The sequence below is a fragment of the Mangifera indica genome, chromosome 20, assembly GCF_011075055.1.
Source record: "Mangifera indica cultivar Alphonso chromosome 20, CATAS_Mindica_2.1, whole genome shotgun sequence".
NCBI classification, from domain to species: domain Eukaryota; kingdom Viridiplantae; phylum Streptophyta; class Magnoliopsida; order Sapindales; family Anacardiaceae; genus Mangifera; species Mangifera indica.
Window position 1 is genome coordinate 4,344,869 of NC_058156.1, and position 72,089 is coordinate 4,416,957.

Consider the following 72,089-nt stretch of genomic DNA (forward strand, 5'->3'; position numbering starts at 1 on the left):
TTATTTGAAACTTTGTTTTGAAGCCTCTATATACTACATTTGGTGTGAAAGAAACAATGTTCTTTTTGGTAGAAGTAAATCGCCACAATAAAGGATCATTACCGCTATAAAGGATTGTGTGGGGGCTAGAATCTCTCCTTTATCCAAGATACCTCGCTCATTCATTAATGACACTATTGTTTTGATTTGGGACCTATCAAGATCTATCTTTCTTTAGCTCTTCTAGTTTATGTAGGCCTTCTTTAAGGTGTACTAATGTAACTTTGGCAAGTGAGATCCTTGTATTTTGTATAGTGTTTATGAGTTTCTTTCCTTGGTGTTTTGGTTGTTTTGTTGTATTGCATGTTTGATTTGGTTTGGATCTTATCTGTGCCTTAGCCCGGGGTTTATCTAAGGCAAGGCGTTTTTCCTTAACCCGGGGTCTTGTCCGTGGTAAGGCTTTCTTTGGTTTAATATTATCTTATTTACCAAAAAAAAACTTATTTAAATTAAAAACTTAGTCTACGGACAGTTTTAATGTTATGTGATTTATATATTTGCAACATGTTTTTACATTGGTAGAACATGATATATGTATTGTGTATGCCTTAATTTTTGTGATAGAAGTATGTATGTTTATATTTATTTACAATTATTCAACTTGTAATTTTCTTTGATAATGTATATGATGTTTCTTATTTGAGTGGTGATAACTATAAAATTTAGAAGGAAGCAATTCTTCTCTAATTAGGATATGTGGACATTGATTATGCTATTAAGAAGGATGAACCACCTGCATCTATAGAAACTAGTACTTAGGTTGATGTGCCTTGTATGAATGATGGGAGCAATCTAATAGCTTTACTATGATGTTCATCAGGACATACATATCTACTAGTATTCATGGTTCAATCTTTGAGTGTAACAATATCAAACAATTACTAAAGGTTATTGATGAACAGTTTGAGTTTTTAGATAAAGCTCTTGTCAACATCCTTATGACAAAGTTATCATCAATGAAGCTTACCAGTGTTAGAGGTACGCATAGGCACATCATGCAAATGAGCGATATAACAACTCAACTTAAGTTCCTTGAGATTGAGATATTTGAATCTTTTCTTATGCACTTCATACTTAATTTGCTTCTATAACAATATGAGCAGTTCAAAATCTTTTATAACACACATAAGGAAAAATAGTCAATCAATGAATGTTTGACCATGTGTGTGCAAGAGGAAGAAAAGTTGTTCATAAAAATGGGAGAAAATGCACATATGGTTACACAAGGAAGAATGCTAATCCAATCTCACTTGTTTGTTATGAATCTAATATGGTTGGTGTATGTTATAACATTTGGTAGATTGATTCTGGTTCTACAATTCATGTTTCAAATACGTTAAAAGGCTTTTTAAACCAAAGGAAGCCAATAACTAGTGAACAATGCATCTATTCCTCAAACAAGGTGCACTCATATGTGGAAGCAGTTAGAACATGAAGATTAGTTTTAGATACTGATTTTGTATTAGATTTGGCACAAATGTTTTATATTCCAAGTTTCTTTAAAAACTTGATTTTAGTTTCAAAAATTGTACCCTTTGGATATTCCTTTACATTTTATGATATTGCATTTAGTTTGTTTCATAAATCTACAATTATGGGAAATGGTACATTGTCTGATGGTTTGTTCCAAATTCATTTATAAAATAGTGTTTTATTTAATTTAATGCATGTTCAAAATAATATTAGTATTAAAAGAAGTTTTATGCATGAAAATTCCTCTATGTTGTGGCATCGAATATTAGGACATATCTCCATAGAAAGAATTAAAAGGTTAGTGAATGATATAGTACTAGATACTATAGAGTTTATTGACTTTGATATTTTTTGGGATTGCATAAAGGGAAAACAAACCAAGAAGTCAAAGAAAAGTGTCAAAAAGAGTTTAGACATATTAGAAATCTACATGCAAAAATAGACGCTTATGGTTAGAAATACTTCATCTCATTTATTGATGATTATTCACGATAGTCGTATCTCTACATGCTTTATAATAAGAATGAAACATTAGATGCCTTTAAAGTTTTCAAGATAGAAGTAGAGAAATATTGTGAAAAACAAATTAAGATCGTGAGATCAGATAAAGGTGAATAATAGTATAGTAGATACACTCAAGATGCATAAACAAATGGTCAATTTGCAAGGTTTCTTGAAAAGTATGAGATTGTTGCCCAAAACACTATACCTAGTTCTTCAGACTAAAATAGTATAACAGAAAGAATAAACCAAATTTTATTGGACATAGTGCAAAGTAAACTTAGCAACTTCAAACTTCCTAAATCATCGTGGACTAAAGTTTTTAAAATAATAATTAATATATTAAACTGAGTTCTAACCAAAGTTGTTTCTAAAACACTATTTGAGTTATTTAAAGGTTAGAAACTGAGTTTGTGACATATACACATTTGGGGACGTCTCTCTGTAATAAGAATGTATAATCCATATTAAAAGAAATTAGGCCCAAGGACTATAAATAGGTATTTCATTGGATATGCTGAAAAGTTTAAAGGTTACAAATTTTTACTATCCATCACATAGCACTGGAATTATAGAATCTTAAAGTGTAAAATTTTTTAAGAATGACTTGATCAATAGGAGTGATTAATCTTGGGACTTAGTTTCTGAGAAAGATCATTCAAATATTCAACCACTCACTTCAAGTAATAGATTGGTTGTTATTCAAAATACTCTTTAACTTCAAATGGATGTTGAACAACCAATTAATAAAGTTTCACAAGTTGTTGATAATAGTCTAGTAGATCAAGTTGTTCAACAATTTCCAAATAATGTTGAACCACTAGTTGTATAACCTACTCCACAGGACGATGCTAATACAATATTAAGAAGATCAACTAAAATAAGGAAATCAACTATTTCTAGTGATTATATAATGTATTTAGAAGAAACTAACCATAATTTATGAGCCAAAGAAGATCTTATAACATTTTCACAAGCAATGGATCGTAGTAAGTCTATTTTATGGTACGATGCCATGAAAGATGAGATAAAATCTATAAAGAGTAATGTAGTCTGGGATCTCATCGAGTTACCAAATATGACAAAGGCTATTTAGTGTAATTACGTCTTTAAGACAAAGAAGGACCTTTTAGGTAACATTGAAAGATATAAAACAAGATTCATTGCTAAAAGTTTCACTTAAAAGGAATGAATTGATTATATGAAGACCTTTTCTTCTATATCTAAGAAAATTTCTTTCCATATAATTTTGACATTGGGAGCCCATTTTGACTTAAAATTGTATCAAATGGTAGTGAAAACGACACTCTTCAATTGGGATCTAGAGGAAGAAGTATATATAAAATAACTAAAAGGATTCTCCTCTAGTGATGGTGAACATTTGGTGTGTATGTTTAAGAAATCCAAATATGGATTGCAACAAGCCTTCCATCAATGGTATTTGAAATTCCATGAGGTCATCTTTTCATTCAGCTTTATAGAGAACATCATAGATCAATGTATATACTAGAAGGTTAATGGGATTATGAGAAACCCTTTTAAATGGATTAAATGAACTAGAAGGAGAAAGGGGAGAGGGGAAAGGGGTGTGAAAAGTTTCCTAAAAATTTTTCATTCACAAGCAATTAATACACAAAATCAACATTACATGAATGCTTAAGTAAAAGAGTAAGGATAAAAAGTGCACAATTTATGGTGGTTCAAAGTTTTCTTTTATAAGCTTCTTATATCCACTTTGCTAGGGTAGTTACCCGAGAGCCAATTGAATTTGACATTTGTGGATGTAATTTTATATTGATAATTAATAAAGGATGTATTGTTATTTAATTCATATATTGTCTATTTATATGATCATGCGAATAACATACCTTAGAATCATGAGAACCCTATATACATATTAAGTGGTCATTCCAAAAACGTTCGTAATTCCGACATTACAATGAATAAAGGCATGTGTAATGATAATGAGATTATCATAGTGTTAAGCCCTCTACCAAAAGTAACGACAATTCTCACATGTTGAAACTATTGTAGACAGTTTGGTAGAACACATGGGTACATGTTGTAGATATGTTCATCAAACTAATCTGACTAAAAGATATCCATATGGATGGTTGTTTTAGTGTCTGTTAAATAAATCCTCTAAACACTATAAGTGGATATGATCTTTTGACTTGAGGTCGCTAGACCGTCTTATGTAAGGATTAGTATGGTTTGATACTATTTAATGTGTCACTATAATTAAGGTAACTATAAAGGTAGTAATGACCATATCATGAGATACATGGAGGCTATGTTTGATCGATAAAAAATTTGTCACTCTTGAACACAAGAAAAGATATCTCACGTGAAAATATTAACTAACATCCATGACTATTTGAATCTGTTGCCACAATAGGATAAGGTTATAGCTTAATCCGTGTTGGTCATTGATGTGTATCAATTCATACCGATGAGCTATTACAATAGACATATTTATGTGTTTTAGCCTTGAGAGATATTGATTGATAAAAAAATTGAATTGCATGTAACTGTGATGTCGTAAAAGTTTAAGATATGTTTGATAACACTCTGTCGTTCAAGTGACCATGATGCTTTGTTAGAGACTAATCTTGGTCTATGTTCATATTCACCTTAAATTTAGACACTATCAATTTGATTGAGAGCTTGTGTAACACACACATATAAAGGTTTGATTTAAACCTAGAGGTGAGGATTTGATGGAGATCAAGGTGCTGATCAAGTACAACAAAGCAAGTATTCCCAAGATCTTTTGCAAGGAATCAGTGGTCTAATGACTAGAGCAAGGACAAAGAAGATGAAAGAGTCTTTACAAGGCTTAATCAAGGAGATGCATGACAAAGAGGTTGTTTTAGAAGTTTCCAATGCTACAACAAGGATAATCACTTATCTTTATGTGTACGATAATGGACAAGGCTTAGAACTTGAAGAATAAAGCTTGGAGTCCATGATATAATTTCGGGCCACATGGACCAAGCTAAAGAAAGGCTTAAATAAAATGATTAGGTGTTTTGGGTTGTTAGATTTTAAGTTAAGGCTAAATATACATATAAAAGACTTAACTTCTTAGGTTTATTTGGGCTTGTAGGTTGGCCCATGTCTTGATATATTAGCTAGGGTTTTTTACTTTTGACTTTTATGTCTAGGATTATGATGATTACATGCCTATATAAAGGCTACAACTATGAAAAATGAAAAGAGACATATCATTAATAATTTTAAGTTATTTTTAGCAAACTTCATTTTGTTCCCTTGTGTTTTTGGAAGAACACATCATCTTGATTTATCAAATGAGTGATCAACCTTTGTGGCATCTTAAGATTGGGGTTTAAGGGCTTAGTTTCCTTAGGGTTCTAATCTGATTGATCCAACTTGTTTTTTAGCATTTCTAAGGTTTCTAGGGTAGGTCAACTAGCGGGTTCTTTATTAGGATTATTTGGTGATAATCTTGGTGTTTAAAGAAATAGAGAATCCAGTAAACCATGATTTGACCAAGGTACACTTGGTATGCATAGTGTTAGATGGCATCATGCAAAATTATAAAAGGCATGGCATGGTTAGACAAAAGATTGTCCAGTCATGTAAGGCTTAAAGCCATATTGGGCAGCATATTTGTGGTGTCATCTATACATGGCTTAATACTTGTGTGCCACTCATGTTTACATGTTAGCTATGCATATGTGTTAAATGTGTCAGGTTTGGATGAAATCCTTATTGTGTTGAACACCTGCACATCTTTGAAGTGTACATTAAAATTAAAATTGATAGAACACATATATAATAGAACAATTAAACTTTGTATACCCATTTTTGGTACACAATTTGTGTACACAGATGAGGTGTTATTATGTGATTGGATGTTTCTTTCTTATGTGATGACACATGTTTTAAAATCACCTAATTACATGATGACACATCACTGTGTATATAAATTGTGTACTAAAAATAGGTACACATAGTATTGCTCATAATAGAAACCTTAGCTATAGGTTTTCTGTTTTTCTCTTTTTGTTCATGTGAACACATATAATCTAGTAAAGAAGCCCTAATAGCTTTCTCTCTGGATTGTCTTTTACATGTTTGTGTTTTGCGTGAATACCACGACGCTACCTCTCGAAGTTAGGATAATGTTTAGTCTCAAACTATGTGAAGATTTGAAGGACTACTAACACAAGTATAAACCTAAAACACCTTTTGAGCGTTTTTCATGATTCATGAATATATGTTCTAAAATAGTTATCCTAGTTAGGGTTTTTAGGATTCTTTGATTATAAAATTTTAAATTCTATTGCATTGCCCTAATCAGTGCCTTGAAAATCTTACACATTTCTCTAAGCAAACTACTTTGGAGTTCTATTATCATTTGAAACTTCTTTTTGCAAGTAATTTGTTTAGGATTTCATCTAATTCAATAATTGAATTGGGATTTTCCATAAAAGAGTTTGAAATACATGTTTTTGAGTATTAAATGCCTTACAAAGGCTAGAAATACAATTTGAGCACAAGTTTTCTCTCAAGTGTTTGAATTTAAGCTTAGTGAGAGAACAATGAAGAAGAATATAAAGGATTATCACAATATGTTTTCTTTTTATCCATTCTTCACCTTAAACTTGCTCTATTTATGGAGTTAGAGTGGCTAAAATCATAATATTTCTATTGGGGTTGAAAAACTAGTCATTTGTCTATTGAAAATGATGTTTTGCTCTTGAAACAACTTGGGCACAATTTTGATGTTCAAAAGGCATGGATGGACTTGAATTTTACAGCTTAAAGTCAACCTTGGTTAGAGTTTTCAATAGATAACTTTATACGCTCACACTATAGAAGGGATATGTGACTTTCACTTCAAATTTTTGTTTTTTTTTTTAATTTCGAGAAACTTACATGGTGACATGAAGTATGGCAAGCATACTAACTTAATTTTACACATGGAATGGCTAACACATTTGGAGTACAACTGGACATGAAAATCTCGACTTTGAACACTTTAACTGTAGTTGATGTCCTTGCTTGCACAAAGATCTTCCTTGGTACCATTCAAATTGATCAAGCTTGGCTGGCATCTTGATATAGCATAGGTGGACAGGCTTTGTTGTATTTCCCATTTTGCCCTTATCTTGAATGACTTGAATTTTACTTGGTATTGGGTGACTTAGTTGTGCATGACTTGGTTTTATAATTACACGAGTGACTTTAGAGATGATATGATTGGACAAAAGTAATTTTTATTTAGCATTAATTCCAAAAGTTACATGACTTTAGCATAGTTTAACATCTAACTTGATTTCTTTTATAAACGAGGCGTCGTGCACGACTTGGCATTGAGTCCAAATTGTTCCTAGTTTTCACTTTGCAAACGTTTTGTAATGCTTTGACACATTCTTTGAATATATTAGCATTTTAACTTATGTTTTTATTGTCATTAAAATACTAGGGGTCCAACAATCTCTTATTTTTTGATTGATGACAAACACTAAGTTAAAAAAATATAGATTTCAAAATGAGAAATTTTTTTTTTGCATCAAGTTTACTTCCCCTCATTTTAAGCTTTTAGTACTCCCCTCCCCCCCTCCCTTTAAAATTTTGCTCAAAAGAAATATTTCCAAGTTTGTTAAAACAAGAAATTTTACAAGATTAAAATTTTGGAAAAAATTTGGCAAAGTTTCCCTGATATTTTCTCTTTTCCCTTTTTTTGTTATCAATAAAAAATCTGTAAGTAAAACTCCTAATATGCAATATATTATCAAAACATTCTCCCAAGCAATCCAATAGTTAGGCATTAATAAACAAACATATATGTGTGACATCCAGGTTAGGGTAGGTGCCCTAGAGCCAATAGAATTTGATATTTGTGGATGTGATTTTATATTAATAATTAATAAATGATTTATTATTATTCAATTCATATGTTGTCTATTTATATGATCGTGTGAACAACATGCCCTTAAAATAGTAAAACTGTTGTAAAAGGATCAGATGATTGATCATAAGAACTTTATGTACACATTTAGTGGCCGCTCTAGAAATGTTCATAATCACGACATTACAATAAATAAGGGCAAGTGTAATGATGATGAAATTATCATAATGTTGAGCAACCCCACCAAAAGTGATGACAATTCTTATATGTCATAGTTGTTATAGATAGCTTGATGCAACACGTAGGTGCACGTTGTAGATGTATTCATCAGACTATCCTAACCAAAGGATATCCATATAGATGGTTGTTCCAGTGTTATTGGAATAAATCCTATGAACACCATGGATGCATGTAAGCCTTTGACTTGAGGTCACCAGACTGTCTCGTGTAAAGATCGATATGGTTTGACTCTATCTAACGTGCTGCCATAATTGGGGTAACTATAAAGGTAGTAATTGACCATATCATGAGATACATAGAGGCTATGGTTGATCATTAAAGGATTCATCACTCTTAAGCATAAGAAAAGATATCTCACATAAAAATACTAAATAACATCTATAACTGCTTAATCTATGGCCATAATGGGATAAGGTTGTAGCCTAATCCATATTAGTCATTGATGTATATCAGTTCATATAGAGAAACTACTGAGATAGACACTTTTCTATGTCTCAACCTCGAGAGATATTGGTTAACGAAAAGATTAAATTGCATGTAACTGTGATGTTGTAAAAACTTAAGAGATGTTCATTGACACTTTGTTGTTCTGGTGACCATGATGCTTTAATAGAGGCAAATCTTGGTTTGTGTTTGAATTTAGACACTACTAATTTGATAAAGAGCTTATGGGTATCATGTACATGGTCGATTCAAATCTAGAGGTAAGAATTATTTAGTAATAATCTAAGTGTTTAGAGAAGAGGAGAATTTGGTTGACCATGCTTTGACAAAGTCAAACTTGGTATGCATGGTGCTGGAAACATCATGAAATGTTATTAAAGCATGACATAACTGAACAAAATATTGTCAAGTTATGCAATCTGTACATGGTTTGAAAACTTACCAAGTGGCACGCTTTCAGTGCCATCTGTGCATGTCTTGAAAACTTGCCAGGAAGCACATTTGTATGCCACTCGTGCAAGTTATGAAACATATTGGCTATACATGTTTATAAGCCAACAATGCATATGCGTTAAGGGTGCCAAGTTTGGATAAAATCCTTGTTACACTAAGACACCTGCACATATGTAAAAGCGTGCATTAGAATTAAAATGGCCAAAAGACTTATTCTTACCAAAAGTATCTTCTTTTCCCAACCACTCCTTATCTTTGAAAATCTCAAACGCCCATTCGTGAGTGGTTAAAATTAACGGTTTTAGAGGTAAAATCATTATTTTATCTCTAATATTAAAAATAAACTAAAATTTAATCTACTTTTCCTCCCTTAAACCTTAAAAACTAAAAGTTTTCCTCTAACCCAAGATTTAAAAAAATGGTGTTTCCCCCAAGGTTTAGTTTTAAGATCTTTGGCACCAAATTCGATGTCATCATCAGTAATGAATATATGTCGATGTCTCCTCTTCCTCTGATAGCCAAACTTCTCTCATTTAGAAGCTTGGATAGAGTTAATTAATGTTGAAAAGAACTCTCAACTTTGTTGGGAAGATGAAGTTGTTCATCTTTCCTAACGAAGATGAGACCTCTCGTCTTCATTAGGGAAGATAGGAGATCTTGTCTTCATCAGGGAAAATGATGTTTCACCTTCCTTGATGAAACATCATCTCCTGTTAGGTTTAGGACTATCGACCAAAAGGGGAAATGGTGAGAGAGCAAGCATCGGAGGAAGAGAAATTAGATGTCATCAAAGAAATGCCAGAGTTTGAAAACTAAACCCCAGTGGGTAAATGTCATTTCATAAAACTTGGCCTATGGGAAAAATTGTTTGTTTTTAGGGTTTAAGATGGGGTTAAGGTTTCGTTAACTTTAACTGTTCATAGGTGGGTAAATGGCATTTTCAAAGTTGAGAGGTAAGAACTTGAGAAAAGAGGATACTTTGGATAGGAAATAGTCTTTTGGCCAATTAAAATAAACAACAACAACATATACAAAAAAGAAACCTCAGCCCTAGGTTTCTGTTTTTTTTTCTTCTTTCTATGAACACAATTAATCTAGAAAAAAAACCCTAGTAGCTTTTTTCCTAGATTGAATCTTACGTATTCATGCTTTGCATAGATACTAAAAAGTCATCTCTCGAGGGTTGGATAACATTTAGTCTTAAATGGCATAAAGGTTTGGAGGAACCATCACCGTAAGTATAAACCTAAAACATTTTTTATGAGTGTTTTAAATCTTCATGAATATATGTTCTAAAATGGGGTATCCTGGTTAGAGTTTTTAAGATTCTTTGATTTTTAAAATTTTAATTCTATTGTGCAACCGATTACTAGTGCCTTGAAAACTCTATAATCCAATATAAAAAATCAAACAAACTTAACTATTGATCCAAATGACATCCAAACATATATATTACCAAAATTTGATGCCAAAGATCCAGCAACATCCAAGGCTTGAAACAAAAGAAGTCAACTAAAAAAAGTTAATCAAAGTTTAGAAATAGCTAAACATGTGCAAGATAATCAAAAGATGAAATGATACTTGGTATGATAATGATATGCTTGATCAGTGATATTTGTCCATCCATTCCTAAAACTGTTATTTAAACTAATTTTGCTTTTGACTAAAGCATTATTGCTCTTGAGTCATTTGATCCTGCCTCTGAAGAATTTTAGAATGTTAGTTGTCTCATATATTCTTTTTCCATTCTCAATCACTTTTTAGGTTGAGAGTTCAATCTAGGAAAATCACTAGGTGAGACTAAAGAATAGTAAGAGGAGTATTCAATGGAGCTTTAGCTTCTTGTGTAGTGACAAACTGTGTTTTTTTAACTATTAATTATTCTTTGACATCTTAGTTGGTATGGTTTGAATCTGTATCTACCTTGTCCATCTTTCTCCAATAATCCATCTTTACCAAAGACTAAACGGTGAAGTAGTCAAACTCTTTGAATTTAAGAAGATGATTAGGATCTTTTTCAACTAAGTTCAACCCTAATTTCTCTGTAAATAATGAGATAAGCATCCCAAACCTAATAACATGTTTGTTATTCTTGATGGAGTACATATTGTGAATCAACCATCTGGTAGTATCAACTTGTATCCTATATTGAGATGCAAACATCAATTTTAAGTCTTGAACCAACACTTGCCCATTTGAATCATTTTCGACATTCAAAGTACAAAAGATGAATCTGTGAGGCACTCTGTAGGTTAGAGTATCCAATTTTGTTGATTTTGAAAGGTGTGAATGGTAGATCCTTCTTCCACCTAATTTGTCTCAAGAATCAAACTGATTACATTCAAAAGCATATTTAACATGCCTTCATTGTCACATTCCAACCATTATGCAAAATCTTCTAGAGTATTTAAGTGAAGCTTACCATACAATCTAAATTTCATTATGTAGTCCAAAATATTATCTCTTTAATCCATTCTTAACTTCAAGGAATTATAAAACTTATACACCAAATTCTTGTATGCATTATATCTCATGAAAACAATTTACCCCATTTCATTTGATTGACTATTTCCATGAACTCATTTGCAATTCTAACTTTTTCCAAAATAGGCAAAAATACACATCTACCCATACTAACATATCTATGCCTCATAACCATTAAACAATCCTTTTGAAATGTGTTTAAATGTTGTCCTTTTTTATTTTTGAGTGAAAAGAGATGGATTTTGGGTGAAGTGATGTTATCGATTAGGAGGAGGAGGAAGTTAGGGTATTTGGATTGAAAATACGTGAAAAGAAGATGCCAACTAGGAAAAATAAGAAGTCAACTAACCCCTTTATATTTTTCGAAGGCACGGGCAACTCAAATTAGGGTATATCGATCGTGCCAATTAAAATAATTAAAAAGGTTGAGAAATGTTATGAAGCCAATTGTGCTTTATGAAATTAAAGTCGTTCCTAGCTTTCATTCGGAAGCATTTTTTAAAAATATAGTCGAGCCGATTGATGACATATCTGTACCCCAAAGGGCACATTCGTGTAGGACATGAAAGTAATATAATTTAGCAATGACCAAAACACCTCAAGACATGAGTCTTGGATATTTTGACTGATTTAAGGACATTTTATGTGATTCAAGGTTTGATCAACTTTGAACACAAGTTTGAATTGATTTGATTTGAATCCACATTAAGTGTTTATACAATGTGAATGTAAATGCATTTTTAATGAATAACAATCATCCACATTTCATAAAATTAACATACAATATGCACATATAACATAAAGTAAACCAAAAAAGCACAAAATGTCATTGCAAACATGCTTTAAATTATTTAACAAGCATATCACCTTTACTTGATTTGCATTGATCATCCCAAGCTCTTTTATTATGAAGCAAAATCTATCTTTATCAAGTGCCTTGGTAAAAATATCAACAAGTTGATTAATTGTATCAATAAATTCAATTTTAATATAACCTTTGCTAACATGATAACCCAAAAAATGATGCCTAATGTTTATATATTTTGTTCTATAATGAAAAATAGGATTTTAGAAAGTTGGATGACACTTGTATTATCACAAAATATCGGAACATTTTTTATTTCAAAACCAAAATCTATTAATTGTTGTCTTATCAATAAAAGTTATGTACAACAATTAGCAATGGAAACATATTTGGCTTCTGTAGTAGAAGTTGCCACGAGTTTTGTTTCTTTGAAAACCATGAGACCAATATGTTTCTTAAAAATTTATAAGTGCCACTTGTCCTTTTTCTATCAATCCTACATCCACTAAAATTAGTGTCTGAAAATGCCCTTAATTTGAACGATGATCCCTTACGATATGATAAACCAATGTTTAGGTATACCAAAAATAATACCATCTCCATCTACCTTGTTATGGTATACCCATTTTATGTCAATAGTGGAATGATTCATTGGCTTTGGAACTAGTTCCTATATTTTGCTTCTCTCAAATTAATCTAATTCTTCTTGTATAGCTAACACCCAACTCTCATCTTCAAAAGCTTCTTCTACCTTTTTAGGCTCCATTTCGAAAAGAATGCCACAAATTGACATGTGTTCCTCAATGAAGCTCTTGTCCTCACTTCTCAGGTAAAATCTCCAATGATCTTTCTTTCTTTCACCTCATCCTTCACCTTTGGATATCTAGATTCTCTTTGTGATTATTGAGGTTGTGTTGGTTTATCTTCTTGTTATTTAACCTCAATTTGATGATCTTTTTTTTCTTCTTTTGTTTGAGATGAGTCTTTGATTTGTAGATCTTCTATGAGCTTAATGAGTTCATCTTCATTTTTATTATCTACTATTAGGGTATATGCCCTAGAGCCAAACGAATATGGCATTTGTAGATATTATTTTCTATTAATCATTAATAAAAGGATTTACTATTATTCAATTCATACATTATTTATTTATATGACTGTACAAATAACATGCCCTTAGAATGCTAGAACTATGACAAGAGGATAAGATGACTGATTGTGAGAACACTATATACATATTAAATGACTATTCTATAAATGTCCGTAATTTTAACATTGCAATGAATAAGGGCACGTGTAACGATGACGTAATTATCATATTGTTGAGCAACCCCACCAAAAGTGGCGATAGTTCTCACATGCCAAAATTGTTGTAGATAACTTAGTGCAACACATGGGTGCATGTTATAGACATGTTCAATAAATTGACCCAACTCATAGATATCCACATAGATGGTTACTCCAATGTTTATGAAATAAATCCATTGAACATAGCGGGTGCATATGATAATTTGACTTGAGATCGGTAGAACATCTTGTGCAAGGATCGGTATGGTTTGAAGTTATCCAACATGCTATCGTAATTGGCATAACTATAAAGATAATAATCAACTATATCGTTAGATACATGGAGGTTATGGTTCATTAATAAAAGATTCATCACTTTAGAGAACTAGAGAAGATATCTCACATTAAAATATTAAATGACATATATGACTACTTGAATCTGTAAACACAATGGGATGAGGTTGTAGTTTAATCCGAGTCAGTCATTAATATGTATCAGATCATATGGAGAAATAAATAAGATAGACACATTTCTATATCTCAACATCAAGAGCTATTGGTTGACAAAATAATTGAATTGCATGTAACTGTGATGTTGTAAAAGCTTAGGAGATGTTCATTGACACTCTATTGTTTGGTTAGTCATTATGCTTTGTGACAGACCAATCTTGGTTTGTGTTTGGTTTCACCCCGAATCCAAACATTATCGATGCATTAGAGAGCTTATGGATCACATGCATAAAAAAGTTAAATCAAACTCAGAGGTGTGGATTATTTATTGACAATCCTGATGTTTAAGGCTAAGAGAGAGATTACAAATGAACTCAATTTGTCATTCAGGGTTGAGAGGATCTAGTTGACCATGTTTTGTCCAAGTGCATAATCATTTACCTAAAAGTGCTAGCCATGCACTTGTTGTGATGGTGTAAACTATAAAAATGCATGATGCTAGCCCACATAATGAAGAAAGAAAACATATTGACTGAAGCACACATATGGTGTTGGTCGTGAACATATGAGTTGTGGACTTGGCAAAAAGCCCAATCTAGATTACTTAAGGATTTGGGGTTGTGAAACTTATGTCAAGAAATTGACTTTGGACAAGCAAAGTGTTAAGCCAAAAAAGTGTATCTTTGTGGGGTACTCAAAGGTTACTAACGGATACTACTTTTACCACATGGAAAAGAAAAAAGTTTTTGTTGCTCACACTAGCATGTTACTTAAGAAAGAATTTATTCTTAAAAGAACTAGTGAAAGAGAGACTCAATCAAGTTCTTGAACCATAAGATACCACAAATGTTAGACAGGATGATATGCTATCACAGATGGTTGATTATAATAGGGAAGTTCCTGTACTTCTGGTAGAATAACCTTAACACACATAAGAGCTACGTTAGTTTACACAAGTATGTCAAGAGCCAGAGAGATTTGGCTTTCTCTTGACTCAACATGGTGATGTATTGGTCATCATTGATGACGAACCTAAGACTTATGATAAGATTATTTTAAGTCTAGATTTGAAATTAGACTCTATATTACCAGAACCAAGTATAGGCTCTAGTGGATACACATGAACAGGTAAAACCCATAGGGTGAAAATAGGTTTTTAAAAGACAAACTGACATGGAAGGTAATGTGTATACTTATAAAGTATGATTGGTTGCCAAAGTTTACACTTAAAAGTATGACACTGGCTATGATGAAACCTTTTCTCTAGCCACCATGCCTAAGTTTGTTAGGATTATTTTTGTTATAGCTGCATACTATACCTATGAAATCTTTAATTTTAAAGCACATACACTTTGCACCAGCTTCTTTCTTCTATGAAAAGAAAACTATAGCGGTTAGGTTGGGCTAATGTTAGACCATAGCCTTCGTACAAATTTTGATATAGTCAATCATAGCCTTTATAGTAATTTTCTTACTAGACTACGTTAGGCTGGTTTCAGACCATGTGTTGTACCAAGTTGTCAGCAAACAACTTTGACACGTGAGAACTCTCATAATCTTTTGGCAAGGTCGTTCATCACTCTAATAACTTTATCACTATTATCCGTGCCCTTAGTCATGGTAATATCAAAGTTACAAACATTTTTAAGAATAGCTACCTTATGTGCACATATGGTTCTAATGATCAAGTATTGAGCACTAATCCACTTGTCACAATTCAACCATTCTTAGGATATTTGTCTGAACATATATTAATATGCTTTATAAATAAAGAATTTCATAATAGGTTACAAATATGAACTTTATTAATGAACTTATATTGTCATAGGAATTGGCTCTAGGGCGTTAACCTTAACAATCTCCCACTTACACTACATCCAATCATCTATGCAAACAACACTAGATGACCATACATACCTATCATTGCTTTTGTTGCAATAAAGCATTCATTGATATAATAAAGGTTAAGTAACCTTTCCTCTTGTTAATCTTACAAGGTGAAATCACTAGAGTATGCAATTAGCCCATTTTATGAGCTCATGACTCCATAAAGCATCTGTTTAGTACTAATAACACCAAATCAACTATGCCAGAAAACAATTTTATGATCTAATGTTTGGTTTAAGACTTTGCATTTTGAATGCCTCATACTCATTTTTCAACGTAGAATTGATTCAACATATATATGATTTGTCCTTTTGAATTGATATTCATTATTTTCAACCTAATTTGTCTTATGTCACTACTTCTTATTTACTGATGTCATCTTTCAAAATCTCAAGAATTATCCATATTCATTTTTCAGAAATCAAAGATATTTCCTAGTGTGTTATACAATGATGCTATTTGGACACAGTTGATATTTCTAAAACATTGAGACATAAACTTTGAGTGTATATCATGATATTCATGATTATTCTAATAGCTGATGCTAATAGAAACCTAATCATCTTTGTCTCTCAATTTATGTGTTTAGAGACACATAATCTAAGAGAGACATGTATTATCATGACGAAAGAGAATCTTTTTGGATTCTTATTTGTTGAATCCCTTCAGCCTTCGTCTATTATAAATGCTCTAACTAAAATTTAGTAGTTTATATGATCTACAATAATAGATCAGGTGAGGATATAAACTACTTAGTTTAAGTTTTTTTATAAAGGATTACTTGGTTACCCAAGTCTTATTATTTATGTCAACTGCAAATTTCACACTTAATTCTAATATGTTTATCATTATACAGATATACAATGTCAGAATTGTAAATGCAGAAACAGGACATACACGCCTATGTATTATGACCACAAGACCATGTATCAAGCCAAAAGACAAGTGATCATGTATCCTTCTCGTGCAGTTTTTGGGCAAAAGTCAACATACACGCTCTTGTATTAAGCCAACACGCAAGGAGAAATGATTGTGTATCCTACCTGTGTAGCTTTGGGTGAAGTCAACATGGTCAATCAAAATACATGCCTATATGTCAAGGACGCCCGTCACTCTACCTATCCTTTTCCCATCCTTTCATATCAAAAACATTCTGGAATTTTGAAGGTGCAAGGTAGGACGACCATTTCAAAAATAAGGATATTTGTCCCTTAAGTGGCATATTTGAAATTTTAACTGTTGGGAGCTTTGACCAAGTGCGAAAAGCAAAAAATTAAAGGACACACGCTCATGTGTCTCAAAAAGTATTTTAGAAATTGTTGGTTTCAATGCCCAATGGATCTATTCTCTCAACCAATGGTCATATGAACTATTCCAGTCATCCAAAACTATAAAATGAACAATCTTTGAGTGGGAATTGGTTAGAGATTGCACATGTAAAATCTTATACTCATTTTCTTCTCTAATTTATTTCCAAAACTTACAACTCAATTATTTGAGAGGAACTCTTGTGATCATTTCATGTATCATCCTTGTAGAGGCATTGACATTGATCTTTCTGTATTCAAATAATTTTGAGCGAAATCCTAGATAAACTATAATGGTGGGTGCAATCATGAAGAACTAGTATATGTGAGCAAAATCTCAGAGAACTATTTTAAAGAGACGTTATCTTTACGAATGAAACTTTAAACGGGTTGCTTGAAGAAATGGATGTAGGAGGCTTAGAAGAGAAAACTCCAAACCACTATAAATATTGAGCATTTCCTTTCCCTACTCTTTTTACTTTATGTTTTATCTTTGTGTTATATGTTTTGATAATTTATTGAATATTGTTTGTGATCAATTACTTAGTTTTGTTTATTATTGGAATTGCTTGAATATCTTGTTGAATTTATTTGTTTAGGTGTGATTGATTATAAATTTTTTAAAGATTTTTATTTAGTCAAAAGCTTTTAAATAATCATATTCATCCCCTCTAGGAGTATTAGCTATTTGGGGTCTTTTACGATCTAATTTAGATTCCAAATTAAGGGTTTTGAGTCTTAAAAAGACTTTTAGGCTCAAAAGTATATTTTATTGTACTTAAAGACTAAAGTGAAATAATCTTGAATGGTTTAGGTTATATGTGAGAAAATATAGGATTGAATTGGATTTAAATAAATCAAAGTCTAATTAGTAATTCCATGTAGTCCATAAATTAATATAATATAATATATTAAAATAATATATTTTTATAAAACCCATTCAAGAGTGGGCCCATGCTAATATATATGTGTGTATGCACCTTTTAAGTAGAGAACTTCCACGCGAGAAATTAGTGGCGTAAGCCACATGGACACCCCAACTTTCTCACATGGAGCAGATACATACACATGCATGTTGTTCGTGTCAAATACATGTTGCATACAAATTATTAATGTGAATGATAAAACCTACCTGCTACGGTTTTCTTCTCATGGGAGAAAAAAACCGGTGCATCGTATATGTGCTTTAAAATTATTAAAATTAAAGAACCCTAACCGCATGAATTTTTCCTCTCGGCTTTCACCAAAACTCACAAACCATCCTCAAGGATTTTAACAGATTTTTTAGCATAGTTTCAACCTCCATTTAGTTCATACTTTGTGTAGATATTGAGATTCAAACTTACTTTAGGTTTTGGGAGAAACTTTATAATCTATTTTAATTAATAACACATTTGTGAATTAATTATTCAACAAAGACAATCTAAAAGGGGTTTTTGTTTGCGGTATATCTGTTTATTAATTAAATTTTTAAAATGCTATTCCGCAGCCTAAAGACCATAAATTCCCTACAACTGTAGCAGAGCTAACCTTGAGGAATTAATTCACAAAATTATACTTGTAAATTTATTTAATTCGATTGCATATTTTTAATTCTTGATATTGAATGTTTTTTAATTATAAATTGTAATTTGCTTTTATAAAATTGTTTTTGCAATTTTATAAATGATGCTATTATTAATTTAAATTTTTGGTTGATGTTTTGTTGTTGCAATTCATTTGAGGCCACATAAAGAACGTAAATTTGTGTTAAATTTATTGAGTTTTTAATTTCTTGACTTTTTGCTTGATATTTTGAGATTTGTAGGTTATTAAAATTTTTGGTTGAATATCGTATTAGTTTCATGTTGTTATGTGAAATCACCTTCAATACGCGTTGTTGCGTGCTTCGAAGTTTGTTGCTAGTGTGAGGATGGTTTACATATCATATTCCCCCACCCCAGCGATATTGCTTTCCGAAAATTGAGAAATTTTTAGGGTTTCTCCGTCACTAGAAAATTTGGAGAATTCAGGCCTGGAAAACTCCATGCATGACTTGCTCCAAGCTGTGCATGGGGTGTTTGAGTGGTACCTTCCTCGGCACCACCCCGACATAGTATTGCTAAGCACCGCTAAACAGCCCATGTCCAAGCCATGCCCTTGCATGATTTCCAGGTGTGTCCACAACTTCTAACCATGTTCTCCAATTGTGTATGCTTTTGGAATTTTGTTGAATTTCATATGCATGACTATACTTTACTTGCACACCCAATAAAGTAGAAAAGATCAATTTGGTTATGTTTTATTGAACTAAGACTCAATTGAGATTTTCTTGACATTTGGGGTTGAAAAAATTATGTAAAACTTGAGGGACTAAATGAAATTGACACTTGGCTAAACTAATTAAAATTAATTTATTTTAATTTTGATTATGATATATGTATATTTATATATGGATGGTGCTTAGTATGCAACTTAAGAACCTTGTGTGAATGCTTTTATTTTATTTATTATTTTTGGGTTTGTAATAATTAAAATAGGACATGCCTATCTTGCCATCTCTAGAGTTTTGTTCTACTTCTCTTCTCACCTAACTCTATCTGAGTGTAATTCGAGTTTTCTATTTTACGAATGTAAAATTAAAATAGGATTTAATTTTTCATTATCAGAAAAATTGTAACTAGGAAACGAAGTTGTGTACAATTAAAAACTGAAGATGGAGGAATTATTGAAGACCTGAAGGACAGGACCTAGGTTGACTAGTCAAACCCTTATAGCTCAAGGGGAATGACATTAGTTACAATTGTATACCGATATGTTCAATTTACGTTATAGAATACATGTTATGTTTTATTTCCAAATAATCGCCTCACATGCTAAATAATTAAAATTTGTAAGACAATAATAAATCCCTTAAATATATATATTAAGTCAAAAATAACCAAATGTCTTCCAATACAATGTCTCAAGGCAAGCCCTATATTTGTTAGAAACTTGTTCACCAAAGTGAAGGGTACAATTCTACCAGACAGAAGATCAAGTGATTATTTGTATTAGGTCCGACTTAATTAGTATGTCTTAACTTGCTCGCTAAAGCAAAGGTAAAAGTGTATTAAAGGCATAGTTAGGAACATGTAATTATTATTGCATAAGTGATATGTAGTATCCACCCTACTAAAACCGAGAATCACAATTGATATCTCATGATTGGTTCATGCGTAGTTGTTGATTTAAAGATCATGGATTTTTATGATTAGTTTGATTGACCTACCTAATTGGTTAATTCAAACTTGTTCATCAAAGCAAAGGGGACAATTAATTCAATGGGATCTCGACCTGTTAGGAAGTCCACCAGGATTTCTCAAGTCCAACAGAAAAGGCTATTAACTTGAATAAAATAGTAGGAGCATTTATTTTGACAAAAGACCATGTTAAGTAAATATGAAATTAAAATATGACTTTATTCTTAGTTTTGTAGAATAAACTCAACACAAGACCTAACGTTTGAAAAGATATTTGAAAATGAGTTTGGGTTGGATACAAAACACCTCGACTGGTATTGATAGTTATAGATTGTACTAGAAAAGAGGAAAATCTTGTATGTTGTCACACAAGATTTATCAGTTGTGCCCAAACTTGATGCCAAAATGAGGAAATTTAATCCTTACAAGAAACATAAAAATGGAACTCACGTGTTTAATATAATTAAATTGATTGAAAGGGTCAAAACTCTAGACTCACATATGACAAATAACATGGCCTTTAACCTTGTTGTCTTGTCTTTATCCGAGCCCTACACTTAGTTTGTTATATACTTTTTGAAGGATAACAAGGAATAATCTATTAAAGGTTTGATAGGGATGGTTGTGAATGTTGACATACACACATGGTTAAATATGTTGAATCTTAATGTTTTGATGATGATAAAAATCTAAGTTTAATTTAATAATATGTTCAAAGAATGCTAAAATACATTACAAGATAGACAAAATGTGAAATTTACAGAATATATTAGCGAAAATTAGTTGTACCTACCCCTGACCAAACTGTGACCAAACCATGCACCAACCATTCAGCGTTCTAAAAGTAAAATGATATTAACCAACCGTGAACCAAATTAAATATTAATGTTTTCAAATATTAATTAGTTGGCCCAAATCAACTAATATTTATTATTTTTAACCTTAAGCATTAAATGTCCCAGTTAGGACATTTGAAAATTGTCCCACCCATTACATCTCTCTTTACATATTGTTACCAAGTGCCACTTCTAATGAATGTCTTGTTGCCATGTGTCCAAGAAAGCTTCAAATGAATTGTTGATTGCCATGTGTCTAATTCCATTGAATGTCCCAGCTGGGACATTTGAAAACCTTCCCAGTCGTGACATTTTTTATCTAAATTATTGTCAGATGTCGTCTCCTAATTGTCTAATGCATCACTGCCACGTGTCCAAATATTTATTTTCCTAGTTGGTCCATACTGAAAATTATCCTAACCATGACACAAAATCCAGTATAAGTGTGACACGTGTAAAGTTTGTTCCTCTTGTGCAGTTTTTCAAAACTTTATAGTCATGTCTTTCTTAAAATCAAACTTGTACTTCAACCATGCGTAAGTTGGCATATACCCATTTAAGCTTTTGGATTGTTTTTCAAACACAAAAATAAAGCAAGCTACCTGTGACACGATTTTGCCACTCGTGCTGAAAGTTATTCGTTAAGCATTTAAACCTATTCGTTGCAACTTTGATCAAGGTCCTTTTTCTTCACCAAATTTTTTCAAAAGACTGTCGATGGATACTCGACCCAACAAGAATCAATTATCTCTATAAATTTGGTTTCAAATTGAAGAGCAAAGGTGATGAAAAAAAAGAAAAGAAAAACTAAAAATATTATTACTTTGATTTCTCTGTAACTCTTCGTGAGCTTTAACGTTTTATTCTTTGAGAGTTCTATTCACATAAACTTATTCATATCTTGTAATCAAATATTATGGGTGTAATCCCATATCAACTAGTGTAATAGGCGAAATCCTAGATATACTACCTGTAGAAAATTCTTCAAGATATAGTGAAACTCCAAGGCGGTTTGTTTGGAGAAGTGGACGTAGGAGGCTTGCAAGAGAAAGCTCTGAACCACTCTAACTAAGCATTTCTATAACTCAAACTCTTTAAATATTATTTGTTATTACTGTTATTTATTGTTGTAGTTGTGGTTGTTAATATTGTTATTTATTGTTGTGCTCTGCTTGTTATTTATCTCGGCTGTTGTTGTCATTTATTTATGTTTTAAAGTCTATTACTGTTGAATTTATTGTTGGTGTTTCAGTTGTGTGGTTTGTAAAGTTATTTTGGAATTTTTTATAGTGTATCTTTTAATTTTTTGTTAAGAACCTATTCACCCCCCCTCCCCCCCGCACTAGGTTCACGTTAGCCATTACGAGAGTATTTAACAAAATAGGTAGAAGCCAGTTTGAAAAGAAAGGAAGAAAGAAGTAAGGTTGACACCTAGCTAAATTCTTAATCTTAGCTAGTACGTTAGAATGCACTAAACTCTCATAAGGGTGCAGTTGACAAAAGTAAGGTAATTTGCTTTCGATATGGTAAGTCTTGCCATTGAAGCAAACACTGTAAAACCTTTCTAGCTAACAAAAGAAGAAAGACTAAGTTTTCAACTTCAGGTAAGATTCAGAATTGAGCATTTTCTCAAAATCTCATGTTATTTAACACAAGATTTAAATTTTTCACATTTATTTGATGTGAAGAAACTAAGGCATAATAGGATGTTAGCCGAGAGAAGAAATGAACTTATAAGTTGGAAATGTGGTATGTGTACACCATATTAGTTGTAGGATTTGTGTATTCATTCTAGCCCACGGGCAATATAAAAAGATATAAAAACTAGTTGTAAAATTTTTTAGAAATAAAACTTATGCGAACTATGATTATTTCAAGAATTCTCAATTGTACAAATTAATTTGGACGAATAATTCAGTACAAAAGACTGAGTCATGACTAGAGTTTTAATTCATTCGATTGTTGTTGAATGATGGATACTAGTTATGTTTTTTAGACAAAGATAAACATGTCAGCCTTTCGTTGTTTTCAGCAAGAGTTTTGTTTGATTGTTGAATTTCATCTAAACAATGAGAATCAGCAGTTTGTGTCTAACAAATCAAAATTTGAATTTCATCTAATTCATTAAATATTCCAATGAATATGATTAGTAGATCTTTGAAAATATGCATATGAATACCTTGAAGAAATTCAAGGAATTCAAGAATGAAATAAAAATTTTTTTAACATGTGTATTCAATCACTTGGGTTAAACCAATGAGGTGAATGCATAAGACAGATGGTCTAATTTAATACCCACTAAATGTTCTAAGGTAATACCTTTGTGATTGTAACTGACATTTATGTCTATGTATAACACACTATATGCGTTGTATGCATTGGATTGAAATTCAATGACTCGTTTAACAATGACAGTAAGTAATTAACTTAAGTTAATTGAACTATATGTTAAATAGATTATCTTGTGTAATATTCTAAAGGAAACTTAGGAATATTGCCTTCCAATATTGAATAGATTTTAAAATCTATTTTGGAAGATTATTTTAGATGTCATTCTCTAAAAAATCAACTGGGAGGATAATAGAACTCAATTGAGTTCTGATTCACAAGAAAGATAGTTATAAAGTAAATAATGTGCCAATAAGTATGGTTGAACATTATAAAGAAGATTACTTATTCCTAGAAGAAAATGAGTAATTAGTACAAGTATAAAAAAGCCTGCAGGAAAGATGAGGTGCGTTATGAATTTATAAGAATTAAAATTCCTATAAATCTTGATAAACGCACTAGTAATTTATAATATTAAAATCTAAGACCTACAAGTGAAACTAAAATCTAGATGGGCTCATAGCTATTGCATGCCATTAAAAGTTAATGATTAATTGTCAAGAGCAACTCCAATTGATAAATCCTAGAATGGTTGTGATAACAATTGATGGTATTAACCTTGAAAAGAGTTAGTCAGTTGTGTAAGTTGATGAGTTCTATTTAAGAACTCATGTGAACATTGCAATCTAGAAATATTCATATAAATAAAACCATAAAATCTTTTGGTTCTACAAAGATGAATATAAAGCTATATAGAACATTCATATATTTAAGAGCAAATCATTTTTGAGTCATTCACTTACAAATCTTCTTCTCAAATCAAAACCTTTGATTATACACTTTCTTGAATTTTTGCATTGGGTTGTACTAAATTAAAACTTTGATATATACTCTTTGAGAGAGTTTTTAAGTTTTATCTTCTTATTACTTCATATTATAAAAGAATGAGATTCATTCTTAATGAAGCTAGAGATTTTTAGGGAGAGAAAGTGGACTCTAGCACTTGTAAAGTTTAATAACTCCTTGGAAGCTATTTCTATTGTGAAGAAAGCTTGGTTGAGGTTTTGTCAAGCAAGGATTAGTGGAATACTCCAAGGGACATAACTTAGAGGAGTGGATGTTGGTCGGGTTATACTGAACCATTATATATCGTTTGTTTGATTTTCTCATCCCTTAAACTCATATTTTGTGTTGTGTGTTGTTTTGATTGTGTTGATTATTTGGAATATATCTTGACATTTTCACAAATTGCATTAAAAATAGTCATCATTCATTAAGTTGCTTAAATTGCTTTAATTCTTTAATTAGTTAAAAATTGTTTTAAATTGCCTAATTCACCCTTCTTCTTAGGCTATTCGACATTCACAACTTTACCACAATAGACGTAAACAACCTTTCCCTTCCCTCCACCACTTCTTGGCTAAGTAGCAATATTTGGTTGCTTTTTTGCTTCGGGATTAGGCTTTGCCTTTGCCCTTAGCCTTGGATTTAAGTGCATGGCCTTCAACCACAAACACATTAGTTGAAGCTACCATTTGAACCTCTTACATAGCCTTCATCAGCATATATAACAATTTTGTAACATCCGAATTCAAGTGTGTCAGTAAACTCCACTTCCAAAATTACCCCTAGAGTTGATTTTATAACTTGTTGTGTAAAGAAATTGTAAAAGAATTATAGAAAACTGCTAAATGAGCAATATTTTTCAAAGGGGGTAAAATGGTTATTTATAAAGATTCAAGGGACAAAATGGGAATTAAAATTGAAGGGCACACTTGAAATTATATGGTGGTGCTAAGGGTTTTTGGTAATTGACTAAGGATAAAATAGTAATTTATGGAAAAGGTTAAGGGCAAAATGGTCCAAAAGACTTATAAAATATATAATCTATTCATCTTCTCCATTTTTATCCGAGAACTCCATGAAATTAAGCTAAAGCTTTCCCTTAACTAAAATTCGTCTAAAAACCTAGCTAAACCACCTAATTTCCAGAGGCCCCAGTTATAAAAAGTGTAGATCTGTCAATTCTGGTCAGTTCTAAGGTAAGAAATTTAATTTTTAAGATATGTGAAATTTGGGAGTTTGATGAATGATTATATTTTTGGTTGATTAAGGTTGCTAGAAAGAAGAAAAGAAGGTGAATAAGCTTAAATCATCTATATAGCCAATAAAAGGTAAGAATTTCATACTTTACATATTTAAAGTAAATTTGAGTTAGGTTATTTAAATAACCTTTACTTATATCAGTATGTAAGGTATTAGAATTAAGGTGATTTATGCTTAAAAGGATAAAGAAATTCATTAGGATTCATGATGTAATTTTGGCCATAAGGGCAAAAATGTCATTTTATGCAATATAGGTTAATGTTCCTTAATTATGTGCATGTTATGTGAAATAACCCTTATATTAAGTCTATATTGTATAATTGAAATTAAATTGAGGCATGATATATATATATATATATATATATATATATATATATATATATATATATATATATATATATGCGTGAGAAAATAATATGATGTTTGAGAATGAATGAAAAAAATAAGGGAAAATAACAAATGCGCATATTTCATAATATGCTTATATATGCATACATGAGGAATCATAACATATGCATGATTTAGAAAAAAAATAAAGAAAGAGGAAAAATATTTTCTAAGTCATGCATGCTTTCATAATGACTCATATGATACAGGAAAGCAGAAAACATACTTAAAATCCTTACACGCCAGTTGTACTGTGTGGACAGCAAATAAAATAATCGGTTGTACTGTGTGGACAACCAGCCGTACTGTGTGGACAGCAAATAAAATAATCGGTTGTACTGTGTGGACAACCAGCTGTACTGTGTGGACAGCAAAGAAAAAAATATCAGTTGTACTGTGTGGACAGCAAAGAAAAAAAATCAGCTGTACTGTGTGGACAGCAAAGAAAAATATCAGCTGTACTGTGTGGACAGCAAAAGAAAAATATCAGGTGTACTGTATGGACAGCAAAGAAAAATATTAGCTGTACTGTGTGGACAGCAAAAAAAAAAAATATATACGTGTAAGAGAGAATTATACTTTGTATGGTGACTGCAAGTACTATCATATGTAGTCTAAATCGATCAATGAGAAAGAGAGAGAAACAAATTAGTAAATATTTTATGAAAGTCATTTGCATTAGAATTATGCATACAAGCCTGTGTGGCTGATAAAGAGTTGAGAAAGATGTACGATCAGAAAATAGAAATGTCATGACACTCATACATGCATAAACCATAATGAGTGAATCATATCTGTATAGTAAGGAAATGAATAAATGTGTGAAAGAAAAGAATTATGATACGTGTTAAATGCGTGTTCTGTGTCAATTCTTTTGTTGTAAATAGTTCAGACACGCTGAGTATGGAAAAGATTAGAAAGAGATTAATACTGGTATGAAATACTTTAAGTGTTTAGTATGATTTTCTTACTGAGCCAAAGTCGCTCACTCCGTTTAATTTAATATTTTACAGGTAAAGAAATGCAGCAAAGGTTCCCGGAGAGCACTAATGAGACATGAGGCTAAGGGAGGAAGGCACCATAATTTTGTTGACTTAAATGTTATAATGTATATGTAATACATATATATATATGACTAGTTTTGAAAATTGGTTATAAAGTTTCTGTGGGTGATAATTTTTATAATTGTTATTATTATGTATTTATTTTACTAATTGTGGTTAAGTTGATAAAAATCCAGTCAATTGGTAGGACTGGTTTGTATGAATTACAAATTGGGAGTGTTACAGGGCATAATGAAAAGGAGAAAAATATTCCCTGGGCCCTCTAAAATAGGGAAACTTATGCCGTTTTTCTGTAACACACCCAATGGTTAGGAGAGGTTACATTTTTGGCATCAGAGCGCGATTTTGGGCGCTTAAAGGAAAATATAATATAATGTGTGGTAATATAATACAATATATCTATGGTTTTGCATTCTAATATTGCACAGGTGCCCCTTATGTCTCATAAATCAGCTCCCGAGAATCGACTGCAGTAAGTTATTTTCTTTACCTGTATTCAAATAATAGAATATTATGTAATTACACTTATGCAGTTATTAGATTATGAGTACCACAAGACGAGGACGAGGACGGGGTCGTGGAAGAGGTATTCAGAGAGAGACGGGAGAACCGTCTAACCCTACCCCGTCAGTTGGTTCAGGATTTGGGCTAGCAGAAATAAGAGATATAGTCCGTCAGGTGTTGACTGAGAGTCAAGATAGACCCACACCTGAAAATATAGCCAGAGATGCCATCCGAGATGAGATTAGAAGCGAGATTCGTGAGGAAGTCATAGAAGAAATCAGAAATGAAATGAGGAATGAAGGGAGAGGAGAAATTAGAGCTCAAAGGCGACTTGAGCCTATTTATTCCTTACCTAATCAATATACCCCTCCTGAATTTAAAGGTACTAAAGATCCTTTGGTGGCTGATGAATGGATCAAGCAAGTGGAAAGTACTATGGATTTATTTTCTATGACTGATAGAGAAAAAGTTCGGTATGCCAGTTTCTTGATGAGGGGAGAGGCCCGCGTATGGTGGGACCTAGTTAAAGAAACCAGAAATGTGGATCTGATGACTTGGAAAGACTTTAGAAGGGTATTTGAGACCCAATACAAAACAGCTGATGTGGTAGCAGTCAAAGTTCAAGAGTTCATTTCTTTACAGAAGGGAGAAGGTTCAGTAAAGGATTACTCTACCCGTTTTGATGTCTTAGCCAGTTTTGCTCCAGGTATGGTAAGTACTCCTAGTCTCCGGTTGGACAGATTTCTTCAAGGTCTTAAACCGGAGATAGCCTTGCATGTGCTAGCTGGACCACAACCTCCTCAAACTTATGAAGAGGCATTGGAGAGAGCATTGAGGTTGGAGGTATATATTAATAGGCTACCCAAGAATGCACCTTCCATGTCAACACCTCCATCATTGACAGTACCCCAAACAGTGATGCCAAGTCAGTCAGCTTTACCTGCTTCATTGACTATTTCTACACCAGTTACAACATCAGGGGGCAGTTCAATTGGCTCCAGTTTCAGAAACAATAGGGGAAAAAGAAAATTCCAGTCAAAAGCAAGTAGAAAAGGCTGGAAGAGTGACAAAAAGCCTAGAAAAGAAAATATTCCCCAATGTCAGATTTGTGGGAGACGTCATAGTAAGGAATGTTGGTACCAGTAAAAACAGGTGATTTGTTATAGATGCCGACAACCAGGGCATATAGCAAAAGATTGCCAAAGTACCGAAGTGCCAGTTCAGATACAACCACCACAAAGCCTAATTCCACCAGTGCAACCAGGGAGAGGTACTAATGCACGGGTTTATACAGCTACCCATAGCCAGGCGGAGGCTAGTCCATCTGCAGTTACTGGTCAGCTCCTTTTCCACTCTGTTTTTTTATATGCATTGATTGATTCAGGAGATACACACTCCTTTATTGCACCAGGGAGTGTGATTACAGATAAAATGCTAAAAGACCAGAAGGTAGTGATACATGGGAGAGAGTTAAAGGTGGACTTGATTGTCTTTGATATGCCCGATTTTGATGTTATTTTAGGCATGGATTTCTTAGAAAGATATGGAGTTGAGATTGACTGTAGAAAGAAAAAGGCTCGATTCCAACTCGATAATGGGGATTACTTTAATTTCGGAGAGGGCCATCAGCCTAGTATGATTATCAGTAATGTAAAAGCACAAAAATTATTGAAAAAGGGGTGTACGGGATATTTAGCTCATGTGGTATATGAGCATGATGTTCAAAGATTGGGTGTTCAAGATGTCCCAATAGTACAAGATTTCCCAGATGTCTTTCCTGATGAGCTATCAGGTTTGCCTCCAGAGAGAGAGTTGGAGTTTAGTATCGAGTTAGAACCTGACTCAGCCCCAATTTCAAAAGCCTCTTACCGAATGGCTCCAACTGAATTACAAGAATTAAAGAAACAGTTGCAAGAACTTTTAGATAAGGGTTTTATTAGACCTAGCCACTCTCTTTGGGGAGCACCCATACTATTTGTCAAAAAGAAAGATGGGTTGCTTCGTATGTGTATTGATTACAGAGAGTTGAATAAACTGACAGTGAAGAATAAATACCCATTGCCTCGAATTGATGATTTATTTGATCAATTGAAAGGAGCTTCTGTGTTCTCCAAAATTGACTTGAGGTCAGGTTATCACAAGGTGAGGATTACAGAGCAAGATATTCCAAAGACAGCTTTTCGGACTCGCTACGGGCACTACGAGTTTGTGGTAATGCCCTTTGGATTGACTAATGCTCCAGCAATCTTTATGGATTTAATGAATCGAGTATTTCATGATTGCCTTGACAAATTCCTAGTGGTATTTATTGATGATATCTTGATATACTCCAGATCAGAAGAAGAACATGTCGAACACTTGAGATTTGTGTTACAAAGATTGAGAGAAAGGAAATTGTATGCCAAATTCTCTAAGTGTGAATTCTGGTTGGATCGAGTAGTATTTTTGGGACATGTGGTTACTAAGGAAGGTATAGCTGTGGACCCCAGTAAAGTAGAAACAATACTTGAATGGGTGAGGCCAAAGACTGTGAAAGAGATCAGAAGCTTTTTAGGGCTAGCCGGCTATTACAGAAGATTTGTTCAAGGTTTTACCCGGTTGGCCAAACCATTTACAGCTCTTACCAGACAAGGAACTCCTTTTCTATGGACTGAAGCTTGTGAGAAGAGTTTCCAAGAGCTAAAAAGGCGATTGACTACAGCTTCTATTTTAGTATTACCAGAGGAAGGTGTAGATTATGATATTTATTGTGATGCCTCGTATAATGGCTTGGGAGTCGTGCTGATGCAAAAGGGTAAGGTGATAGCGTATACCTCTCGACAGTTAAAAGATTATGAAACACGCTACCCTACCCATGATTTAGAGTTAGCAGCAGTGGTTTTTGCTTTAAAAATTTGGAGGCATTATTTATATGGAGTTAAATGTAATATCTACACCGACCATAAAAGTCTAAAATATTTCTTCACTCAGAAAGACTTGAACATGAGACAAAGAAGATGGTTGGAGCTAGTCAAAGATTATGAATGTGATATTAAATATCAGCCGGGTAAAGCAAATGTGGTAGCTAATGCCTTGAGTAGAAAGATTGCCATAGCCCACTTCACCATTCAGATAGAGTTACAAAAAGAGTTTCAGAGGGAACATATTGAGGTGATAAGAAGTCAAGTGGCCAGATTGGAAATTCAACCTAATCTCTTCAATGAAATAAAAGAGAAGCAAGTAGAAGATTTGTGGTGCCAGAAAATAAGTCAACAGATATGTGAAGGGAAAACAACTGAGTTTCAAATAATAGATGGAGTGCTCAAGTTCAGAAACAGGGTATGTATTCCCCAAGATCTGAAATTGAGAAAGAAAATCCTAAGTGAAGCACATGATACACTTTACACTGCTCATCCTAGGGGAGTAAAGATGTATCAGGATTTAAAGAAAACTTATTGGTGGATAGGTATGAAGAAAGATATTGGTGACTATGTAGCTAAGTGCTTGGTATGTCAACAGGTCAAAGTCGAGCATCAGAGACCTTCGGGTTTGGTTCACCCACTTAGTATTCCTGAATGGAAGTGGGAAGATATTCCAATGGATTTCATCATTGGCCTACCTCGAGTACAAAAAGGCTATAATGCATTATGGGTGATTGTAGATAGATTGACTAAATCGGCCCATTTTATTCAAGTGAAAGATAGTTTTACTTCAGATCAACTGGCCCAGATTTATATACGGGAGATTGTGAGATTACATGGTGTACCCAAAACTATTGTATCAGATAGAGACCCCAAATTTGTTTCAGCTTTTTGGGGTAGCTTACAAAGAGCATTGGGTACTAGGCTGGCATTTAGCATAGCATATCATCCTCAAACAGATGGCCAGACAGAAAGGGTGAATCAAATACTAGAGGATATGTCGAGGGTCTGTTGTTTAGATTATAAAATAACCTGGCATGAAATGATTCCATTGATCGAATTTGCATATAATAATAGTTACCAGTCCACCATTAAAATGGCCCCATATGAGGCTCTTTATGGAAGAAAGTGTAGATCTCCATTACATTGGGATGACATAGGAGAGCGAGATGATTTGAGTCAAGTTCTTGGGCCTGAGTTAACCCAGAGGATGGTGGAAGATATAAAGGCTATCAAGACTAGAATGAAGCAAGCTCAAGACAGACAAAAGAGTTATGCAGATTTGAAAAGGAAGGAAGTAGAGTTTCAACCGGGTGATAAAGTTTTTGTGAAAGTAGCCCCTTATAAGCACGTGATGAGATTTGGAAGAAAAGGGAAACTTGCTCCAAGATTTATTGGCCCATTTGAAATTTTAGAAAGAGTGGGCAAGGTGGCTTATAGACTTGCACTTCCACCTAGTATGGATCGAGTTCATAATGTATTTCATATTTCTTTATTGAGAAAGTACATTAGCGATCCTTCACATGTCTTGAAATCAGATGATGTGGAATTAAAAGAAGATTTAGCTTATGAGGAGCAACCGGTGCAGATACTAGATAGAAAAATAAAAGAGCTCCGAAATAAGACAATTCCATTAGTGAAAGTATTATGAAAGAATCATAAGGTGGAAGAAGCCACATGGGAGGTTGAGCAACAAATGAGAGAGAGATTTCCCAACTTATTTGTTTAAATTTCGAGGACGAAATTCTTTTAAGGGGGAAAGAAATGTAACATCCGAATTCAGGTGTGTCAGTAAACTCCACTTCCAAAATTACCCCTAGACTTGATTTTATAACTTGTTGTGTAAAGAAATTGCAAAAGAATTATAGAAAACTGCTAAATGAGCAATATTTTTCAAAGTGGGTAAAATGGTCATTTATAAAGATTCAAGGGACAAAGTGGGAATTAAAATTGAAGGGCACACTTGAAATTATATGGTGGTGCTAAGGGTTTTTGGTAATTGACTAAGGATAAAATAGTAATTTATGGAAAAGGTTAAGGGCAAAATGGTCCAAAAGACTTATAAAATATATAATCTATTTATCTTCTCCATTTTTAGCCGAGAACTCCATGAAATTAAGCTAAAGCTTTCCCTTAACTAAAATTCGTCCAAAAACCTAGCTAAACCACCTAATTTCCAGAGGCCCCAGTTATAAAAAGTGTAGATCTGTCAATTCTGGTCAGTTCTAAGGTAAGAAATTTAATTTTTAAGATATGTGAAATTTGGGAGTTTGATGAATGATTATATTTTTGGTTGATTAAGGTTGCCAGAAAGAAGAAAAGAAGGTGAATAAGCTTAAATCATCTATATAGCCAATAAAAGGTAAGAATTTCATACTTTACATACTTAAAGTAAATTTGAGTTAGGTTATTTAAATAACCTTTACTTATATCAGTATGTAAGGTATTAGAATTAAGGTGATTTATGCTTAAAAGGATAAAGAAATTCATTAGGATTCATGATGTAATTTTTGGCCATAAGGGTAAAAAGGTAATTTTGGCCATAAGGGCAAAAATGTCATTTTATGCAATATAGGTTAATGTTGCTTAATTATGTGCATGTTATGTGAAATAACCCTTATATTAAGTCTATATTGTATAATTGAAATTAAATTGAGGCATGATATATATATATATATATATATATATATATATATATATATATATATATATAAATGCGTGAGAAAATAATATGATGTTTGAGAATGAATGAAAAGAATAAGGGAAAATAACAAATACGCATATTTCATAATATGGTTATATATGCATACATGAGGAATCATAACATATGCATGATTTAGAAAAAAAATAAAGAAAGAGGAAAAATATTTTCTAAGTCATGCATGCTTTCATAATGACTCATATGATACAGGAAAGCAGAAAACATACTTAAAATCCTTACACGCCAGCTGTACTGTGTGGACAGCAAATAAAATAATCGGTTGTACTGTGTGGACAACCAGCTGTACTGTGTGGACAGCAAAGAAAAAAATATCAGCTGTACTGTGTGGACAGCAAAGAAAAAAAAAATCAGTTGTACTGTGTGAACAGCAAAGAAAAATATCAGCTGTACTGTGTGGACAGCAAAAGAAAAATATCAGGTGTACTGTGTGGACAGCAAAGAAAAATATTAGTTGTACTGTGTGGACAGCAAAGAAAAAAAAAATATATGCGTGTAAGAGAGAATTATACTTTGTATGGTGACTGCAAGTACTATCATATGTAGTCTAAATCGATCAATGAGAAAGAGAGAGAAACAAATTAGTAAATATTTTATGAAAGTCATTTGCATTAGAATTATGCATACAAGCCTGTGTGGCTGATAAAGAGTTGAGAAAGATGTACGATCAGAAAATAGAAATGTCATGACACTCATACATGCATAAACCATAATGAGTGAATCATATCTGTATAATAAGGAAATGAATAAATGTGTGAAAGAAAATAATTATGATACGTGTTAAATGCGTGTTCTGTGTCAATTATTTTGTTGTAAATAGTTCAGACACGCTGAGTATGGAAAAGATTAGAAAGAGATTAATACTGGTATGAAATACTTTAAGTGTTTAGTATGATTTTCTTACTGAGCCAAAGTCGCTCACTCCGTTTAATTTAATATTTTACAGGTAAAGAAATGCAGCAAAGGTTCCCGGGGTGCACTAATGAGACATGAGGCTAAGGGAGGAAGGCACCATAATTTTGTTGACTTAAATGTTATAATGTATATGTAATACATATATATATATATATATGACTAGTTTTGAAAATTGGTTATAAAGTTTCTGTGGGTGATAATTTTTATAATTGTTATTATTATGTATTTATTTTACTAATTGTGGTTAAGTTGATAAAAATTCAGTCAATTGGTAGGACTGGTTTGTATGAATTACAAATTGGGAGTGTTACAGGGCATAATGAAAAGGAGAAAAATATTCCCCGAGCCCTCTAAAATAGGGGAACTCATGCCGTTTTTCTGTAACACACCCAATGGTTAGGAAAGGTTACAAATTTCATAAGGGTTTTCTCATTTTCATTTATATTAAAGTTCATGATAAAATTAGCCTATAATTTAGGGAGGGATTTCAACACCAAGTCAATGGCAAGCTCATAGTCCTTGATGAAGCCTAAGCTTGCCAACTGCTCAATATAGTCAATAATCTTGATCACATGAAGGCTAACTTAGATTCCTTTAGAAAGTTTGCAATCAGATAATGCACTTGACACTTCATATCATTTAGCCCTTGCATGAGTGGCATATAACTCTCAAAGGTGTGCAAGCATGGATGGAACATTTATTTCCTTATATTGTTTTTGTAGCTCATGTGACATGAAAGTTAGCATAAGGTATTGAACTTCCATGGAGTCATTAAGAGACTTATTAAAAATATCTTTTTTCTCTTGGGTGGCATTAGGACTAGCCTCATAGGGCAACAACCTTTCAAGGATATACAACCTCATTTCCTGACATAGAATAATCCAAAATTTTCTTTACTAATCAGTGAAGTTGTTTCCAATAAGCTTATTTTCCTTTTCAAGAATTGATTGATAAGTTAGGTTTGACATAATGATAATTTGAACTACAATTTACAAATAAAGATAATTAGTAATTTTATTCATAATTAATATTTATTTTAATTATGAATTTAATTAATTAAAATACTCCTACTATTTTCCTCAAGCCAATAGCCCTTACTATTGTACTATGAAAGTTTCAGAGAACTTTCTAGTAGACCGAGACCTTACCATATTAATTCTCCCCTTCATTTCGGTGAACAAGTTCGAATAATCAAATAGGTAAATTTCAAATTAATCATCAAAACCCTATGATCTCAAGTTAGGTTTTGGCTCAACAAATCATCTAACCTCAAATGTGACTCTTAGTATTATTAGTAGGGTAGATACTACATATCACCTTGCATCGACAAATGTATTCCCTACTTATGCCTTTAATATACTTCACCTTCATTTTAGCGAATAAGCAAAGCACACTAGTTAAGTCAGACTCAATATAAACATCTCTTAACTTTCCATCGTGTAAAAGTATATCCTTTACTTTGGCGAACAAGGGTCTAATGAACAGGGATTTAATTAAGACATCATATTGGAAGATACTAATTTAATCTTAGACATAATATTTAAATTGAGGTTTTTTTAATTAATTGGTCTTATTAGATTTTATGTCACATGTTAGGTGATATTTGCAAAAATATAATTGTTCACATCCATCCAACAACATAAAATTAAAATGCATCAGTACACAGCCATAACTAATATCAAACCTCTTGAGCCAAGATAAGTTTGACTAGTCAACCTGAGTGAATATTTTGTCTTCGCATCTTTGTCTTTGCGCTTGTCCTTCTCACCTTCAGTCCACAATAATTACATGGATTTATTTCTTAGTTACATTATTCTAAGAAAATAAAATAACAACCTAAACTAAAGAATAAGGTGAATTAAGGCAGGACGTGCAAGCCTTATTTGTGAATTACAACCCAAAGAAAATAAATAAAAATATTCACATCGGTTCGTTGGTTGTGTACTAGGCACCATTCATACATACATCCATACATTCACATCCAATTAAAATTTAATTATTAATTAGCCAAGTGTTAAATCAAATTTTTATACCAAAAACTTTGCAAAATTATTGTTCAACCCCAAGACTCAAGGAAATTTCAGTTTTGGTTACAATTCAATGAAACTCAAACCAAAATCTAATTCTCGATCTCAAAGGGCATGTAGGCATCTCAAGAGGCATGTTAAAGGCATGATAAAGGACCACAGTACATGGTTTGCACCAAAAATAATCACAACAAGCAAAAAAACTATGTAGTCATGCATATAAGTTCAAGGTACAGTGAGTACACCAACTACAATGCTAGCCTGAACAAAACTACCTAGACGATTGTCATTCAGTGATGCACCAGCCTGCACCTCAGGCTTGGGACAGGGCAAAGGCAACCCTACCACATCCAAGTGGTCAAAGCTCAGGCTGCCACCCTCATTGACCCATAAAATAGATTCTGTTTAGGCACATATCATGGTATAAAGTAACCTTGTAGTGAGCAGTATCAGCTTGTTCAGTTTTTGCTCCACCCATGCAAGGTGATGTTTCTAGCCTCAATTTTTGGACTTTCCAGTAATAGGAAATCCATGAGCTATTGTGCAAAGGTAAGCCAATCATTATGTGAGCAACAATGGCACGTAAACCATGCTTACTTGACAAAACGGCTATTAACCTTGGATTTAATCCTGCATCAACAATTAAATTAAAAAAAAATTAGGAATAATCACTCAATAAATTTAACACATCTTTACATTGTTCTTAAACTCAACAAATCATGCAGCAACACGATTGCTAATCAATTTTATCAATTTTAATGTTTTGATTATTTATCAATTACATGCAACAACATATAAATATAACCAAAACTTATAGGTATATTTTCGTGAAAGTATGTCTAAACGGTGACTTTGATACCACTTTAGAGAAGGAAGGACACGCAAGTCCTATTTTAATTATTACAAACCCAGAAATAAAACATGAAGCATTCACACAAGGTTTTTAAGTTGTATACTAGGTACCATGCATATACAAACATACATATATCATAACCATAATTAATTAATTTTAATTATTTTACCTGCGTGTTCATTTATATTTTAGTCTCTCAAGTTTTGCGTGATTTATTTCAACCCAAAAAGATTGAAAAATTACAATTTAGTCCCTATTCATCAAAATAGGATCCAAATATAAAATTTAACCTTAGCTAAACATGAAGGTAAATTATCCACCCATGCATTTGAAATTCAACAAAATTCCATAAGCATGCATGGTTGGAGAGCATGGTTAGAAGCATCGAGCATGCTTGGCCACTAGGTTTTATTTAACGCGCACACACACACACATATATAGTCATAAATTATTTAAAAAAAACAAAAGAAAGATGAAAGAAAGATAAGAGAATGTGAAACTTCTTTACTGTGAAGAAGCAAAATGCTCTTAAAATGAAGGCTATCAAATTACAATTACACTCACATAACTATGGGGTAGGGGTGTATTTATACATATTTCCCATCGCCCTATAACCAATGAAAAATGATTGTTAGTCCACAGATATTGAATTATATAGCCCTTCATTTTATGTTTTCCCATGCACATTTTCTAAGATCATTTAATGCATCAAGCCATTTTTTAATCCATATCCAAATCTTCCTTTCTTCATGTGCTATCAATCTTTACATGTGGAAAGCCATCTCACAATACTCCCCCTTAGGTTTATACTATTTACAGATAATTACATTAATTTGAATAAGAAAAAACCTAGTGGGATAAAAACCAAAGCAAAAAAATGTAATTATTAAATGCCTTGAAAAGTTGGTTTGGAAATCCTGGGTGACCTAAACGGTAATATCAAAGCATAAATACTTTTAGATCAAAGAACTTCTGGTTCGATACTCGTAGGTTTCAATTGTCTTTATGATTGTATAATACAATCTAGATGATAAAATGGGTAATTTTTATAGTATAAGCTTTCTTTCAGAGACATTACTAGTTATAGAGATGAATTCTACACTATTTTCACTCATGGTTTCAATATAATAACAATTATTTCTTATCTCTTTAAAACTAAGTAAATTTTTATTGGATCTATATTGACTATAATGAATCGTTGATGCTTAATTTGGCCTAATTTTTCAACAAAATTATGACTCTTTGAAGGCCTTCAATCAGATTCATCAATCTTGATATAGTGTTTACTGTAGCTTCAATCGATGCTAAAGTTATGAAAATTTTCTTTTCTTTAAGAATTGTGTGTGTTTTTGCACCATCCACTAATCATGGGTCTCCATCATCAACTTTTGAAGTTAATGCTTCAATTTTGGAGTCCATTTTCTTTCATTTAAAAATTAGATTCATAAGTCTTAAAACATCAAGATTCATTAGATTGACAAGATTTAAATCATCAAAAAATTCGATTATATTTTTATGGATGTTTAATATAGATCCACCCAACATTTATATGTATTACAGGCACGTAACCAATGACATTTATGACCACATTTATTGTTTTGTGGTTTACTTTACATTATTTTTATTTCACTTTAGTGTTAGTCCATTTATGGTGGTATAACTGAGATTTTCTATTATAATTATCTTCAGATCGAAAATTACTTCTTCCATGACCTTACTCATACTCATGATAACTACTACTGGTAATTATGTTCACTTCAAGGAATGATACAGTGCTTATGAGTCTAGTTTGATGGTTTTTCATTAACAAGAAAATATATTATTAATTCAGAATTTCTTTTTCTAATATTACTACTACAGGAGCATATTATTAAAAAAATGAAAAGTGGAAAATATTTTCTCTGCCACATTATCTCAATCAGGGAAAGATTCTTAACATAATAGAGCTATACTAAATAACAGAGCCATTAGAAGTGCTATTGACTTTATGTTTAAATTTATCTTTCAAATTTCCCCATGAATCTAATGGATTTGTCATTATATCTACATATTCAGCTTGCAATCCTTCGGAGATGTGATGCTGGTAAAATAGTGACCTTTGATTTGTTCTTCTAGGATATTTTATTTAATCACTTATTCAAGGCTCAAAAATTTAAGATAGAGAATAGTGTAAAAAACCTATTTAATATTATTCATTCTATTTTAGGCACTCCAGGTTCAAATATTATCCATATTTACAAAACTTCTGATTTTGTAAAGAATATATTAAAATTAATTCTTTGAAACTTCAGGTTTAGATATTATCTCATATTTACAAAATAACTGGTTTTGTAAAGGAAATATTGAGATTAATTTTTGAAACTTCAGGTTCAGATATTATTTCATATTCACAAACTTCTAGTTTGGTAATTAATATTCAAATATTATAGTATTTAAAATTTTAATTATGATTATATTTCAAAGTTCAAATCCATATTTTTTACAATTTATACAAACTTCAGATTGCAAATATGATATAGTTAATATTAAGCAAATAAATATTTTGATGAAATCTGGTACCTCGAGCCCATTTATATATATATATTCTTATGATTTTACAAACTTCATAATGCAAATTGAATACAATTATTATAATATAAATATATATTCAAATTGATATTTAGGACTTCAGATCGAAATTTATGATTTTACAAACTTCATGTTGCAAATGAGATATGATCATAATTTATATTTACAAATATGAAACAATTATAAAAAATAATATAATTACAGTTTGCTTTTTGCAAATGGAAAACTAGATATAATAGAAAGACTAAACAGAATAATAATAATAATTGAAACAATCATGATTTGTATTTTTCAAATAGGATAATATTATAACTGAGATATGATCATAATTTATATTTACAAATATGAAATAATTATAAAAATTAATATAATTACAGTTTGCTTTTTGTAAATGGAAAAATAAATATAATAGAAAGAGTGAACAGAATAATAATAATAATTGAAACAATCATGATTTGTATTTTTCAAATAGGGTAATATCATAACTGAAATACTTATATTTACATCATCCAAATAGAACAATAATATAATTAAAAGATAACTAGTATTAAAATATAACTGAGTCGATTCTGCTGATAACAAATAAATTATTAGTAAAAAAACGAAAGAAATATGGAAGAAAGATAAAAAAATGTGGAACTTCTTTACTGTGAAGAAGCAAAATGCTCTCAAAATGAAGGCTATCAAATTACAATTGCATGCACATAATTATAGGGGGTGTTTTGCACATGTTTCCCACAGCCCCATAACCAATGAAAAATGACTCTCAGCCCACAGATATTGAATTACACAGCGTTTCACTTAATGCTTTCCTATGCACATTTTCCAATACATATCCAAGTCTTCCTTTCTTCATGTGTGGGCAATCTTCACACGCGGAAAGCCATCTCACAATATATATATATATGCGCCACTTTTGTGTATACCTTGAGAAATAATGACAAGTTTGTGTTTTATACGATCTTCATTCGCACACCAATTCCGTGTGAAATGTGTATATAATATACACACTTGCAGGGGCCTTTAATTTACCTTTTATTTTATTTAAATTTATGGCCTGTATGGAATTATGAACTAGACTTAGAATTCTCCAATTGGATAAATCTAATCCGATCTTATACTTTCTCACATATAACTATGACACTCAAAATTATTTTATTTTAGTCTTTAAGTATCATAAAATACTTTCAGATTTCTAAGACTCAAAAAACCTCAATCCAGAATCTAGATCAAATCTGACATATGTTCAACTCAAAAAATCCTATGTCTTCAGATTTCGATCAATTCCTTTTTGTATATGACCTAAAGATCATACTAAATATGTATGTGTGCTCTGAGGGACTAGATATCACTATCACTGCTATCTTGCATTGTCGTTAGTATTTTTTATGGTTGACAGAATACTTAGTATTTTGATGGCTAATGGAATACAAGTAAAGAATCGCTCAAGGTTATCACTAAGAAATTCTAATGGAAGAAGTTTCTTTGTGCTTATGAATTTGGTGTCTTTATATTGGTTTCTTTTCTCCTTATGTGCTCAAGACTATAGAGGATACTTTCTTGATTTTGTTTAGCGCGTAAACTACTTTTCTCGATCTTTTGATGTTGACAGGTCCAATTTTTTTCCTTTCTTCTTCCCTCCATGCTTTTTTAGTCCTTATGCGATCAGGAAACTTTTAGAGATTCTTCTATTTTCTTCATTCCTTTACTGCAATTCTTCCTAATTTCTGTTTTATTTACCTACAAACAAAAAAAGGACAATTAAACAAAATATCTAGGAGCTTTAATTATTATTCTTTAAAGTCTTAAACTAAATTACAACTAAATGCAGAATTTTCGTGCCTTTAAACATTGTATGCAAGCATATGAATTTAGTGCAACATAGGCATACTAAATGTCTCCATTGAATATTATGAGATAATAATAGTACAAGTGATGATGATGGTCATGCTATTAGGGCATTGGTATAGATTAACAGTTAGTGAACCGTTTTTCAAACTTGACCCATAACAATAAATCAAATAATCATTGTGATGTAGTCAGTGACTTATTGTATGATTATACTAATGTACAAAATAATTCTTTGACCTGAGATATCACGGTTAAATCTGATATAGATGTGTACAGTTCATATGGTGTATAAATATGGGGCTAGTCATATTTCGTATATAAGGCCATGTTGATCATACTTTGTTATAAAGTATCAGATTTATTGGATATAGAGTATCTACTGACTCAAGAATAATCTAGCTTTGAATTCCTCAAAAAATGTTGATAAGTATTAGAGACCAAAATCTTTAGCCATATTATAATATAAGTCATACGAAAGATGTTTGTGATGACATGTTCTGAATATATTGATCGACAATTTGTAAGACATCGAGATTAAGGTTTTAATGAAATATGAGCCCGAACTCAATCAGGATTAGATAATAAAAGGATCTTACCTACATAAAACACACAATTAAGAAAATAGGTTTGATAGAGTGTTTATTCATTGTGGTTTAGAGGCTATGATAGATTGCTAAATGTTTATCATAGTCGTTGAGTTTTCGGACATATTTTTTATATAATCCGAAAATGGCTTATGACTATGTCACGGTGAACCTAAAGAGTCATATCAACATAAACTAAATATTTTAAAGATTAAAGATTGATTATCTAAGGTTAGTAACACTTTTCGAAGGGTAATAAAGAATACATCATATAAGGTGTTATATAGGTGTAAAAGTAACATTTTAAGAGTTAAAATGTTTATGAGATAAATTAAGGTGGCTAATGTATATATGTGATATACATGCATGGCTATTGTTTAAATTGAGATTTTGCTTGGACAATGGAACGATTATTAAATTGCTAACTAACTCAACCAATACAACGCTAAAATTAGTTCATTTTTAGATATATGAACTCATTTTGAAGTAAAAAAACTTCTCCCACTTCTTTCTCAATGTAAAATTTTGGCCAAGGAAGGAAAAGCTTGGTTTAGTAGACTTCTTTGAAGACTTGACAAGTGTGAAGCTTTTTTTCATCATTCTACATTAAATATTCAAACTTGGAGTAGGTAAAAATCTAGCCTTATTCATATATACTTGTATTGCATTGGTTCTTGCATCTTCATTACATGCATGTTGTTTTTCATCAGTTTTCTTCACCATTTTCTTTTACCTGTAGAACCAATATCTAAGTAAAGATCTTATCCTTCAACTCTAATCAAAGGAAACACATACTCGACCTCTAATTTTCAGAATGTCCTCTGATATATTGAAATTTGCTTTAATATCCTCAGCGTCCCTCAAACTCTAATCTCGGGGAACACGTCCTCACCTCTGATTCTTAGGATGTCTTCTGTTATACTGAAATTTACTTTGATACCCTCGACGACTCTCTGTCTAATCTGATCATACCATTCATTTAATGCTTAGGCCATACAGGTCTCATCTAAAAGAGTTGAGTGAATTTAAAAGTTTATGGGTTATCCTGAGAGACAATATAGAGACTTCGAGTATGCAATAGTACCCAATATGCCCAAGGGATGACAATATGTTTAGGGCATGAGTTATGATTCGTGTAAAAGCTAAATTGAGCCTGAAGTGATCTAAGGCTCGAGTGCATACATGTAAAATGTCTTGGGATTGTCACAAAAGGACACCATAAGTAAATAATCTCTATACCATCCATAGTAAAACATATCCGTAGTAGGACATCATACCCATATTAGGATACTAGCTTACAGCAGAGCCTAGTTATGATAATGTTCGACGATCCAATAGTAGTATAGGTGAGAGAAATGTACAACAAGTGCTCACATGGTCAAGATGTCAAATCTCTGTATTTGATCTTATCCAATTGGCCTAATATACAACTATGGGACATAACTTCCAGATGATAGTACTTCACCTAGAGATAATATAGTCACATTAGTTAAGAATCAAAGGAGTGGTTCTTTAGTGACTGAGTAGCACACAGTTTGACTCGAGAGTTATAATATATAGCCTAGATGTTGTTGAGTTCAATATGAGTTACATAAATGAGATATAAGATCCATTATCATCCTAATGGGAGTTTAGTGACAAACTCCAGATGATAGAGTCAATATGGGTCAAGTTAAGGGCATTATGAGATTATGCAAAAGTTAGTAATAGAGTCTCATTTTTATTGAGCATTTTATTACTCACTCCCTTACTTTCATGTGTATAGATACAGATGATCTTGACGACTGCATGACGAGGAGGGTCAGTAGGCATAGAGTAGTTAAGGACATTCCTGTCATTTTTATTGTTAAGCAGTTCATGTATTAGAGTTTTTATGTTTATTTATTTGGCTACACATTTTAAGATGTTATGGATAATGATCATGTTTGTTTTGGACATCCTTTGATATGTTTTTGCAGAGTAAATTGTAAGGGTATTTTTTGGTAATTAATAAATGACGTTTGATGTTGTTTCTTTGTCATTTGATGTTTTTAATATACTCTTACTTACCCAAAAAAATTGATGTGTGATGTTTTTAGTTAATTGTCATATATTTGCCTGTTTAAATAGTCTAAATAGTGACATATTTCACTGGAGCATAGTACTTTTGCATAAAGTGTTACAAGTTGGTATCAATGCATGATATTTACACTCAAAGGATGTTGTAGGAATGTGTGTAGCTAAGTAAAGTAAGAATGAAAACCCCTCATGCTATGTTGACTGCACTTGTAAACGATCACTGTAAGTAAAGTTTTATGTTAGCTGCTAAGTTTATGTTGAGACTCATTGTAGGTTTTTCAAGAAAATGAGGTGAACAATTGATTTTTAGTTTGAATAAATGTTTGACAATTGATTTTTAGGTGAACTATTTATGTTTCATACAATGTTCCATACCTCATTTTGTTTAACTGTTTATGTATGTTTCATACATTTTTTGTGATGTTAGACGAATTTTATTTTAGCTATGAAATAAATTTGCATGTGATTCTTAAAAGTGTGAATGAGATCCATATTCATTAAATTTATTTAATAGAATTTTTTCACAAGCTCTGTCTCAAGCTCAAACTCAATAAAGCTACATTGGGCTCAAGCTTGAGAGTAAAATGCCAAGATCAATCTAGCCGAGCTTGAGTTGGCTTAAGTTTGAGCATGACTTAACTCGAATAGAAAACTAATTATGAGTAATAAATAAAAATAGACTCAAACTGCGCTCAATGTTTAACTTGAACAATCTAAGCTTGAACTAAAGAAGAATCAGTTCATCAAGATGGAGCTCTAGCTCAATCCAAAATCAACACTTTGTAGACATCATCACACTAGAGCTCGTCTTGCTAATGATATTTTCTTTTACTTCTCCAACAATTCTTCTTTTGCTCAAGCAAGCCAAGGTTACACTCAAACTAGTTAATCTGTAGTTGAACCGAATTCAAATTGACCCTTTATATCAATTCAGCTAGTGTCAAATCAACCTTAATTATGATTAATAAAAAGCTTAATATAATTCATTGGATCAGACAAGTTAGGGGTTGCTTCATTAACAATAAAGGACGTTGAATCCCAATATATGGAACTCTACAAATTACAAGTCAGGACATTGTTCCGAATACACATTGTGTAATATTCATTAAGTTAAAATTGTCTAAACCCAAATATTTTTCCCCATTTTTTCTTCATGTCTCCATCTCTCCATAACAAACTCAATTGGTCTAAAAAGTTTATAAATGACATGAAATGCTTAACCAGCTCGAATTCGATCCAGCCAGTCCACACTCTTCCGGGCTCTTTCTAATTGTTGATCAATGCTTCTCCTAGATTTATCATGGTATTCCACGCTTCTCCGGGACCTATCCATATGGTCCAAAGAGATTCTTAACTTTTCTAGCTTGTCATTATTGTTAAATTTGTACTCATAAAGTCTCAGTTTTTCAGGCCTGCCTGTGCTTTTTCTTGGTTTTTCTCTGTGATCAGTACTCTTCCTTGGTGCTTCGAAACAATCTGTACTTTGTCTGGAATGTTCAAGCTGATCAACGCTCCTACGGGAATTGCTCCTTTGTGAAGTTGATTTTTCAACACTGGTTATAAATTTCTTGAGGTGCCTAAGGTATTCTGGAAAGAGTTCCAGATCACAGTGGTTTCCTCCTTTAAGCCACAGGGGTTCATACTTCTCTTGGCATAGTTCCCAAAGTTGCTTTCCATGAGAGCAATCAACCACCTCATCAGAAGTACCCTGAACAGCAAACCACACATAAAATTGAAGAACTAGTTCAATGTAGACACTAAGAAAAAAGAAAAACTAACGACACTTCTATAAACGCAATTAAATGATAAAGTTTCAAAAGACACCACAATTAGTGGCTAAAAAGATGAAATTTTAGATATAAATATGACTACAGAGAAATTTTACACATTAGTAACTTTATATAAAGAAAGGAGAAAAGCCATGACCTTGCAAGAACTGGAAAAAGCCCTATGATGGTTACTCCAAGTATGCGTAACTTAGATAACAATGAGATTCTGATGAAAAAAAAACATATAAGCTATGCAGATTTTTAAATTCAGGTAGAAAGGAATAAAACTGGCCTGTCATTTTCAGTAAAGATGTCCACTAGGTTCATATTGCATTACATCATGCTCCACCCACCAGTACCACTAAACTCATTGAAACAGACACTTATTTCAGGCCTTTAAAGTCAACCAAGTATTTCACAGATTCCTCTATCTGCATCACTCTTACATACTCATTTAAAACATACACCTTAATTCTTATCTCTTGTCCATTGAACCAACTCTCTAAGCACTTTGAAACTAGGGCTGCAATTGAGCAAAGCAAAGCTCGAGCTCAAGCAGCTCGAGTATCTACTTAAGCTGAGTTCGAGCAAGTTATTACTTGACTTGATGAGCTAACGAGCTTAGGCTAAACTCCTTGAGCCTTTCTCGAACAATCTGGTCCTTGAAAAGTCAAGTCAGCAATCCTCGAAGGCCTTTCTTGAGCCTAGCTCAAATCAACAATTCCTATCTGGAGCTCGAGCCTACAACTCTCATGCTTGTTGAGTTTAAGTTTGAGTTTAAGCCCTACATCTACCCTATCGTGCTAAGCAAAAGCCCAAGAATACTCGACTCGATTTGGCTCGATTGCAGCCCTATACGATACCACATTAATGTCAATTGCATATCAATGGGTCATCTTTGATAACACTAAGACCTTTCCTTCAACAGTTAGTTTTACTCTTCTAACACCAACCTTTCTTAACAATCTCCACAAAAGTTAACTTCAGATTCAAATTTTACTACCAATATTTTAAGGAATCCCATTTTAAGTTAATACATACACTTCAGCAAAATGTTAAAAAAAGGTGAGGTCCAACTACCTCCAAATATTTCTTTCATGGGTGTTATAGTTGCATGGCAATGGCATATATCAACTTGTCTATGCGAAGCAAGAACCAGAAATATAATGCCACAACTATTGAGAAAAAAAAAATTGTAGGTTCATACAATTTGCAGGCGCAAAGTATTGCACTGTGAATACTTACATGAATAATCAGTACAGGGCACTTTACAAGCGGAATTTTATCAATGTTCTGCACAAAAACCGAGTAATGCCATTCTCAGAATCAAGTCAACAAATATTATTGCACTAAATATGAGAATATATTTAAAACAGATCAGAGAACAAAAATTCTAACCTTATAGATGTCAAACCAGTAAGTGCGCTTTACTGGATACATAACTCTTAATCCAGAAAGTATAGGACTATGCAGAACAACAGCTCTTAGCTGAGGTAAACGGGCTGCAAGATCCAGAGTAGGTCCACTTCCAACAGACTGACCATAAAGGATAATGTCTTCCTGCTTAGCACCATAGCTCTCTTCTAGACACCTGTATGCAGCTTCAATATCTGCATAAGTATTCTGCTCACTGGGCTGAACAAAAGAATACACATCTGTCATGATTCATGAGTGTTTAACATTTCAGTTACTTATAAAGCATGATAAAAGGAAAAAAAACCATGAGGCAGTTACCTTTCCAGATGACTGCCCATAGCCAGAGTAGTCATATCTGCATTTATTGAATGAAAAAATGTTTAATTATTGGAAAAATATTTATTACCAAAAAGAAGCTAGACAATGCAAAATTCAAAAAAAAAAAAAAAAAATGAGGCTTTAATCCCAACAACTTGCAGTCCTTTATAAAGCAACAAAATCTGCTCAACTAAGGAATAAAGGTTCAATTCAGCCAATGCCATATGGATTACCCATAAAAAGGTGTAAAATTTATGTATATTACCTTTATGCTCCATAATTTACTTAAATTCTAGCTATTGCACAGATGAAGTCATATAGCCATAATATTTTCCCATCTTTGCACGATACTTGATTCATTCTTTCGGAATAGTTACCTTTATTGGGTAATTGGCTTATCATTTGGAGAGATCTGTTGGCTTCTTGATCAATTAGAAACAGAAGGTTCATACCCAATTCTCTTCCTCTACAAGTTCAGCTCTAGACAGTATCATCAATAGAGACCAAACTAGTCCGCAATCCAACAAATTAAACGTTCCAGGAGAGATAACATCTAATATAAGACTACAAGAAAACTTAATCTTCATTTCTACTTGTTCTTTCTACGCTACTTAAACCTTCTCAACCATGTTAACTTGTCTTTCTTTTCTAGAGTTGCATTCACCAAATTCTCATATTAATACATGTTGTGGCAAAGCCCAGATCTGAACACGGACGATACCGAAACCGCAAAAGGTAAAAACATAACAATTTTTTATGGAGCCAGTTACTCTAAAAGCTAGCCCTTGGCTCAACTGCACCGTTTCCTTAATCAATTAAACTAAATATACCAAAATTCAAACGGAGCACATATAACGAACAAGATAAAAAAAAAAAATAGAAAAGTGAAAAATGAAGTACCCCATGAGATTAACACGCAAGTGAATACTCAGTTCGAGGAAGAGCTCGTACATCTGGCCGATATCAGTTGCATTACCATGAGAGTACAAAAGAGTAGTAGTGGCCATGGGATACCTGACATAGACGGCGGCGATCTCAGTGCCACGACGAGTGGGCAAGCGTAAAACGTCGGTGTTTTCACGGCGAGGGTATGAGTCCATGAGCAAGAGGCCAGTGGTAACGTCGGTAATTAGCCTATATGAAGGAGGGTTTGGTGGGAAAAAGGCAAATTTAGCAGCCATGGAGGATGTCACCCCACCCATCACTCACTGCATAGACTGTTAAGGGGGAAGTTTTAGAACGAAAAGATGATAAAAATTCCTTTTTTTTTAATGGTTGGTTCCGAGTATTTTTTAGCTTAGGGGGCGAGAGACTTGGAGGGATTATGTAGGATTAAGTGATCAATGACAGGCTTACCAGTTGTCTCATGAAGATGAGCAAGAACTCTGGTTTTTTAACTTTTTAGAATTATACCCTTCTTTATTACCATAATTATGCAATGTTCTCTTTACTTGAAATATTTGGATTTTTGTCCTTGTTTGTTTTCTGCCGTTACGTAAATTTTCAACAAAATTAAAATGATTAATTCTTGATTTTCATACATATATTACTAGGATAAACTTAAATTATTGAAAGTATTCTATCCATTTATGAGAATATATTTTAACTTTTTATTGGAGATTAAATATCATGGACAATAGATATATTTTCTAATAATGTGATATTAAATTAGAAAATAGATTTCAAGTAATGAGTTATATTAATTTTTTATCTTTAGTAACTAAGAAACTCCGTTTGAATTAGTTAGATCAGTAAATTTTAACAAACAATGATTGAATTTATAATAACTTTTTACAAATTTTAATGATTTACTAGTTTTAGTATTATCTTGGATCAATACTTTTTTTCTAATTTTCCATTCAATATATAAGATAAATAATATTACATATACATATTTTAAGTACATAAATTATACGTTATAATAAGATTAAATATTATTTTATTTTTAATTTAAAATAATTTAATCCTATAATAATAAATTATTTGTATACTTATTTTATATACTCTAAATATATATATATATATATATATATATATATATATATATATATATATATATATAGAGAGAGAGAGAGAGAGAGAGAGAGAGAGAGTTTTATGGATATAAGATATATCATATTTAACTCTATGTAAAAAAAAAAAAGAAAAAAATCACAGGAAGCCGATAATTAAGAGGTAAATAATCTTTAAACAATGAAATTTGGTATTATAATCATTTATACAGATTAGTTAAAGTCACAATATCAAGATCTGAAAGTAAAATGAGAATTCTTTTTTTTTTGTTGCGATTGCTTTGTTTTTGATATAGTATGAGATAAATAAGAAAAAGTTTAAATAAATGGGAGGAATAAAATATAATAAAGCCAAACGACTTATCCCCACCTCAAGTTTACCCTTTATTAAATCTATTAATTTTAAGAATAAAATTATTATTTTATTAATAATATTAAAAATAAATTAAAATTTTTTTTTCTTTTCTTTTTTGAATCTAAAAAATTAATAATTTTTTAATCCAAGTTTTAAAAGGTAACATTTTCTCTCGTAAGATTTATTTTTTATTCTTCGTTGGTCTCTCTTTTTGGTCGATCATCTAAACAAAAAACTCAACCTTTTTAACAAAAAACTCGAGATTTTTATTTGGACAACCATCTCGAAGAAGAGGTGAGGAAAGAGAGATTGCTAGAGGAAGATAAAGAATTTGGAGGGAGATTTTGTCGAAAATAACGCTGGAAAAATTATTGAAGGATGAAAAATAAACCTTAGAGAAGAAATATTATTTTTTAAAATTTACTTTGAAAATAATTTATTAATTTTTAAAATTAAAAAAATAAAATTTTAAAATTAATAGACTAATGTTTATATTTTTAGAAGATGATGAAGAGAAACCTGGAAAAAAAAAAAAGGTAAATTTTGAGTGAAAATAATCTTTTGCCAATAATAAAAAAGAAAGGGTGACAGTTGAATTCCAGGTTGTCCCATTTGATTACACGTGGCTGTATGCTTGGGGACGGAAACAGTTGGGGGCAGCGTCCAAGGCGGAGACCATATCTGGATTTGATCAGATAAGATGAGACTGAAATGGTAGATCATCACTGTGATTAATGATATGATCAACTCCTCTTTGGCAAATCACCACTGTGATTAATGTGATTATGAACTCCTTCAAATTCAATGGTTAAACAGCTAGGTCCCATTTCGTCATCACGCACCTATTCAATGTAACTCTCAATCCAAAAAAAAAAGGTGTGAAAAGTGAAGTATGAAACACAGTGTGTCAGACAAAGGCCATGGGAAGGAGTATGTTGGTATAGCTGAAGACAAAGTCCTCGAGAAATAGGGATTGGCCACATGTCTTCTCCTCGTAAATTTCATTTCCTCTGAAAATTAAAAATGTTTATTCCCAATAATTGTATACATCCAACTTATTAATAACATAATCTTTTTAGGGAAAATATGAAATCAATTTTGTTTCTAATGTTATAAAAGATTCAAAACCTAGATTTTTTTTTTCTTGCAATCAGCACAATATGTGGGAATCAATTTTTTTCCATGTATATATACCTTAATTGTGCGGGATTGTACTCATGGAATTAGGGATTGCTTTCTTGTGTCACATTTAATTTTCTCATTTTGATTTTAGTGAATACCATTTATTCCTTTGAGTCATGTTCATAGAATATACAAGAATAAAAACTCTTTGTTCAAATTTCTACATTAGAGCAAAAATTTATTGAAAAATGATTTTTTTTTTTGTTATCTTAACAATCATCTCATCAGTTAGTTACCATAAATCTTCCTAAGACCTAAGAAAATATTGTGTTTCTATAAATTCATTAGAAATAGTCATTCATTATCTAAGTCTTATCAAATATCCATTTTCATCTTCAGCAAAGTCTAATTGAGAAATCAAAATCTCATCAAAACCTGTTGTTCAACTCAAAATCTACCAAAATTTGTATAAAATCTATTGAAAATTGTATATCTCTCTTGCTTAGTATCAAAATTCCTCAAACGTTGTCGAAGTCTATTCTAAAAACCATTAGAAATCTTCAACAACAGTCAAAATCCACTCATAAGTCGCCAAAAGACTTTAGAAGTTATGAAAGTCAATGTTTTTAAAATCAAATTGGATATAACCCAGTGAAGAAGGCAATTTGGTCTAATCGGTGATCAAATTTGTCGATTGATAGTCAGATTAACTAACATTCAAAAATAATATTTAAAAAAATTTATATAATGTATGATTAAATATATAATTTAACTTATTTAACATTGAAATAAGTTTAGTTTGATAGTATATATATTCAAATATGATAAATAAGGTCTAGGTTAAAGTTTTCATAATGAATATTTGAAAAATAATCAATTTTTTATGTTAATTGAATCAAACTTTGTTTTATACATGGTTCAATCGGTTTTAATAGCAGTTCATAATTCAACCAATCAAACTGGTCAATCTGATCTGATTTTTAAAACCATGGTTGAAATCCTTTAGAATCTACTAATATATACCCAAAAGTTGTCGAAACCTATAGATTTTCTTGATAGATTGAGTGTTGGTTGGAAATTTCTAGGTTCCTTAAATATCCTTGTAGTTCAAAAAAACCCTTCGTCTCTAAAATCAAATAAACCTTTGAAGTTGCTAGAAATAACATATATATCCATGTAGTTTCAAGAAGTATTAGATTCATCCCATTAATTCCAAAAAAAAAAGATACACCCTTGTATCTCCAAAGGTATCAGACATTATACAAGATAACCTCCAACATAAAATCTTCAACTCAAGAAGTGACCTCTTCCCAAGGTGTTCGGGTAGTGCTCTATAGCCAATTGGATTTGTATTTGCGTTACTTGTAATTAATTCATTTGTTATTGATAAAGGTTTTAATAATATATTCACATTTGTGTTTATACAATATGTTTGTAAAAAGAATATCTTTAGAATGGTATAACCATAACGAAGAGATTAGACGACTGATCGTGGGAACCCTACAAATGCATTAGGTGACCATTATAGAAATGTTCATAATCTCAACATTTCTTTGACTAAAGGAACAAGTAATAAAAATGAGATTATCATAATGTTGAACAACTCCACAAAAAGGTAATGACAGTCCTTACGTGTTTAACTATTAGCTGACAACTTAGTATAACATATGAGTGTACATTGTAGGTGTGTTTATCAGACTGATTCGACCTAAGGATTCTCATACAGATGGTTGCTCCAATATCTATGAAATACATCCTCTAACTCACAAGTACATGCGATCCTTTCATTTAAAATCACCGGACCATCTTGTACAACCTAACATGTCATCGTAAAATAGGTAACCATAAAAATGGTGATTAGCCATGCCAAGATATGTATAGAGACTATGATGGATCAATAAAAGATTTGTCACTCCTGAGCATGAGAGAAGATATCTCAAATAAGAATATTGAAAGACATTAACAACCACTTGATTTTATGGCCATAATGGGATTAGGTTAGAGCCCAGTTCAAATTTTTGGGTCATTAATGTGTATCAGTTCATATTAAGAATTCATTGAGATAAACACTTATCTATGTCTCAATCTCGAGAGATATTGGTTAATGAAACGATTGTATTATATGTAATCGTGAAGTTAATAAGGATTATAATTATTCACTAACACTCTATTGACCAAGTGGCCATGATGTCTTACTAAAGGCCAATCTTGGTTTGTGTCCATATTTGACTAAATTCATATGTTACCAACCCAATAGAAAACATATTAGTCATATACATAAAGGAGTTGTTTAGACTTTGAAGGCATGAGATTATTTTAGATGGATCCAATTTAGATTTCAGATTAAGGGTTTTGAGTCTCAAAAGGTCTCTAAGATCGAAGTGTGTTTGATACACTTAAGTGAAGGAAGAGATGAAGAAGAATGATACAAAGATCAACATGCATGTACAAAAGAACCAGAGTCAAGGCATGTTAAAGCATATACATGAAAAGGTTAATGGATTACCTTCTCCTCTACCTTCTTTTACTTTAAGATGATAGAAGATAACCTCTCAAATAAGTAAGCCTATAAAAGTGGCACTTCCAACTTTTCTTCACCTTGGCCAAACCTTGAAGAGAGAGGAGAGGATTTTCTTTTAGTGTGAAAGAGTTGTTAGTTCAAAAATGAACTTAGGATGATTAAAATGAACTAATATCACCATTATATATTTGGGGGCGAGAGAGGGTTTAATTAACAATTAACTAATTGTCATTTGGTCCTCATAAATTTGCAATTTAAAGTATGACTAAGCAAGTATATCAACCATATACTTTAACCACCTTAATCCTGCCTCACAAACATCTTAACTTTTAAAATGTTATTTTTGCACCCATATGAAAGTTTATGATTATTATTATTCTTTAAAAGGTGCTAGCTAGTCCCGAATAATTAATCCTCACTCTCAAATGCTTGGTTTATTGGTATAACCTTTAACGTTTACCGTGACATAGCCATAACTCCCTTTTTCAGATAATTTAAAAGTGCATTTAAAAACTCAATAACTATGGTAAACATCTAGCAATATGTTATAGCTCATAAACCACGATGAAGAAATGTTTCATTGAATATAATATACCCAATCATACGTTTCGTGTAAGTGATATCCTTCTATTATCCAATTCAAATCTATTTTGGGCTCATGAATTATCAAAATCCTAATCTCAATTCTATAAAAATTGTCAATTGATATATTCAAAACACGTCATCACAGACATCTTTTGTATAACTTACATTATACTCTAGCCAAAGATTTTAATTTCTAATATTTTTCGATGTCCATTCCGAAACTTGGATCTTGGTTGAAATAACAGATATCTAGAACCTAATATTTTATGAGTTAACGAATCTTGTCTTGATCATCATTCATCTCTATATACAAACAACACATGACCAATATGGTTTCTTATACAAAATATAGTTAGCCCTATATTTATACACCATACGAATCATGTGCATCCATATGGGATCTGACCATGACATCTTAAGTCAAAAGATTATTTTGTACACTATGATTAAATGACCATGTAACTTATCTGTAACATCTCCCAACTAATAGGTGTGTTACAGAAAAACGGTATAAGTTCCCCTATTTTAGAGGGCCTGGGAAATTTTTTTCTCTATTTAATTATGCCCTGTAACACTCCCAATTAACAATTCACATAAACTAGTCCTACCAATCAACTGAATTTTTATCACATAATCATAATAAATAAAATAAGTACATAATAATAACTATCATAAAAATTATCACCCACAGAAACTTTATAACCAATTTTCCAAAACTAGTCATATATATATATATATATATATATATATATATATATATATATATATATATATTACATATACATTATAACATTTAAGTCAACAAAATTATGGTGCCTTCCTCTCTTAGCCTCATGTCTCACTAGTGCTACCCGGGAACCTTTGCTGCATTTCTTTACCTGTAAAATATTAAATTAAACGGAGTGAGCGACTATGGCTCAGTAAGAAAATCATACTCAACACTTAAAGTATTTTATACTAGTATTAATCTTTTCTAATCTTTTTCATACTCAGCGTGTCTGAACTATTTACAACAAAATAATTGACATAGAACACGCATTTAACACATATCATAATTCTTTTTTTTTCACACATTTATTCATTTTCTTACTATACAAATATGATTCATTCGTTATGATTTATGCATGTATGAGTGTCATGACTTTTCTATTTTCTGATCATACATCTTTCTCAATTCTTTATCGGTCACATAGGCTTGTATGTATGATTCTAATGCAATTTGCTTTCATAAAATATTTACTAATTTGTTTCTCTCTCTTTCTCATTGATTGGTCTAGACTACATATGACAGTACTTACAGTCACCATACAAAGTATAATTCTCTCTTACACGCATATTTTTTTTTCTTTGCTGTCCACACAGTACAACTGATATTTTTTTCTTTTGCTGTCCACACAGTATAGCTGATATTTTTTTCTTTTGCTGTCCACACAGTACAGCTAATATTTTTTTTTCTTTTGTTGTCCACACAGTACAGCTGATATTTTTTTCTTTTGCTGTCCACACAGTACAGCTGATATTTTTTCTTTGCTGTCCACACAGTACAGCTGATATTTTTTCTTTGCTGTCCACACAGTACAACCGATAATTTTCTTTGCTGTCCACACAGTACAGCTTACGTGTAAGGATTTTAAGTATGTTTTCTGCTTTTCTGTATCATATGAGTCATTATAAAACCAAAAATATTTATTTTCCATTTTCTGAAAGCATGCATGATTAGAAAATATTTTTCCTCTTTCTTTATTTTTTTCTAAATCATGCATATGTTATGATTCCTCATGTATGCATATATAATCATAATATAAGATATACCCATTCATTGTTTTCCCTTATTCTTTTCATTCTTTATCAAACATCATATTCTCTTCTCATGCATTTATATATCTCATATATTTAATTAATTTCAAAATATACAATGTAGGCTTAATATGAGGGTTATTACACATATTCTGCACATAATTAAGCAAAATTAACCTATATCGCATAAAATGACATTTTTGCCCTTATGGCCAAAATTTACCTTTTTACCCTTATGGCCAAAAATTACATCTCCTAATGAATTTCTTTATCCTTTCAAGCATCAATCACCTTAATTCTAATACCTTACACACTTATATAAGTAAAGGTTATTTAAATAACCTAACTCAAATTTACTTCAAGTATGTAAAGTATGAAATTCTTACCTTTTCTTTGCCAAATAGGTGATTTAAGCTTATTCACCTTCTTTTCTTCTTTCTGGCAACCTTAATCAACCAAAAATATGATCATCCATCAAAACCCTAAATTTGACATATCTTAAAAATTAAATTTCTTACCTTAGAACTGATCAGAATTGACAGATCTACACTTTTTATAACTGAAGGCACTGAAAATTAGGTGGTTTAGCTAGGTTTTTGGACGAATTTTGGTTAAGGGAAGTTTTTAGCTCAAACAATGGAGGTTCTCGGCAAAATGGAAGAGAAAATGAATAGAAATAAGTTTATAAGCCTATTGGACCATTTTGCCCTTAATCTTTTCCATAAATTATTATTTTATCCTTAGCCAATTACCAAAAACCCTTAGCACCACCATATAATTTCAAGTGTGACCTTCAATTTTAATTCCCACTTTGTCCCTTGAATCTTTATAAAATGACCATTTTACCCCCTTTGAAAAATATTGCTCATTTAGTAGTTTTCTATAATTCTTTTGCAATTTCTTTACACAACAAGTTATAAAATCAACTCTAGGGATAATTTTGGAAGTGGAGTTTACTGACACACCTGAATTCGGATGTTACATTATCGTTATTAGTCACGTTTGAAAAATGATTCTCTAACTATTAATCTATACTAGTGTCTTAATGACGTGACTATCATCATCACCTACACTAATATCATCTTATGGTATTCAATAGAGACATTCAATATGCTTACTATGTGATATTATTGTCTAACTTATATTATGTTCGTAGGGAAAAATTTGATAATTCAGTTTATATGTTAAGTGAGTCATCTTGACAGTTCACATACATACTTTATATTAATGCAAATAAAGGAAGTAGCTTATGTATATGAACAAAAGAACTACTTTTTTTATTAATAAATTATTACAAATGTACGTACAAGATAAAATGCCCTAAAACCAACAACATGAGTGGCTCCTAAGGCATAGACTAACATTAGGGACCAAAGTGTAATAATCTTGGAGTGTTTGGGTTTAGGCAAAATTGGGAAATGGGATGGGCTTATCTAATAGGATTGAATTTAGCCTATTAGACTTTTTCTTTCACTATGCATAACTATTCATGGTCCATGAATGTCGTGCATCCATAATGAATGTTCATTCCTTGCATCTTTATAAAAAAAAAATGTGATTTCACAAATTCATATCTTTATAGACAAAACCATATATGAATGTTCATCCCTCTAAACACTCTATTTGTGCATCACATTCTAGTCCCTACATGGTTTTAGCCTTCTCCTTTTTGTCTGTACTTCCTTTGAATACAAAGGTGCCTCCACATTGTGGGTCAGAAAGTGGATATCTTACAATGAAAGACTGAAAAGAGTCTTCAAATGCAAGTAACGTGTTTTATGAACACCTTATGCTTAATCTTACATGTTTCATGAAAATTCTATCTAAAACATGATCCAATGGGATTTTCAAGATTTTTATATTGAATTCTGCTGCCTCACCAATCTTCGGTGACCTAAAAATTCCCAACAATAGTGTTAGAGCCAACATTTAGGGAATTTTCATGAAAAATTGATCTATTATATGATTGGTTTATTACATGAGTTCGTGAATTTTTTTATATCAGTCATGCTTGTTTTTTATTTCGATCTACATAATATTGTTGCAAAATTGTCGAAGATCATAGCAACATAAAGTGTGTGAAAAGTGGTTGAGTTTTATTGTTTTTATTTTGCTTGTCATATTGCTTGTTTGTACAGGTTCGAAAATTTGAGTAATTGTCAATGATTTTGTGTTGTTACATGAAATCACCTTTGATTTGTGTTATTAGGTGTTCCAAGAGTTGTTGCTAGTGTGGAATAGACTTTCATGCCATATCATTTCATCTCGGTGAAGGCATACCAGACTTGGGGAGGTTTTAAATGAATGCTTTATAATAGAACCTAGAAAACATATTACAAACCAATGTGCACGTGATGGTGCACAACCGTTTACCAATGTATTTTGCTATTGTAATAGCTAGGTAATCTTTTATCCATCTACTTTTTTGCATATGAATAGTCGTTGCTCTTGGATGAATGCTTCTTAATCAGTGGAAAATGTCCTTATTTTAAATATTTGGACTCATAGATCGTCAAAGCCCTAATTTCAATTCTATATGAATTATTGATTTAAATATTCGAAACTCGATATTATGAACATCCTTTGTATGACATACATTATACTTTGACCAGATATTCGATTTCTAATATTTATCAATGTTTACTTCAGAACTCAGATCCAAGTCGAATCAATAGATATTCATAACATAATATTTTCTAAATCAACGAGTCCTATCTTGAACATCATTCTTCCCCATATATAAATAACTCATGACTCATTTGCTTTGTCGTATGAGATATGATTAACCCTGTATGTATACACCATACGAATAATGGATATCCATATCGAATCCGACCATAATTCTCAGGTCAAAGGATTACTTTATATATTATTATGATCTTATGATAAGTCATTGACTACGATTTAATGACTATTTGACTTATCGTTATTGGTTGTGTTCAAAAAATGGTTCTCTAATTGTTAATCCATACTAATAACGTAATAATATGACTATCATTGTCATTTGTACTAATGTCATCTTATGACATTCGATGAAGGTATTCGATATGCCTACTATGTGATATAATTGTTTAAGTTATGTCATATTCGTAAGGAACAATTCGATTAGTTAGTTTGTAAATTGAGTCATCCAAATAGTTCACATACATACTTTATATCATCACAAATAAAGAAAACAACTTATGCATATGAACAAAAAAGACTACTTCTTTTATCAGTAATATATATAAATGTACATACAAATTAAAATGCCCCTGGAATCTACAACATGAATGGTTCCTCAGGCATACACTAACAAAACTCCCACTTGCACTAGAGTTATTTGTTATTGTATCGCATATGCATCTTCTCAAGATGATGAACTAGTAGTTTCAACATCAATGTCATAATCAGTAGGTTAACTACATTTTCTACTAACGGTGTCTTTTGTATTATTATCCCAAAATATGATACTTTCATTGAATATGTTTGGACTTTTGATGCACATTTAGTTCCTTTGCCTATACAATAGCATCTGATTACCACAGAATATGGTTATCAAATAAACTATGTTTAGAACCACACTAATTTTGGATACAAACTTATGCATCTATACAACCTCTTTTACTGCTTCTGAAGTGATAATATATTCAGCTTTTGTAGTAGAGTCAACTATGGTTAACTGTTTGAAACTCTTCCAACTAACCATATCTCCATTACAAATAAAAATGAACCCTAATGTAAACTTTCTGTCATCAACATCTAATTGAAAATTAGATTCTGAGTACCTCTAAAGTTTAACTCTAAACACCCATAACTCAAGACAAATCCTTAGTCCTTATTAAGTACTTAAGGATTGATTTAATAGTTGACAAATGTTTTTCCTTTGGATTAACCTGATATCTACTTGTAACACTTACGACAAATGTATATCATGTTTCATACATAACATTGTGTACATGAACCCGTTTACTACTTAAGCATTATCGTCACTTGTACCAATGTCATCTCATGACATTTAATAAGGTATTCGATATGTCTACTATGTGATATAATTACCCAAGTTATGTCACATTCATAAGGAACAATTCAATGACTTAGAGTTTGTAAATTAAATGATTCATTTAGATAGTTCACATACATACTGTATATCATTGCAAATAAAGGAAACAACTTATGCATATGAACAAAAAAGACTACTTTTATTAATAATTCACATAAATGTACATACAAAATTAAAATGCCCTTGAAACCTACAACATGAATGGTTCTTAGGGTATACACTAACAAAAATCTCACTTGCACTAGAGTCATTCGTTATTGTATCTCATACCCATCTTCTCATGATGATGGACCAATTATTTCAGTGTCAACACTATAGTTAGTTGGTCAACTACATTTTCTACTGACGGTGTCTTCTATATTATTATCTCTCATATTCCAATGAATTCTCCCAAAATATGATACTTCCGTTGAATATGTTTGGACTTTTGATACACCATTCGTTCTTTTGTTTGTACAATAACATCTAATTACCACAGAACATGGTTATCAAATAAATCATGTTTAGAACCATACTAAGTTCAAATATGAACTTACACATCCATACAACCTCTTTTACTACTTCTGAAATGACAATATATTTAGCTTCTCTAGTGGAGTCAACTGTGGTTGATTGTTTGGAAGTTTTTAAATTATTCGTATCGCCATTACAAATAAAAATGAACCCTGACGTAGACTTTTTATCATCAACATCTAACAAGAAACTAGAGTTTAAGTATCCCTAAAGTTTAACTCTGAATACCCATAACTTAAGATAAGATCCTTAGTCCTTTTTAAGTACTTAAGGATTGATTTAACAGTTGACCAATGTTTTCCCCCTGAATTGACCTAATATCTACTTGTAACACTTTCGAGAAATGTATATCAAGTCTTATACAAAGCATTGCATACATGAGCCCTCCTACTACCAAAGCATATGGCACATTACACATCAATTGTCGCTCTTCATCGATCTTTAGAAAGATAAATACTATAAGTGAAAGACAAAAATCCTCTTTTTGAGTTTTCCATATTGAACCTTTTCAACAATTTAAGTATAATTTTTCAGATAATCCAATTATCCTTTTTGTTCTATCTCTATAGACATAGATTCCAATGACATAGGTCGCATCTCCTAAGTCTTTCATCAAGAAGATTTTGGATAACCAAATTTTAACCTCATTTATCATCTTAATGTCATTACCCATTAATAATATGTCATCTAAATATAGTATGAGGAATGTTATAGCATGATCTTGAACCCATTTGTAAACACAAAGTGTATCTAGATTCATTTTGAAACTAAACAATTTGATTGTTTCATCGAATCAGATGTTCTAGCTTTTGGAAGCTTACTTCAATCCATAAATGGATCGATATAGCTTGCATACCTTATGTCTTTCAAATGTGAATACAAAACCTATATGATGTTCCATATATATGTTTTCCTCAATGAATCCATTAAAGATGAAAGTTTAGACATCTATCTATCAGATTTCATAATCATGGTGTATTACGATATCCAACAATATTCATATGGATTTAATCATAGCCATGAGCAAAAAAGTTTCCTCATAATCTAACCCTTGTTTCTGAGTATAACCTTTCGTTACTAGCCATGCCTTATAAGTCTCCACCTTTCTATCTTTGTCAATTTGTCTCTTGAAAACCTATTTACAGCTAGTAGGAATAATTTCTTCTAGTGGATCAACAAGTGTTTAGATTTGATTAGCATACATGGATTCTATTTCAAAATTCATTACTTCTAGATTTGTATCCACTAAGCAAGATTCAAAATCCTACTTATGAAGAAAATTGTATCTATCTGAAGGTCTTGAAACCCTAGAAGATCTTTGTGCTAGAACCATAGTATATGATACTGAGTTTGCAAAATGGATGGTCCAACTTTAGTGATGTCGGTTTGAGGCTGTTTGGAATCTTCCTCCAACTTAACATTTTTTCCCAAATAATCTTCTTCCAAGAACTTTTTCTCAAGAAAGTGTGCATTTCTCCTGACTGTTATTCTTTGATCAGTCGAATAATATCCTAGAAAATCCTTAGGATATTCTATGAATCGACCCTTCTTTGATCTAACATCTAAGTTATTTGATTTAATTAGTTTAACATAAGCTAGAAATCCCCAAATTTTCATATAATTAAGATTTAGGCATTTAGAATACCATAACTTATATGGTGTTTTTTAGATTGATTTTAACAGTACCTAATTTTAGATATGCACAATGGTCTAGAGGGCATATCCGTATAATGACATTAGAAAATTAGTAAAGCTTACCATTAATCATACCATATTTAATAGAGTATGATTTCTTTTCAGATACATCATTATGCTGAGGTGTGTATGGAGTAATCATTTGGGAAATAATTCCATTGTCCTTAAAAAATTCCTAAAATTCTATACTCAAGTATTCTTCTTCACAATTTGATTGTAAAATTTTAATACTCTTTCCAATTTGTTTCTCTACTTCATTTTTTAATTCTTTAAACTTTTCAAAGGATTTTTATTTGTATTTCATCAAATACAAACAACCATACTGAGAAAAATTATTAGTAAAGGTAATGAAGTAGTGAAAACCTCCCCTAGCCATGTGATTAAATGGTCCATATACATCTATATGTATTAACTTTAATAATTCTTTGGCACGTTCCCCTTGACTCTTAAAGGGAGACTTGGTCATCTTACCATGAAGACAAGATTCAAATGTTAGATAAGGTTAATGAACTTAAAAACCCACTTTCTCCAAGTTGAATTAATATTCTTTCTCTAATATGACCTAATATATAATGTCATGGAACCTTAGGGTTTGTTTCATTTTGAATTCTTTTATTAGTACACTTTCTCCTCAATCCACAAAGACAAAATATAGGATTGGTGCCAACAGTTAATCACAAAAGAAATGACTTACTGAGCTAGGATAACTAACTAATACTAATCTAATAGATTAAAACTATCTTTTTTGTATACTTTCCCTCATTCCATTACTATTGTAGGGTTTACGTAATCGATCGGATCATGTTGTTTGAATAACTATTTTCTCTAATACATACAAACCATTTGTATTTGTAGCTTTTCCCATTACAATATTTTCACAAAATACTAAACATTCATTTCTATTAAATTGAACATTGTAACCAAGCTTACATACTGCAGAAATAGAAATGGTATTTCTAGTGGCTTTTGCAAAATACAAAACATTACAAAGTCTCAAAATGTGCCCTAATGGTAGTCTAACTTGGCAAGTTCCTATGGCTTCAACTATAATCTTTGCTCTATTTACCATCTTCAAAATGATCACTCATTGTAACAAAACAAAACTATTTTATAGTGCCTACATAGAAACACTCATATGAGATGTAGCAACTAAATCTATGATCTTAGAATGATTATTTGAATCCAAACTTAATTCGAATTCAATGACTTGACAGTGGATTATACCTGTTTTATTCTTCTTAAAGCTATCCAGGTACAAAGGACAATTCCTCTTCCAATGTTCATCCTACTAATAATGGAAACATTTTCCATTTTCCTTTGCTTTTTCTACCTTCTTATCACCTTTCTTAAAATTCCTCTTTTTAAGTCCAACATTTGGACTCTTCTTTTGTTATTGTTTTGGTAGAAGCTACATAGACATCCATATGTCAAGAGTCTTTCTTTCATTGCTTGTAAAACTCTCAGAGCTCATTAAGCAACTCAAGGGTGTCTAGTCTATCTAGTTTAGATTATAATTATTTATAACGGTTTATAACTTGGTAAGAGGTACTGTAGAATTAAATTCACTTTGATGCTATCTTGTAGGACCATACCCTAAATGTCCAATTGCCTCATTGCATTGACCATCTTTATGACATGTTTATCTAGAGGCATGTCTTCCTTTAATTTTATGCTAAAGAACGAAGCATATAGCTTATACTCAACTACCATTAAGTTCTTGTTGTACAACTCTTGCAAGATAATGAGGATGTCATAAGCACTTGAAACATTTTTGTGCTTAGTCTGGAGCTTTTTATTCATTGAGGCTAACATGTAGCATCAAGCTTTTCTGTTGTCCTTGACCTATGCTTCGAATATTTTACGTTTTTTGTTAAAAGCATCTAGAGCTATGTTAATAAGAAGTAGTGCTTCCAAGACAGGTAATTTTTTCGAAATCTAGAAAGATTCTAAGATTTATTAGCCAATTTTTAAAATTCAATCTAGTCTTCATTGTTGTCCAATATTCTTAGGAGTACGTTGTTGGCCATTTTTTTTTTAATGTATCACAATTAAATGAAAAAACTATAAATAGAAATAGTTTCATTAGTGAATCAAACATGTGAATTTAAACCCTTTGAATTGCATAATCTCATTAGCTCCTACTATTTTATTCAAATCCTGCACTCCTTTTAAACAAGATTCAAAAATTCTATTAGTTCAATTTCCAGTGGGGAATTAAATTCTTATGAAATGTAATTAACCTCATATAATAAAAATCTTGATTAATTAAATTTAATAAGTAGAAAACCCTTTTCCATTTATATCTTTATATAAGACTAATTTATTTTCCATGTTATTCACTTTGAATACCTCACATAATAGAAATTTTGGTACCATTGGCTAGTTAAATCTGAATCATCACACTTTTTTGAAATGACATTTTCATCATGTTTTCATATAATAGAAATCTTGGGCTTGATGATAATAACCATCCAAGAACAAGATAAATTGAATTTCATGACATAAATTTCATATCTTTTACATAATAGGATTCTTGAGATATTAGAATTTATATTAGAGAATTTTAATAATATCATTATAGGAGGCATAACTTTAATAATTTTAATTAGGGAGTTTTTAGGTTTAACTTATTAATTAATTTAATTAATATTTGCATGACATACATACATCACATATATGCATAATATAAAATATGGCGGGATGATCATGAGGTTTCCTAAATTACAACTTAAAGGTAAACTATTCACCTAGGTCTAAGTCTTCATTTAGATCGCCATCTGGATAGCCTTCAAATCCTCGTCCATCCACTCCGATGACATCCGAAACTCAGACACATAGACCTTATAAAATTAAATTAATGGGATGAGGTTATTTAATACAAACCACTTAATAAAAGAATGTTACAACCCAATTACTTAAACTATGGAAAATGACAAATTACACTAATGATCATCCCTAAATAATCCATCCATCCATCGAACTAAAACTAATATTTAATATAAAATATGAACTTATTCACATTCAATCAAATATTAATCTATAAAATTTGATCTAATCAAAATAATAATTAACATGTAATGATTCAATTACAAATAACATAATGTTTAATATATAAATATTCTCTAATAATTATTTTAGATAACTTTTATCTAATAACATACTATGATGTCATGCATACCCATGCAATTCAATATTATTATTTTTCAAATTGCCATCAAATAATTATATCAACTATCACACTTAATTAACATCACGTGCTAGTTGTTATATGTGTAATATAAAAAATAGTATATTTACCATCATATCAATTTATGTCAACCATCACACTCAATCACCATTAAGGGCTAGTTAGTATTTGTGCATGATATTATCATTTAATCAACATTAAACAAGGCAAAAGGGCACATGTGTCATTTTACATGCCTTTTAAAAATGCTTGATTTCATGTCAACATTAGATGATATCTTAACATCTAATCATCATTAGTGCAAGTTGACATACATGTAAAATTTGACCATTCAATCAAATGAAACAAAACTAAGCACTAAACATTCATGGCCTATTCAAACAAATTATGCCAATTCTTTCACTATGCTCCATAATCATATAGATCATATGTAATTACACTAATCACACATATCATAATATTCATCTAAATGCTTTAATCACATTAAAACATCATTTAACATGTCTAATTGATAACATTAAAACTCCATTTTTTTTCTTTTATTATGAACCATCCATTAACTTATATGCTCACAAAGGCCAAAGGACTTATTCCCACGCAAGTTTTGATGCATTCCCAAAGTTATACCAATAAGATTTGAAAAACCCAAAGTCTCATTTATGACCCGACAACCATTAAAATTTTCTATTAGAACAAAGAGTAAAATCATCATTTTACCAATAATATTAAAAAATATATAATTTTGTCTCATTTCCCCCCTATATTTGGAAAACTCACAATTCACCTTCCAACCTCAACTTTGAAAAGTAAATTTCCCCCTCAAATCTTTTGTAAACTCCATCGACAACAATGGTGGCTGCTACTGTCTCCACCTTTAGCCCGATAGAGAAGGAAGACAACTATCGATGAACACGAATTTATCTTGTCTCTCAATAGAGGAAGAGATGAAGATGATTCAATGGAGATAGAATACGATAAAGATTCTTCCTCTTTTGTCTTAGTTGATAAAGAGACAAAGAGGAATCGTCTCTATCTTTTCCTCAATAGAGAGATACGACAAATTCTTTTTCATCTATTATTCATTGACGGGAACGTAGTTCTTCATCTTGATCCATCTCATCGATTGTCTCCCTCCTCTATCTAGCTAAAGGTAGAGATGATGGTGACTACTATTGCCATCATTGGATTTTATAACAAACCCTAAGGGTTTGAGGGCAAAAAAATATTTTTTGAAGTTAAGGTTGGGGGTGAAACGTGAGTTTTCAAAATCTGAGGGGGAATGAGATAAAATTATATATTTTTTAATAAATAACAATTTTACTCTTAATCTTAATAGAAAATTTTAATGGCAACTAGTTCATGGATAAAACTTTGGGTTTTTTAAACTCTGCAAGTGTGTATTTGTTTTTGCATTATAACTTGGGTAGGAAATAGTTGGTTGGTTGCTTACAAACTAATACATTATCATGTATACTTGCTTTCAATGTATATACCATGGTTGCATGCCTCTAAAATATGTATCTTACATACAAAATGAGTTCAAGACAAAAAGTATATCAAAATATACTCATGAATGCTGAAACATGCATCTAATTCATTAAGCATCATTTTAATTTCACAAGCTAAATCATGCATCAAGCTTTGCATGCATGCTCCTTTAAATCATCTCCTTTCTTTAGCAAGCACAAAAGGAGCTTAAAGTAGAAAGTTTATCACAAAAAATAGGATTGTTGTGACATCCACGTTCATTTCTTGAATCAAAATTCAAAATTTTTAATGGAAAAATGGACATGCATGTCAAAGATAAACATAAACACATGTATCATAAGAACACTTCATCATGTATATGTACTATTGAACATGTTCTTCATCTTAAAATCATAAGAACATGAAAAGAAAAATAATAACCTAGCCAGTCCAACTAAGGCATAAGGAGAAGATTAAAGAGGAAATAAAATGATTCTAAGGTAAAACAAACACATACGAGCAAATATGTGATACCAAGACATATATTCATGCATTTTAATCATTTTTTTAGCTTCAAAAGACATGTAAGGAGCTATTTAAGCATTGACACCATTTTGAAGGATGAAATAAGTGAAGATGAAGATGCAAACAAGCATTATACATAGAGAAAAAGAAAGAACCATGACATGCATACAAAAAGGGAGAAAGGTGAGGAATGTTACCTACTCCTTTGCCTCATATGGAATATAGAATGATGGAAGAGCTCCTTAAGTGCAAAAGCCTCCAAAGCAAGTCTACCACAAGCTTTCTTTCTTCCTTAGCCTAGAGACAAGAAAAAGAGATTGGACAGAGCTTTTTCTTTTAAGTGAGAGAAAAGGTTTTGCAAAATGAATTAAGGTTAGTTCAAATGAACTAAGAACCGTGCTTTTATAATGGTGGGTCAAAATGTAATTTGTTAATTCTCTTTTTTCCCAACAAATTCTCAATTTGTTGATATGTCATGCAAGATGATCAATTATATACTTTAGGTATCCTACTTTCATCTCACTAACATTTTAACTATTAAAATGTTATCTTTATCCCTTATAACATTTATATGAATATTATTATCCTTCGAAAGATGCTAGCCAACCCCAAATAATCAATCTCACTCTCAAAGCTTGGTTTATTGATGTGACCTTTTAGGTTCCCTGTGGCATAGCTGTAAGTCTCTTTTCGGACGATCCAAAAGGCATCAAAAAACTCAATGACTATGGTAAACATCTAACAATGTGTCATAGCCTCTAAAGTACGATAAATAAATACTTCATTGAACGTAATATCCTCAATCGAATGTTTCATGTAGGTAATATCATTCTATTGTGAAATTCAATTCGATTTCAGACTTATGAATAACCACAACCCTAATTTTGATTTTATACGAATTGTCAATTTAAATATTCAAAATTCATCATTGTGAATATCCTTCACATAAGTTACATCATACTCTAACCAAAGATTCAATTTTTAATATTTATCTGTGTTTGCTTTAAAACTCAAATCCAGATTGAATCAACGAATATTTAGAATTCAATGCTTTCTAAGTCAATGGATCTTATCTTGAACATCATTCTTCTCTATATACGAATAACAAATGGTATCAGAGCAATTTCGCGTATCCTCTTGAACGATGGTGGGGCAAACCTCAGCGAGGACGCTGAGTCCTGTAAGGGGGGTGTATGTGATACCCTTAGGCGAATCTCACATCGACAAAGCACGAGAGAGATACTGGGTCTGTCTATGTATCCCACATTGGTTAGTGGTGGGAGAATTTGATTGGCTAAATAGCCTGTGAGCTCCTTAACTGTTAAGATGCGTTTTGAGTTGCAAAGCCCAGAAGCAAACCCATGATGGACTGTGTGTCCAAAGTGGACAATATCTTAACAGTGGGTCGGGTTATTGGACCAGGGTTGTTATAACCTGATATGGTTTTTTCATATGGGATATGATTAAACCTATATATATATATACCATACAAATCATGCGTATCCATATCAGATCTGACCATGATTTCTCAAGTCAAAGGATTACTTTGTACTAAGGCTGGAAATGAGTTGAGTCGAACCCGAACAAGGTTTGGCTCATTTTAAACAGAGCTTAGCTTAGGTTCGGTTTAGGCTCGTCGAGTTCGTTTAATCATATGTTCATGTTCAGCTCGTTTGATAATTTCATTGTTCATGTTTGGTTTATACTCGTTTCAGGCTCGTATTTCAAACTTATTTTATAGAGAGATAAACAGTAAATTCAAAAAAATTCAGAGTAAAGAAATTAAAATGAAAAAAATTATGCTCAATAGGTGACTCACCTGGAATGCTATAGATTGGACGCATCACTGGTTAGAGATTATGTGAAGAGATTGGAAGGTAATAGTTGTAGAGCTTATGGGTTATTGGTGAGAGAGGTATGTTTTGGGTTGAAGAACATCCATACACGTCTCAAGCATAAGTCTTAACTAAACTCACTTGGAATGTTGCTTCTGCTTGATGATGATGAGATTGATGGTGAGAATCCCTAGAGATACATCAAAGGAACACCAGAGAACAAAGAGGAGTCATATCGACAACAGCTATAAAATGGAGAGCGAATGAAAACTTGTTGTCTCATAGGTATGCTTATCGTCTCGTTATCAGTCATCTTGTTGTCTCCTAGTCATCGTTCATTTCGCTTTTTTGGTAAATGGCTGAATACGTGATGCAGCAGAGGTGGAAATGTCCTTAGGGTTGGAATGAAAAATAGTAGAATAAAAGCGCGTTTAAGGCTGGAATTGGAAGAAAAATGAAATATATTTAGGTAAGGGCTCAAGCGAGCCATGGTTGGCTCTCAAGCTAAGCGGGTCGAGCACGGCTCAGGTTTGGGTTCAGGCTCAGATTTGTTTCTAATTCTTCTTTTCAGCTTGTATTCATTTTCTCAAGCTTGTTCGAGTTAGAACTATTTACGATAAGTCATTGACTACGATTTAATAACCATATGACTTATCGTCATTGGTCATATTCAAAAAATGTTTCTCTAACTGTTAAACTATACCAATACCATAATGACATGATCATTAATGTCACCTGCACTAATGTCATCTCATGACATTCAATGGAGTATTCAATATGTCTGTTATGTGATATAATTGCCCAAATTATGTCACATTCATAGAGAACAATTTAATGACTTAGTTTGTAAATTAAATGAGTTATCCAGATAATTTGCATACATGTTTTATATCATCGCAAGTAAAAGAAACAACTTATACATATGAATAAAAAAGACTACATCGTTTATTAATAATTCACATGAATGTACATACAAGATTAAAATGCCTCGAAACTGACAACATGAATTATTCCTAAGGCATACACTAACAATAACTGGCAATGCAATGAAATTTTAAATTTTAAAAACAAATATACTTGAAAAACCCCAATAAGGATACCCATTTTGAGCATAAAATTCATGAAACATGTAAAAAACTCATAGAGTGTTTTAGAATTAACATCTGTATTAATGGCTCCTTTAAAACTTTGCATGGTTTGAGATAGAACGATATCCAACCCTCATGAGGTAGCATCTTGGTATCCACGCAGAGCATGAACATGGGAAAGAAAATCTAGGTGAAGAAGCTACTAAAACTCTTAACTAAATTCATGGTGTCTATGGGAAAAAGAGAAATAAACACTATTAAGGCTAGGGTTACCTCTGTATATTCTATATTTACTTATCGCTTACTCATGCTTTTAATTTATATGTGCAAGTGTCCAAGCACAAAACTTTATCAACAAATACGTTCACGATTAGTATATGCATGCATAGTCAATATGCTTTAAAAACTCTTACTTGACTAATATCACAAGTATGTGCCAACTGACATAGCTAAAAGCTTGTACAATTGACATCATATGTGTGTGTTGATTGGCATAACTTTTCTTTATAATGTCAGCTAGTATCATGTATATGCATGGTTGACACCATCCACCGAGTGCACGACTAGCATAATAAGGTGCATGGTTATACACTTGGTCAAACACTAGGATTGTCAATAAACAATCCTAACCTTTGAGTTTGATTCAACTCTTTTATGCATGTGACTAATAGGCTCTCTATCAAGTCGATAGTATTCAAATTCAAATTGAATTTGAAAATAAACCAAGATTAGCCTCTAGCAAAGCATCATGACCACCCAAATGATAGAGTATTAATAGACATCTTTTAAGCTTTTACAAGATCACAGTTACATACAATTCAATCCTTTTGTTAACTAGTATCTCTCGAAGTTAAGGCATAAAAATGTGTTTATCTTAATAGTTCTTCAGAATGAACTAATACACATCAATAACCATCATAGATTTGGCTACAACCTCATCCCACTATAGCCATAAATTCAAGGTCATTTAGTATATTCTCATGTGAGATATCTTTTTATGTGCTCAAGAGTGACAAATTTTTTATCGATCAACCATAACCTCCATGTATCTCATGATATGACTAATTACTACCTTTATATATATATATCCCAATTATGATAATATGTTTGATAGCATCAAACCATACTAATCCTTACACAAGATGATTTGATGACCTTAAGTCAAAAGATCACATCCATTTATGGTGTTTAACACTGGAACAACCATCCATATGGATATTATCTAGTCAGGTCAATCCAATGAATAGTTTACAATGTGCACCCATGTGTTGACCAAACCATCTATAATAGTTTTGACATTTGAGAACTACTGTCACTTTTAGTAGGGCTATTCAATACTATGATAATCCCATCATTATTATATGTGCCTTTGTTCATTGCAATATTAGAGATTACAAACATTTATAGAATGGCTACTTAATGTGTACATAGGGTTCCGACGATCAATTAACTGATTTTCTCATCACAGTTCTACTATTCTAAAGGCATATTATTTGTACGATCATATAAACAAACAACATATGAATTGAATAATAGTGAATCCTTTTATTAATGATTAAAATAAAACTATATCCATTAATGTTAAATATGATTCGCTCGAGGGCACTACGTTAACAATTTCTCACTTTTACAATATCTAATTGATCATGTATCTAATGTCAAATTTGGCT

At 31.8% G+C, this 72,089-nt stretch overlaps 1 protein-coding gene and 1 pseudogene across 1 annotated transcript; one reads left to right on the top strand and one right to left on the bottom strand.

Annotated features, from left to right (window-relative positions):
- The first annotated feature begins 29,341 nt into the window (after nucleotides 1-29,341).
- LOC123204800 lies at nucleotides 29,342-32,314 on the top strand (annotated as a pseudogene).
- A 12,844-nt stretch (nucleotides 32,315-45,158) lies between these two features.
- Nucleotides 45,159-49,033, bottom strand: LOC123203998 (alpha/beta hydrolase domain-containing protein 17B-like). Its single transcript, XM_044620515.1, has 5 exons — nucleotides 48,576-49,033; nucleotides 47,676-47,712; nucleotides 47,340-47,576; nucleotides 47,187-47,234; nucleotides 45,159-45,880 (listed from the first exon to the last, which is right to left on the bottom strand). The coding sequence occupies exons 1-5, from the start codon at nucleotides 48,875-48,877 to the stop codon at nucleotides 45,389-45,391; spliced, it is 1,116 nt and encodes a 371-aa protein (XP_044476450.1). The 5' UTR covers nucleotides 48,878-49,033; the 3' UTR covers nucleotides 45,159-45,388.
- Nucleotides 49,034-72,089: the final 23,056 nt, after the last annotated feature.

Excerpts from the sequence above, each read along its gene's own strand:
- LOC123203998 (XM_044620515.1), bottom strand. The coding sequence starts at position 48,877 with ATGGGTGGGGTGACATCCTCCATGGCTGCTAAATTTGCCTTTTTCCCA. Across the intron at positions 47,577-47,675 it reads ATGGGCAGTCATCTGGAAAG|CCCAGTGAGCAGAATACTTA; the intron begins GTAACTGCCTCA and ends TCTTTTGTTCAG. Across the intron at positions 47,235-47,339 it reads ACTGGTTTGACATCTATAAG|AACATTGATAAAATTCCGCT; the intron begins GTTAGAATTTTT and ends GTTTTTGTGCAG.